A 72,089-nucleotide genomic window follows, 5' to 3' on the forward strand; every position below is an offset into this window, starting at 1 on the left:
AGTTGTCCAGTTCCCACATTTTATCTTCCTCTTTTAAAACATGCTGGATTGCTTTTTGCTAGTTTTCTGATGTGATTTCCATAATGGCTTGATCAAACAATACCTTGACATCTTTCATTTTAAATGTGGTATTGTGCCTTGCAACATATCCTTTAACTTGTGCCCATATAAGTTCTATGGGATTTAATTCGCAATGATATGGCGGTAGGCGTAGCACAGTTACTTTATACTTTTCTGCTACATCTTCTACGGCATATTTTATGAAGCGAGATTTATGTTGTTTTACTACGGCTAGTAGTTCCTTCTTTATTGAATTCGTCTCAAACTGAATACCTTTATTTGACAGCCAGTTAATAATTTCTTGCTTTTTCCAAGCTAAAGTTGGTACCTTCTCTATGCGCCTTGAATGGTAGCTTGCATTATCCATAACCACGACCGAATCAGCTGGAAGAAATTTTAACATTTCCCCGAAGTAGTCTTCGAAGACATCCGAATTCATGTCCTCATGATAATCTCCCGTCCGACACGACTCAAAGCTTAACAAACCTTCTTTTAAAAATCCTTCTTCGCTTCCAATGTGAGCAATAATAAGCCTCTTCCCTTTTCCCGAAGGCACTTTAATACCCGTCTCATCAAGATAAAAAAATTTCTTGTGCTCTCTGCGGTACTGTTTTATAGTTCTCAAATATTTTCGTCTCCAGCAAATGATTTCATCACTTTCCAGTAATAGTGCCCTTCGATTGTGCTTTTCCCAGGAAAAATTCATACTTTTTAAAGTTTTCCATAAAAGTTTTCTGGATATCAAAGGAATATCGTTATCTTGGCTTATCTCCATTAGTATTTTGTCAAGGGTGGGTATTTCCTTTTTAAAATAAAACGAATGAACTTTTCTTCGAATGTCACGTTTGGTGTCTTCACCTAAGATTTTTATTGGTCTTCCTGATTTTCTCTTGCATGGACTTAACTGGCCTGCTATCTTTCTTTCTCGCAATAATTTAAAAATCGTGGACTGTCCAATTCCAGTCATTCGGGCACATCGCTCAACACTTTCTTGCACAGACAAACTAGGGTGATCGTGTTTTATGCAATCATATACATTTAAAATTATAACTTTTTCACTAACAGATAGCGGAGAATTTTTTACACCTCTTTTCTTTGGAGTAAATGTCGCCATTTTATAACTTTTTCACTATTTCTATATCACAATATTACTGTACGTTTAATTGGTGTAGTAACAATTACTAACTCGAATGTCGAATGTCGAATGATAATAATAAAATAAAAGAGGGATTATAATGAAAGTGTAAGTAAAACCTCATTACGCGTTATTAGTCTTCATGTTGATTTATTTTAGTTCTTAGTAATATTAGGAGGTGCGTCATACCCTTATCAGTTTCTTCTAATGCTTTTATTCGTTCAGTAAGGAAGTGAATTTGTTTTTATAAATAAAAATGTAATTAGCTTTAATGACCATATAATGGAATACGAGTTTGAAGAATAAGTTAATCGAAAAATTAAATAAAATTGGTTATTACAAAATATCCAAAATATGATATTTTGAGGTACATCAATTTTTGACGACGAAGTTGACATCCGTCCATTTGCCTACGCCCATGACGACACCGAAATTCAGGCAAATTTTATGACACTTCATGATTTATTACTCTACACTCATTTGAAACCAATTATAGTAAGCTGTTCGAAAACTACTGCTACACGTCGCAAAGACAATTGAGGGATTAGTAACATCGTCTTGTTCGTTATTATATTACCGCGCTCGACTGGGTCATCCCACCAGCCTCAGGTCAAATTTCTTATATTCTAAACCAAACTATACTTCCATTGATAAGCCATTAATTGATAGCGTCATCTCAACTAGGGTTGGCTATGTATTAGAGTTCATTTTGTTAGATAGGTTACTATAAAGAGTATATATATATATATATATATATATATATATATATATATATATATTATATATTCATATGAGCAACATTCATATGTGCAACATGGAATATACAAGGATGGAACAAAAAGGCGACGGAAGTGATCAAAGAGTTTAAAGAAAGCAACATCGACTTACTAGTAACAACAGAAACCAAAAAGAAAGGAAATGGAACGGAAACAATAGAAGACCATATCCACTGCTGGAGCGGAGTTAATAAAGAATGTAGAGTAAAGGCAGGAGTAGGAATACTAATCAAAAATAAGTGGAAGAACAGGGTTAGAACATGGGAACCAATCAACGAGAGAATAATTAAAATGCATATAGACATATACGGTAAAGAGACAGTGATACTCGGAGTATATGCACCAACAGACGATTCTCCGAAAGTAGAAAAAAAACATTTCACGGAACAACTCCAGAATCAAATAGAGCTAATTAAAAAGAACGTGGAGATGATTATAGCAGGAGACCTTAACGGCAGAACCGGAAGGAAAGAAAACGATAAAGTAGTGGGGAGATTTGGAGAGGATGAACAAAACGATAACGGAGAACGTCTGATTGAATTATGCGAATTAAACAACCTAAAAATCACCAACGGATTCTTCAGACATAAAAATATTCATAAATATACATGGACGCAAGAAACACGAAAGCTGAAATCGATAATAGACTACATAATAATCAAACAAGATACCACAATAAAGATCAAAGATGTGCGAGTCAAAAGAGGAACAGAATGTGGAACGGACCATAGACTACTGACAGCAAAAATGGGCATTAATTGGAAACAACAAGACCCCCTCCACAGAAGAACCGTTGAACACTATAAGAGAAAAACAATACAATATAGAACTTCTCCAAGAAAAATCAATAAGAGAACTATACCAACAACGTCTAGACCAAAAATTAATAGAATTTAGATACGGCAACATCGAAGAAATATACGAGCATATAAAGGCGAGTATAAAGCAAGCAGCATTCGAAGCCCTTGGGGAAAAAGAACATATAACAAATAAACAGCACTATAATGAAATAAATGAACCAACAAAAAGAATAATTGAAGAAAAAAAGCAACTATACAGAAAATGGCTGACTACAAACAACGATGAAGTTTATAAAGAATATAGAGAAAAAGATAGAGAAGTGAAAAAACAAATAACACAGCAAAAGAACGAAGAATGGGAAATAATCTGCTTAAATATTGAAACATATATAGGAGGTACAAGAACTTCGGAGTCATGAAAAGTACTGAGAGGATTGAAACAAAACTCAAAAGAAAAAACTAAATTGGGAAATATACAGGACAAAGAATGGAAGGACTACTATAAGGAACTATTAACAGAACAAAGACCACAATTCATTGGAAAAGAAAACAGGCGAAGACGAAGCAGATTCCCACAACAAGAAATAGAAATAACAGATAGGGAAATGAGAACGGCCATAAAAGCAATCAAAAATAAGAAAGCACCGGGACCTGGAGGCATCTCACCTGAGCTTATAAAATACGGATCAAAAAAATTACACCGGATGATACAATGGATATTTCAGAAAGCCATAAATGGAGAACAGCTCCCAAAGGAATGGACGGCGGCATATATGACATCTATATTTAAGAAAGGAGATAGAAAACGATGCGAAAACTACAGAGGAATAAGCGTAATATCATCAATAGGAAGATTATATGGGAAGATACTGCGAGAAAAGATAGAGCAAGCGATAAAAGGCAAAATCGGGGAGGATCAGGCAGGCTTCACGGCAGGAAGATCATGCATAGACCACATATACACACTGGAACAACTGTTGGAAAAGAAAAAAGCAAAAAAATAGAGATATACACTTGGCATTTGTGGATCTGAGAAAGGCGTATGACTCTGTACCAAGGTCAGAACTATGGGAGGCAATGTACAAATTAGAAATACAGACGGAACTCATAGAAGCTACAAAAGCTCTGTATAAAGAAAATAAAGTGTCCATTAAAATGGGAACAAGAATCATAGGAGACTTCACCACAACAAAAGGGCTCCTGCAGGGTTGTTCCACATCTCCAACCCTATTCAAAATATACTTAGAGAAAGCCTTGACTACATGGAAAAGAAAATGCGAAGGCATGGGAGTACCGGTACGGAACGAATACCTATATACATTAAGTTTTGCAGACGATCAAGTAGTGATTGCACAAGACCAAGACGACCTCAGCTACATGATGAAGAAACTACAAGAAGAATATACCAAGGCTGGCCTAGATATTAACCTCGCGAAAACAGAGTACCTATCTACAAGTGAAGAAGACATAGAAGATCTACAGATTGATGACAACGTAACAATCAAAGGAAAGGATAAATTCAAATACCTGGGGTTCATAATCACGAAAAAGGAAACAACAGAGGAAGAAATTACACAAAGATTAGGACAAACAAAAACAGCAATCCGACAACTTAACTCAGTATGGTGGGATAGACACCTAAATATGAAGACAAAAACGCAGATTTATAAAACATTAGTGCGAAGTATTATGACATTTATGGGGCCGAAAATTGGATCATAAACAAGAAAAACAGCAGTAAGATAATAGCAACAGAGATGGAATGCCTGCGAAGATGCTGCTAAGTAACAAGAATGGATAGGAGAAGTAATGACGAAATAAAGCAAAGAACATTAATAGAAACAGACATACTAACATATATAGAACAAAAAAGATTAAAGTGGTATGGACATGTAAGAAGAGCTAGCGACAGCAGATGGATAAAAAGAATAACCGAATGGAGCCCCATAGGAAGGAGGAAAAGAGGACGACCCCGAAAGTCCTGGAGGAACGAAGTAGACGACGCCATGAGTAAGAGAGGACTAAACGATGGACAATGGAACAACAGAGAGAGATGGAAACGGTTGAGCGAGGGAAGGCAGTGAATACTGTAGAATCCCTAAATATATATATATATATATATATATATATATATATATATATTATATATATATATATACATATATATTTTATATATATATATATATATAACATATATATATACATATAACATATATATATATATATATATATATATATATATATATATATAAGAAAAAAGAAGTACTGGTGACTCGTTTGGAAAAAATATATAACTGTTTTGGGTGGGTTGGAGTCAATAAAAGGGCTATTGGTTAACTATTTTTTTATATCTCGAGCTTTCAATTGTGTTTACAATATTATCAAGAGCTAAAAAAGACAAAATATCTTACAAGGTTGAACTAGAAAGAAAAAACAATTTTTGTTAACTTAACAAATAAAAATTAGTTTAGTAAATAAAAATTGCTGCTAATACATCTTAAAAATAATTAATATAAAAATGTCCTAATCTAATAAATGCTTCTCTGAAAATTTTTAGTATAATTTTGAAAACATTTTTTTAATACAAAAACAATTGAATTTATAAATAAGTTAAAATAGCAACCAATTACAAATAAGCCTCAATGTCATAAATGCCAACTTAAAATTTTAATTTTTGACAATTATATTGCCAAAAATAAAATTTCTTTTAAACATTCTTTTTTGTTTAGTAACAAAAAAGAAGAAGATTTATTCACCATTGACAGATGTCTGAAAAAATGTAACAGATATAAATATGGAGAATTAAATATGACATTTTACAAGTTTTATATATATAAATCATAAAGAAAGAATACTATTATAAATTTTGCTTAGATTTTGAATTTCTGATCTTTTGTTTAAATTATTATCACTTTTGCTAATACAAACCATTTCCAAAAAAGTCCTTTTAAATTTATTACTTTCACTACATAAAATTTTATTGTTATCAAAATCCATAATATGGTCTTTATCGATTACATGCTCTGCCAAAGCATTATGTAAGATTTTGTGCTAGTTTTATACAATGTTTTTAATTCTAATTTCATTGTTTTTACTGATAAAATAATTGTAACCATATTTTAGCAAATCATACGTTAGTTTACATAACGCTTCAGTCAATAATACCTAACTACTTTATATATATATATATATATATATATATATATATATATATATATATGTATATATATATATATATCTATATATATATATATAATTAAATATATATATATAAATATAAATATATATATATGTATATATATTATATACATATATACATATATATATATTGTGACGATTAGGGTTTATAGAAAATAATTTATAAGTTATATACTACATAATATTAGATATTTGGTTGTTTTAAATAAGTTATATACTAGAGAATTTAATAAAAATATATTTATGTGAGGGCATTTTAAGAAATTAGCGTATAATAATTATAAAAAGTTGTATTTTAATATTGTAAATATATATAAGTGAGCCATGTGCTTAGGCAACCAAAAATACTCTCGGAGATTGACAGATATTTATACTCTGAAGTGACGTTTAAGAATATTTACGAATATAAAGTGGGTTATAATAATATATTGTTTGAAATGTGTATTTTATTAAATTAGAATGTTAAGTTACTAATTTAATTATATATTCTGATCTGAAAAGCCTAAATGTAAACAAAATTATTAATAGAAAAGAATGGAATTCTCTGGATCTCCGGAGATGGCCATGTTTGCGAAATGGTTTGTTCCAGAAAATTCATACAAGTATGAAATAGAAAAAATTGGAACATGATCTCTTACGAGATGGTTCTAGAATGTCCAAAAGATATAAATACCCGTGATTTGGATTCAAGATGGCAGTTTTTGAACGTTTTTAGTCAGAAAAGTTTTAGATAGTGCAGTCAGAAGAGTTTTAAGAAGTTTTTAAGTTTTTTAGTCAGAAGTCAAGCAGTTTATTATGAAAGTTAGTTAGAGTCAGTGAATCAAGTACAAATAATCCAATAGTTTAATATAGTGAGTTAAATGAAGATTAAAAATTATGCATATAATTTAATGCACATTTATAATTATACACAAATAATTATTGAAGATAAAAAAAGGTATATTAGAAGAAATTAAATTATATTATGGTTGGAGATTAGTATAAATCAACTTATAATAATTGGATATTGGTATATTGAAAAGAAGAATAAATATAAATGGTGTTTGCTGGTTTGCTTGGTGGTGTATAGATGCTGATGAAGAAAAATATATCTTAAATTGGTAGAAGCTGATAATTGGAAAAAGAAATTTCACAAAAACAAGGATAACCGAAGTACGAAGACTTTCAATGGTGATTAGAATATATATAGTGGAAAACAGTTCATTTAGGCATTCAGTAAAAGAAAGGTACAAAATTTTGTTAATATAATTTAGTTAGTGTCATAACAATTTCAATTTTGAAGATAGTTTGTTTAAATTTTAGATTGTCTATAGAATTTAATTAGTTTTATAAGAATATCAGTTTAAAGATAGTTTATTTTAAATTTACATTGACTAGGTTAGATATATATGTGTGTTTCATAATAGTTATAATAAAGATAATTTAAAAAAGTACTTACAAGCTAATTCTTTGAGAACCGCGATAAAAACCCTATATATTATATTATTAAAAATACTCATTGCTCATCATTCAAAAAAAAACACATCATAACAATTTTGGCACCCAACGCGGTGGCTCTCTATTTAAAAGAATTAGTTTGGGAAGATAAGTGCTCTCATATAATTAAATTAATTATCAGTAGAAAGGAAAAATTATAGGTTTTATTTTTAATTATATTTGAACAAGTAAAGTCTCAAAATGTCTCAAGGAAAGAAAAGTACAAGAAGCAAAAAGAATGAAGAAGATGTGGAAGTAGAAACACAACCTATACAAGAGGAGAGTTTAGTTCAAGTTCCACAAGATACTGCAGAAATGAATCCAGAAAGAGAGGAAAATGTCAATATGGCAGCTTTGATGTCATTAATGATGCAGATGAACAAGACAATGGAAGAGAATTCAAAAGAAATCAAAGAAGACATGAAAAAAATGGAACAGAAAATGGAAGAGAATACGAAAAAAATGGAAGAGAATTCAAAAGAAATCAAAGAAGACATGAAAAAAATGGAACAGAAATTGGAAGAGAATTATAGAAAATTAGAAAAGAAAATAGAAGATAATAATAATAAAATTGTAAAACAAATGGATAAAAAACTTGAAGCTGCAGAGAAAAAAGTAGCAAATGAAATAAAAAGTATACGGAATGACTACAAGAAAAGGATAGACAATGAGAGGACAGAAGTAAAGAGGATTATTCAAGATAATAAGGTATGAGAAAATTAATATTTAAAAAATAATAAGTAAATTATTTATTTTAAATATTATTTTTGGGGTATTGTGACGATTAGGGTTTATAGAAAATAATTTATAAGTTATATACTACATAATATTAGATATTTGGTTGTTTTAAATAAGTTATATACTAGAGAATTTAATAAAAATATATTTATGTGAGGGCATTTTAAGAAATTAGCGTATAATAATTATAAAAAGTTGTATTTTAATATTGTAAATATATATAAGTGAGCCATGTGCTTAGGCAACCAAAAATACTCTCGGAGATTGACAGATATTTATGCTCTGAAGTGACGTTTAAGAATATTTACGAATATAAAGTGGGTTATAATAATATATTGTTTGAAATGTGTATTTTATTAAATTAGAATGTTAAGTTACTAATTTAATTATATATTCTGATCTGAAAAGCCTAAATGTAAACAAAATTATTAATAGAAAAGAATGGAATTCTCTGGATCTCCGGAGATGGCCATGTTTGCGAAATGGTTTGTTCCAGAAAATTCATACAAGTATGAAATAGAAAAAATTGGAACATGATCTCTTACGAGATGGTTCTAGAATGTCCAGATATAAATACCCGTGATTTGGATTCAAGATGGCAGTTTTTGAACGTTTTTAGTCAGAAAAGTTTTAGATAGTGCAGTCAGAAGAGTTTTAAGAAGTTTTTAAGTTTTTTGGTCAGAAGTCAAGCAGTTTATTATGAAAGTTAGTTAGAGTCAGTGAATCAAGTACAAATAATCCAATAGTTTAATATAGTGAGTTAAATGAAGATTAAAAATTATGCATATAATTTAATGCACATTTATAATTATACACAAATAATTATTGAAGATAAAAAAAGGTATATTAGAAGAAATTAAATTATATTATGGTTGGAGATTAGTATAAATCAACTTATAATAATTGGATATTGGTATATTGAAAAGAAGAATAAATATAAATGGTGTTTGCTGGTTTGCTTGGTGGTGTATAGATGCTGATGAAGAAAAATATATCTTAAATTGGTAGAAGCTGATAATTGGAAAAAGAAATTTCACAAAAACAAGGATAACCGAAGTACGAAGACTTTCAATGGTGATTAGAATATATATAGTGGAAAACAGTTCATTTAGGCATTCAGTGAAAGAAAGGTACAAAATTTTGTTAATATAATTTAGTTAGTGTCATAACAATTTCAATTTTGAAGATAGTTTGTTTAAATTTTAGATTGTCTATAGAATTTAATTAGTTTTATAAGAATATCAGTTTAAAGATAGTTTATTTTAAATTTACATTGACTAGGTTAGATATATATGTGTGTTTCATAATAGTTATAATAAAGATAATTTAAAAAAGTACTTACAAGCTAATTCTTTGAGAACCGCGATAAAAACCCTATATATTATATTATTAAAAATACTCATTGCTCATCATTCAAAAAAAAAACACATCATAACAATATATATATATATATATATATATATATATATATATATATATATATATATATATATATATATATATATATATTATTGTGATGACATAGAATCTGTCACGATTAATATTTTGTTCATCTAATTTGCATTTGCGTGTAGTATCGCTTGGTAAATTGCATAGAGTTCTCCTGTTAATATAGTTGCAGTATCTGGAATTCTATGTTTGAGAATCTCTGTGCTGTTAATTATTGCCACTCCGAGTCCATTTTCAGTTTTAGACGCGTCTGTATAGTATACTGTGTAATCGGAATGGGAGTTAATTAGATCTCTGAAGAATTGTATGATAACATTAGGGTTTGTATTAGTTTTTTGGAATTGTAATAGACTGCAATTGACTGTTGGAACTTTTATATCCAAGGTGAAGATAAAGATATACTTTTGTATTGATGTAAGGGTGGAAACTGCTTTCAGTTAAGTAGGTTCATTGGACGATCAATTCTGAGAGAATATAGGATACTGAACTTTGAAGAGTCGTTAGCCATGAATATGTCTAAAATGTTATTTATTAGAATTCTTTTATTTAGAGTTATGCTAGAAGTTTATTTAAGGGTTAATAACTGCCTACAAAGCTCTAGCGTAGTTTTACCTATTTCAGCTTAATGCTATTTACTTGAGTTGTTCTGTACGCTCCAAGTATAATCCTTATAAAAGTGTTATGTAATGTATCCAAAGGTTTTAATGTTATGCTGGCAGATGCATATGCAACACATCCGTAATCAATTTTGGAACGAATTAAGGATCTGTATAACATGAGTACTGTTTTACAATCGGTATCTTAAGTTTTGTGAGCTAGGTACTTTAACAATTAAATCCTCTTTTGACATGAAAAAACCAACTGCAGGATATGAATTTTCTAATTTAACTATTAATCAAATATCACTCCTAGAAATTTTATTTCGTTTGTATGTAAAAAATTTTGGTTTTCAAGCATTAGGTTCGGTTTATCCTCAATATGACTTTTAAAATTATACATTTTGTTTTATTAGAGGAAAACCTGAAACCGGTACTAAGGGACCAATTTACTAAAGTGTTCTTGTAATATCGATGACATACGATTAACATTCTCGTCTTTGATGTAAATAATTAGGTCATCAGCATATAGTCTAACCTGAACAGGGTTCGCAATCATTTTTATATATATATATTTAGGGATTCTACAGTATTCACTGCCTTCCCTCGCTCAACCGTTTCCATCTCTCTCTGTTGTTCCATTCTCCATCGTTTAGTCCTCTCTTACTCATGGCGTCGTCTACTTCGTTCCTCCAGGATTTTCGGGGTCGTCCTCTTTTCCTCCTTCCTATGGGGCTCCATTCGGTTATTCTCTTTATCCATCTGCTGTCGCTAGCTCTTCTTACATGTTCATACCACTTTAGTCTTTTTTGTTCTATATATGTTAGTATGTCTGTTTCTATTGATGTTCTTTGCTTTATTCCGTCATTACTTCTCCTATCCATTCTTGTTACTCTGCAGCATCTTCGCAGGCATTCCATCTCTGTTGCTATTATCTTACTGCTGTTTTTCTTGTTTATGATCCAATTTTCGGCCCCATATGTCATAATACTTCGCACTAATGTTTTATAAATCTGCGTTTTTGTCTTCATATTTAGGTGTCTATCCCACCATACTGAGTTAAGTTGTCGGATTGCTGTTCTTGTTTGTCCTAATCTTTGTGTAATTTCTTCCTCTGTTGTTGCCTTTTTCGTGATTATAAACCCCAGGTATTTGAATTTATCCTTTCCTTTGATTGTTACGTTGTCATCAATCTGTAGATCTTCTATGTCTTCTTCATTTGTAGATAGGTACTCTGTTTTCGCGAGGTTAATATCTAGGCCAGCCTTGGTATATTCTTCTTGTAGTTTCTTCATCATGTAGCTGAGGTCGTCTTGGTCTTGTGCAATCACTACTTGATCGTCTGCAAAACTTAACGTATATAGGTATTCGTTCCGTACCGGTACTCCCATGCCTTCGCATTTTCTTTTCCATGTAGTCAAGGCTTTCTCTAAGTATATTTTGAATAGGGTTGGAGATGTGGAACAACCCTGCAGGAGCCCTTTTGTTGTGGTGAAGTCTCCTATGATTCTTGTTCCCATTTTAATGGACACTTTATTTTCTTTATACAGAGCTTTTGTAGCTTCTATGAGTTCCGTCTGTATTTCTAATTTGTACATTGCCTCCCATAGTTCTGACCTTGGTACAGAGTCATACGCCTTTCTCAGATCCACAAATGCCAAGTGTATATCTCTATTTTTTGCTTTTTTCTTTTCCAACAGTTGTTCCAGTGTGTATATGTGGTCTATGCATGATCTTCCTGCCGTGAAGCCTGCCTGATCCTCCCCGATTTTGCCTTTTATCGCTTGCTCTATCTTTTCTCGCAGTATCTTCCCATATAATCTTCCTATTGATGATATTACGCTTATTCCTCTGTAGTTTTCGCATCGTTTTCTATCTCCTTTCTTAAATATAGATGTCATATATGCCGCCGTCCATTCCTTTGGGAGCTGTTCTCCATTTATGGCTTTCTGAAATATCCATTGTATCATCCGGTGTAATTTTTTTGATCCGTATTTTATAAGCTCAGGTGAGATGTCTCCAGGTCCCGGTGCTTTCTTATTTTTGATTGCTTTTATGGCCGTTCTCATTTCCCTATCTGTTATTTCTATTTCTTGTTGTGGGAATCTGCAATGATTTTTATTATATCATTTATTGCTAATAAAAATAGAGTAGGACTGATAGTCAATCCTTGTAGGATTCCGTTTGGTTGTTCTCTAAGATAGAATATAGCACCATTCGCTCGGACTTAAAATGCTCTCTGGGTTGAAAAATTGTTTATGTAGGCAAAAATATTTCCTTGATATCCCATTTTTTTAGAATATTTAATATACGATGTTTACATACTGTATCAAATGCTTTAGTTAAGTCAAAGTAAATTGCCATAGATTTTTGATTATCTTGAACAGCTTCGTGAATAGCGTTTTCTGGATCTATAATGTTGTCCTTTATAAATCTGCCCGGTCTAAAGCCAACTTGTTCGATGGTTAGTTGATCAGTATGTTCTAGGTTCCACATTAATCTTTTTTTGACTATTTTTTCCATAAGTTTACATAAAGAACATTTGGTTGTAATTTTTCTTTATTTGTGACCAAATAATATTATAAATTTGGAGTAGAAACTCTTTTGCTTCGGTGGGAAGATTTGATGAATTATATTGGTATGTCGTCTGGACCTGGTGAAGTATCTTTCATGCTATTAAGTGCTTCTTGAAACTCCCCATAATTAAGAGGTGTATTGCTAGGGTTAAATTCATCTGCAATTGTAATAGGTAATGCCTCCTCCTGTTGTTTGTACGTTAAGAACTCGTTACTGTAATTTATACTGAATGAGAATTTTTATTAAACAAAAAGATTTGTTGTTTATTATTACCGTGAACTTAATATTAACAAAGTTATGGCTTTTTGTAAGTAGATTTTTATTCATCATATACAAACATCCAAACATATGATGTTGAATAACTAGAAAACGGCAAGTTTTTTATAGAAAACTTATCGAAACTTTTTAAAGATTTTAAAAAAACCTCTTATTTTTAATTTTAAACTCTAACTCTAACAAACATTTTTGTCTTAAAATTATCCTTAAAATTGTTTTTTTTTTTGATAAACTTTTTCCATCCCCGAGTTAGGGTGGTAACCATCTCCTGAGCGAAATAATATATTGGCATAAGGTAAATTTGGATCTTTGAGCAACTTTCTATCTACTGTCAAAATTTCACTTAAATACATAGGTTCATTAATCCTCGTATCCTGGACTATAAGTTAATTTTTTTAAAAAACCTCTACAAGAGGAACTAAAACGTGGATATTATATGATGTCATTATTATTATTATAATAATCTAATAAAATATTTGTTTTGTAGAATTGTTTTATAATAAAAATTAATCCACCTAAAAACCAAGGTACATCTTTTTTATATTTTTCATAGTCTCATTATCAAGTGACCCATTTAAAATGGTTTTAACTGGAACGAGACTTATCTTCATACACACAACGCAAAAGTCTTAGGATATTTTAATAATTTGACAATACCAATGACTGAAATTTCATGACCATATAAATTTACTTGTACTATAATTGTTGATACAGTGGTATCAATTGTTAGAGTGGTAACCATCTCCTGAGCGAAATAATATATTGGCATAAGGTAAATTTGGATCTTTGAGCTACTTTCTATCTACTGTCAAAATTTCACTCGAATACATAGGTTCATTAATCCTCATATCCTGGACTATTAGGTAATTTTTTTAAAAAACCTCTACAAGGAAAACTAAAACATGGATATTATATGATGTCATTATTATTATTATAATAATCTATTAAAATATTTTTTTTGTAGAATTGTTTTATAATAAAAATTAATCTACTTAAAAATCAAGGTAACATCTTTTTTTATATTTTTTATAATCTCATTATCAAGTGACCCATTTAAAATGGTTTTAACTGGAACGAAACTTATCTTCATACACACAATGCAGAAGTCTTAGGATATTTTAATAATTTGACAATACCAATGACAGAAATTTCATGACCATATAAATTTACTTGTACTATAATTGTTGATACAGACACTCACTTCTTATCAAAAAAAAAAATGTAAAACTGATAGCAATACGTGTTTTAGAATGTTTTTTATAAGGGACAAAAAAATCGACAATTTTATGTTTTGTTTATTTCTAATTTTTGTCATTTAATACCATTCTTGCTTAATAGGTGAGTTAGAGATATTGTCTTTTAACATGCAACAACATATAAAGTTGGACGAGATGAATAGAGCAGTGGGCCTCCTTCAAGCTGGTATGCGACAAACTCAAGTTGTTGACCAGCTGGGTCAGTCGTAAGTCGTTTGTGGCGACGATTTAGAGACACTGGGAGTCCAGCCGAGCAACATCCAGGACGTGGTCGCTCTACAGCCGTCGCTCAAGACCGATATTTAATTTTAAATGCCGGAAGGCAGCCAACGATCACAGCAGCCGAGCTGGTTAATGAATTACAGCTTGCACATAATGTAACCATTAGCAGCAGTACTGTGAGGAATCGTCTCCATGAAGCCAATCTTCATAGTCGCGATCACTGAGATGTCCACCGCTATCTAGAGGCAATCGCGCCGCAAGATTAACCTGGTGTCAAGAGTTTCAGAATTAGACTGACAATAACTGGGCCACAGTTTTATTTAGTGACGAATCTAGATATGGATTTCATTCAGAGTCTCGTCGGACAAGAGTTTGGAGACGACCCGGAAATAGAGAACGATTACGACATCTTCAAGAAGTGTATGTATACAGAGGTGGTACATTAATGGTATGGGGCGGAATCATAATTAATGGAAGAACTGACCTCATTTTCCCACGTGGCTTTCTCACAAGTCAGTAATGTTTGGACACTATTCTTGAACCTGTTGTGCGCCTGTTTGCTGCTGCTGTTGGAGACAATTTTTACTTTATGCATGATAACGCTCGACCACATGTTGCGCATATTGTAACAAAATGGTTGGATAACGATGGTATTGATGTATTGCCGTGGCCAGCACAATCACTGAACTTGAATCCCATTGAGCATGTATGGGACATGCTCCAACGAAGAATTACTCCACATATGGGCAATATCTACAATGAGTTTTAAATAAAAGAACTTCTGAAAAGAGAGAACAATGGACACAACTACCTCAAGCAGACATTAACAATGTGATTCGGAGCATGAACAGTAGATGTAGAGCGGTGATAAACCAACGTGGTGGTTATACTTAATTTTAAGTTTATATTTCGTATTTTTGACATTCTATGGTGGTATGTGAAACATGGGTGATTTGCAATATATTTTTTTTTCGCTCCAATTTTCTGTTTATTTTACAATTTATGGTTTTTGACATATAAAACAACAATTTAAACTACAAATTTTGTATTACTTTTTTAAGTTGACTACAGATAAACAAAACACGTCTATTTATAAAAATATCCCTAGACTTTTGCGTTGTGTGTATATTAGTTTATCCAAGCATTATGTAAAAAATTCGGAATTGGCAGGAATCAATTTTAAATTTAAAAATTATTTTTATTGTAGCATTTAACTTAATTTATTTATTAAATTTAAAAAATCAGTTAATTACTTAATTGTACACTGAACCCCGCTTCTTCTTGATTCTGTCGTAGAGATTGCTTGTTATAACAAATAAAACAAAGTTCAGAAATTGCCATTTAGTTCGTCGCCACATTTTGGTTATTCAAGGAGTTTCCAAGCTTTTACCAATTTTCGGAAACTTTTAATGCTCGTAATAAACATAAGTATCCGCATTACTTTCCAGATGGAATTTCCTAATTCTTTGGTAAAAAGTTTTCTGGAAATATTCGACGGAAACAATGCTGAAGTTTTAATTGTAAAAGACAGGCGCTGATAATGGCCAACTAAAAAATTAAACTAGTGTGCAGGAATTTCGAGATTTGCTTAGTATATTAAGATATCCAATTTCCTGTAGAAGTTACTTTCTGAATTAGAAGTTACACATAAAATTATTTTCATATTTATGGAGTATAGGATATCACTGGGGTAAAAGAAACAAACGTTTTTTTTGTAAATAGACACCCTTAATTATTTTAAATTTAGATAAGCTTATTTTGCTCATACCTGCAAGTAGTGTGTCTATATTACTATAAGTATAGACATAGGGAAAATAATGTGTCCCAGGCATATTCTGGTGGAGGCGCTCGATAATGGGCAGCGTGTTCTAGTCAGAGCGATAATGAACTGTTACGTCACGAGTGTTAACTCCGCCGTGGCCGGTGCCAAGCCCGATTGAGCAAGGAGGAGGGTGAATAGTTAGTGGATTGATCTTGATGGCAGTAGCTATGCCAAGTGGTTTCTGTCATTAAATACCAAGCAACTCCCTAATCGACATACTTCAATGACACTAACAATCGAGTCCCTCTAACTAGGATCCCCATGGTTACGGTATGGTAACCCTAACAGAGGAGTTCCAGACTCTCCAGATCTGGGGTTGGGCTTAGAGCTTATAATCAGATCCCGTAAAAAATACATTGTTATGAGATCTACAGCTAATGAAGCTGAACGGAACTAAGGACGATGACCAATGCAACGAAATGATGACAAAAATTTGAGTAAAATTTTTTGTGATAAATGGCATATAGCAAACTACAGAATTTTAGTTTCCTTGTGTATTCCTTAAACCTTGTCCGGGCAACACATTTTACTTACGTAACCGGGTAACTCGGGTCAGTTAGGCCCACCACTGTTCTTGAATATATTGTTTATGTTTACCCATATATTGCTAATATACTTTTTTAATTTTTTATTAAAGGTAAATTAAAATTGTTTCGATTAAAAAAAAGGTGCTACTATAGTATCCGGTCTACCTCGAGGGTGCGATCTACCTGAAGGATTTGCACAAAATAATGAAATGTGATAAAACTTTTGTAGAAAAATATTTATTCACAAGTAAGAAACATTTGGAGCCAAATAAAGACTTAATTAATAAATAAATAAACACTTTTGTAAATCTACTAGGCCATTTTATTTGAAAAGAGTGGTTGATGTTTACGCATACCCTGGAAAAAGATTACGGTATTGTTGCTTTTCATTATTGTGTGAAAACCCTTCTGAGAAAAGATTATGGTAATTAGCAGCTCATGTATAAAATACAAAAACAATCTTTACAAAATAAATAAAACCCTTGACTACACTAACTTCGATATCAAACGATTGATACCAGATGCATTATTTATTTCAAAATATGTATAGACACCTACCTAACAATATTATTGTACTCCAACAATGATTATCAGTTTTTTAAAATTCTTTTAGAATAGATATAACAACTTTTGTAAGCATCTCTTTGATGTTCACATCAAAGAGATGTCTACATTTCTTTGCTACACGTTTAGAGTTCATAATTGGATTTTCGGAATCATAAAAGTCGTTTAAATAATCCAAAAAAACATTGCCTGACTGCCAGATTAAATTCTGTAATAAGTTTAGATTTAGATAAGTTTTTTCAAAAATGATAACAAATATTTTGAATAGCTCATGACTATGTTGAAGAAAACATACTTCTAAACAAAGTGAGCGATAAATAAAATTCAATAAACATTTTTTATTCAGTTTATGATAAAAGAATTGGCGTCTCGGGCCCGTTGGACCCAGCTTGCCCGGATAAGGGTTAAAGCTCTCGAGTCTCGACTGGTAATCACTAGCTGCTTGTCATAGGTAGTCACTGCTTTAGACAGTTGGAGAAACATATGTTTGGTATTTATAAGTAATGGCAACATGTAACATCAAATTAAATGGCTTTAAACTTAGATAATAGAAATAGATATCTTGTAATACATATTAGATACGAAGAAAGACTTCGACTTATTGCGTCAAAAATGATAGGCTGGACCATATCACCATTATGAGAGATACCATTAGTGAAGCAGGGGATAATAAATTGTAATAGCGTAGAAAAATAATCAAGAGATCACAGCAACATGACAGTAACTAACCATATAATAGATTATAACGATTGGAACATAAGTATGAAGTTATACCTATAATAAAAAATAATAAAGAAAACAGAAAGTGTAAAACTAAAAATACTATAACAAATAATATCAAATTAATAAAAATAAGTTACTGAACATTATTTACGCTGAGTAATATCAATAACATTAAAGCAAAAGGTAACTCCATTCTAAAACGTCCATTTCTTTATATAAATCTTATAATTACCGTCCACGGCTTCAGTCCATTACATCGAACTCAACAAAAGTCTCTTGTACAAAAACTACCAACACCTTTTTTTAAAGCATTTTAAAATTTAATTTTCGCTTTACTCGCACACGTACATCTTTCTATAAACTCGAGTATAAAAACAAACCAAAGATAACTGTATGAGTTTCATAGAAGAGGCTAGGTGTATACTGTATTTTATATACGACCATCAATTAATTTAGGCAAATATATTACGACATATAACATAATGCTGAAAAGCAAAGAAAAAAGTATGGCATAACAAAAGTCAGACAAACAGAAAACAAAATACACCATAAAATATATTTCGAAAATACGTTCAGTATATAGAGTTTGACAAAAGCGAAACTTCTAACACTTTTAACAAGATATACCAACATAACCAGATATCATAGTATGTTGTCAGTATTGAATATATCTCGGCAACTTTAGATGGAACAAAATATAAGTTATAAGCTTATTGAAAACCCTATAATAGATTTACATTCGTAATTAAAATTGGCAACACCTTATTACCTGGTTTGCTGTAACAAAAGGTTTATTTCAAGCATGCCGTGTGTAATCCCAAAACTTTTTTAAAGTGTATCCAGGATATACAGAAAAATTTGTAATGTGATAAATTAAAGTTAAATTATATATGCCTGTTTATATACAATGTGTCGTATAGTAATATACGTAAAGTATGGAATAAATTCGATATTTACTAAATGAAAAGCCTTTTTAAAAAAATCTAAAACACGTCGATTTTTAAATTTAATGTTCTACATTTTACAATAAAATTTTATTGTACAAGGTGATACACATTACAGTGATGATGTCATCGTCTCTTTTTTTAAATGTAACACATGTTTTTGTTTTTAGATCGATAAAAATGAGCTGATTCCAAAAAAGTAAAATACTGGGGGTCTAACGGATATAATTTAAAAGATATGCGCTTAGAAAATTAATTTTTATTGATTTATAATAATAGTCTTATACGTTTGAATTGTAGCCCTTGTTGTATTTGACAGTAATCCAAACGTTGTACAAATTCTTGTAGAACCTTGTTTATGATTTCTTGAGAAATATTGTTTATTTCTTTAAATCTCTTTTAAATCCCTGGTACATAGCACTCTTCTCATTTTGTTAAAATTTGCTCTAGCCTTTTCTATTCTTATTTTGATCTCCTCATTGTAATCATTTGTGGAGTTGATAATTGTTCCCAGGTATACATATTTATCCACTTGTTCGACGTTGGTTCCGTTTAATAGAAGATTCTCGTTATTTCTTTGAGTTTTCGATATTCTCATAAATTTCGTTTTCTTGACATTCATTGTTAGACCATACTCTTTTCCATACTCTGCTATTCTGGTCACCAGTCTCTGAAGATCTTCAATGTTTTCGGCTAAGATCACAGTGTCGTCCGCATATCTAATGTTGTTAATGGGAACTCCATTTACCGTTATTCCAGCTGTTTCACCCTCAAGAGCTTTTTCCAGGACCTCTCCGGAGTAGGCATTAAAAAGAATTGGCGACAATACGCATTCCTGTCTCACTCCACATCTAATTTCAATTTCTTCTGACAGCTGTTCGTTAACACGTACTTTTGCTCGCTGTTTATAGTATAAATTGGATATGATCCTATGGTCGTTGTAGTCAATCTTCTTTGATTTCAGGACATTCATTAATTGTTTATGTCGTACTTTATCGAATGCTTTATTATAGTCATTGAAACCTGCGTATATATCTTAACTCTGGATTAACGTCCAGGCATCTTTGTATTAGTATATTAAGTGAAAAAAGAGCTTTACGTGTTCCTAGGCCTTTGTGAAAACCAAATTGTGTATCATTAACGTCTATGTCCAGTTTGTGATATATTGGGTTATGGATGACTTTAAGTAGTAATTTTAGCATATGAGACATTAAGCTAATGATGCCGTAATCGCTGCATTCTCTTGCGTTTTTCTTTTTAGGGAGACAAATAAAAATAGATGTTAACCACTCTTTGGGTAATACGCCTGAACTATAAATTTGGTTCAAGAGTGTCACTAAAACATCAATGTGCTTCTTATCAAGAATTTTTAGGATTTAGGATTAGGATTAGGAAGCATATCAGGTCCAGGGTTTTCCCACTCTTCATTGTTTTTAATGCGTGTAATATTTCTTCTTTTATAATATATGGACCTATTTCTTCTGACGTAAGTTCTATGTGCTCCATATCTCCTCTTTCATCATCGAACAATTCGTCGATATATTCTGCCTATCTTTGTACTTTCTCGTCCGTATGTGTTATAGCAGTCCCGTGTCTATCCAGAATTGCACAAGTGGGATTTTGTTTTCTTAGTCCTGCTAGTTCTTTGACTTTCTTGTGTAGGTTAAACACATCATATTTATTTTGAAGGTCTTCGATCTCTTTGCATTGCTCTTCAAAGTATTTTTCTTTTGCCTGCTTTATCGTCTTCCTGATCTCGTGGTTTATCTCTCTGTATTTATTGCTATCCTTGTTTTTAAATTATTACTTTTTTAGTCTATTGAAATGTTACATGTTTTAGGCCTTGACGTGCATTTCTTAAAGGATCTAATTTTATTTTTTTTTTCATGTATTGGGAGAGTAAGTATAAGCTTAAGTTCAAGTTTTTGGGATCGCCACCCTGGTCCCCCGGTCGTCTTCTTGATAAAACAGTCCAAAGGGTTTTCACGCTGTATCTCCAAAATAAGCAATCCTACTAAAAATTATAACAAATATTATTTGTAGCAAATTAAATTGTGTACAACTTTATTTTTATTACTTTTTGTCGTAAAATGAAAAATGAAAAAGTTATAAAAAAAATAACTAAAAATTTTCGAACAAATCTTGTTTTGGGCCTTATAATTTTTTTTGGTTGCTTTACAATAAAATGACGTCAGAGCTATACTATAGAGGGTTAATCAATAAATTGTTTTTACGGAAAATGTGTATAACTTTGCATAATTTTATTTATTAATGTCTCTCGATTTTACAATGCTCCGAAATTGACCGGGTTCTTGAATACTCGCCATCTTGGATCGCCCTTGTATTTCAAATAATAATTTTCACTACAAATTTGTATAATTTTATTAATTTTTCTGAGTTTTAAAGCGCTGCGAAGTTGAACAGGTTCTTGATTATTCCTGAAAATACGGTAAACATGAATCAATAGATTGACTTTTCCATTATATATATGTTTTTTATTTATAAACATTCTAAACATATTCCTATGTTATTATTATTACATTATGGATCCTTTTCGCTACCACAAAACCTAGCCCACCTTGTACGCTTGTGTCTCACGAGAAAGCACGAATCGACAGAGATAAAGTATAATAAGAGCACTGTACTAACATTATCCCAAAATTATTTTTTTGGAAATGAAAAGAACAAAACAAACTTAATAGACCTTCTCAAAACTGCTCTATCAGAAGTAAGTTTTAGAGTCGACCAGGCTGAATCTGATGCATATATAGTCATCATTCGTTCTGCGCTTGCTGCACGCTAATCCTATGATTCTATGACTGTCTTACGGAGAACATTGACATTCTTGTCTTGCTTACAACATTAGGAAGAAAGCAGACTAACATTGTGTGTCCAAAGTGTCCAATTTTTTTAAACTTTTAAACGGTATAAGTTACATCAATTGTACTATCCTTCAAGTTTTATATGGCGAGGTTATTGCAGAGAACTTGCTCTCCATGATTTTTAAGGATGCAACACAACATCATCAGCTTACAAGATCGGAAAACTTAAATTTATCAAAATTGTCTAGAAACACCCCGAGTTAGCAAGCGAAACAGCATTAGTTTTCAATTAGAAAGTCGAGATATCTTTGCTCACTGTAGTTGGCGAATGTTTTTAATTCCTTTATATGGTGAAAATAAAGATCATTCTCAGACAGCATAAGATACAAGCGATTCGCCAAAACAGCGAGTAAAAATACATTTAATTTATCATCGCTTCTGCCAACAAGATGCAGCTCGTTCTCACAGAGTTTATCACAAGGAAACACAGCGATCCTGAAGATTAGGACTAGAAAAAGCATAGAAAAAATTGGATATCAATCAAAACTTTAAAAAGTCCAGCATCTCCGAATATTTGAAATTTATGTTATGCAAATGCAAGGAAAAATGTGGAAGTATGTGTGGTTGCCGAAAAACAGGCTTCAAACAGTCTGCATTGTGCCTTAATTGTTCTAATAAAACCTGTAGTAACATCATAGAAATATCAAAATTAATAAAAAAATTTTAAAAATTAGAAGATAAATTACCCACAATGACGTCAATTTAAACTCCCGTTCTTCAGTAAACAGTCAACTTCAATACCGAATTAGATCCTGAAACGCAGCCTGGACCATTAAAGAAAATAAAAAAGCAATAACAAGAGACTAACTCCATTAATATAAAATTATGCTCAATATTATCTCCCCTGGAAATTCTCCGTCCGTTGATTAGGTCTAATCGGTATACCACTTAAAAACAAACACGCCTTCATACTCTACCTTATAGGTGGTTGGGAAAATGGACGATAATACATTAATAATAAGATAGAAATGTTAACAAAATAATAAATTATAGAAATAAAAATATTTTATATAATACTAAGCCTAATGGTTTGTTTTGATAGTATTCTTACGAGTATTCAAGAACCCGGAGAAGCTGTAAAATCCGGAGGAATTATTAAAATTAAACAAATTTGCAGTAAAAATTATTCTTTGAAAAATTCTCCATAATAATGTGTTGATGTCATTCTTTTGTAAAATGACAAGTTATAAGGTCCAAAAGAAAAATTTTTCAAAGATATTTAGTTATTTTTATTTATAACTTTTTTATATACCATTTGAAGATCAAAAGTAAAATAACTAAAGTTAAAGACAATTTAATTTGCTCAAAATTATGTTTTATAAAAATTTTTGTACGGTTGCTAATTTACGAGATACAGCGCGAAAATCCTTTGTCCCCCTTTTCTGAAGATGGCAGGTAGGAGACAAGGGTGGCGACCTCACAAACTTGAACTTAAGCTTATACTAACAATTTGCACGTACCAAAGGAAATTGCGTCACATCAAAAATGTAATTTCAATGTAACTTTGCAATGGACTAATTATGTGAACAGCCACGGGGAAAATCAAAAACCATTAGGACAGATTCCATCCATTAAAAAATCTAATGATACATTAATCAAAACTGATCAAGAAGAATCAAAACATATTGGCTGATTATTAAAAAATAAAAGAAAAAAGACAGTTAAGATTTGATTTCACGTATAGTGCGTCTGTATATCCGCTTATACGTATTTCACCCTAAAAGGGATCTTCAGAACGGCCATTCACAGACGCTCTGAACGTGAAAATAAATCTTTCCTGTCTTGGTCGAAGCAACTCTAACATGGCTTCGTATGGACGCAAATAGCGACATCTGATAATAAATCTGTAAACTCATTTTTCGAAACCAAATTCAGATTTCTGCTTTAATCTGTGCCTTTTAAGAATTGCAAGGCAAAACAGACGTTGATGAAGATGTTATTAGAGACATGGGGAATCTAAAAATTGCATTCCACAACATATCTTCTCAACTAAGCAAAAATCCTTAGCGAATTGGTTTCTAGTACTCATAAAAAGTATACCGGAATAAAAGGAAAAAGAAAGTTAGGATTTGATTTCACGTATAGTGCCTCTGTATATCTGCTTATACGTATTTCACCCTAAAAGGGATCTTCAGAACGGCCTGTGAATAGCCTCTATGAATTCCGAATGTCTCTAATAACATCTTTATCAACGTCTGTTTTGCCTTGCAATTCTTAGAACGACAGATTAAAGCAGAAATCTGTATTTGGTTTCGAAAAATTAGTTTACGGATTTATTAAAAAATTCTTTTAAACCACATGATCTGCAATATGAGGCTAACAACTTTATACCAATATATAAAAATATTATAGAGGCAAAACAAGAACTAGTAATAGTTAAAGAAATTAAAAACAAAATATTTACTAACAAATATCAATCTAAAAAAGGCATCGGGTTTAACTTCATAATGGCAGAAATCTTAAAAAAGTTGCACAGAAAAGCCATAGTTAAGCTAACAAATATATTCAACGCATCTACTAGACTAAAGTACTTCTCAAGATTAGAAAAAGTAACGGAAATGAAATTTTAAGTAACTAATCGGCCGGGCCTCTAGTCTCCAGCGGCTCCAACAACCCAGGTCAAAGCCGAATACAGACAAATACTCGAGCAGGAGGTCCTAAAAATACCTTAAAATAATCAGGCTGCCAACTTTATATAGCAACTTACAACGCAAAGTTTTTAGGTAATAAAAACAGATTAGAGAAACTCCAATAAAAACTGGAGAAAGTAAAATGACACATAGGTGTATCGGAAACCAAACTCAAAGAAAAACAATATCTCGTATTAAATTTTATTTTGCAATTATTACATAATGTTTGATTTTGTGATATTGACGATTTAAGTAATTTTAGTAAATTTTAATTGTTATTGTTATTTTTTTGACTTTTTGTAAGCTTTGTCCATAAAATTGTACAATTTTCAGTAACAATATTTTTAAAATCCGGTAACATGCTATTCTGTAAGAAAGGGAAACGAACAGAGCATCGGAGACGCAGCAATTAAAATTAAACAGAGAACAAATTAAACAAGTAACAGCTCAAAAATATCTCAAATAGATGTGATCTTTGTTTCTTCCTGCCTGATATAAAGTTGGATGTATAGTGCCTGCATCTGTAAAGCTATTACTAATGCCACTTTTACTTTGTTTTTGGCGACTTTATTGTTTTGAAGATCTGTCTCCGACTTATTTTTTGACACATTTTTAAATATATGTCAAACATATGCATTGAGGATTACAGTTTTAAGTTTAAAGGAGACATTAATATGGAAGATCATAAAAAATGAGAATTAAGACAAAGGTGTGTATAAAAACTAGGTAATGTGTATAATAACATGGAAATTTATATTATTTTATTAATTGCTTTTTTCGTTTCATACTTTTGTTCCGTCATTAAGTATTATTTTTTTTCATGTTTATAACATTTATAATGTGAATTATTTCTTAAATCTTTTAAGGTTTAATTTTAAAACAAAAAATATGACTGCAGATAAGAAGTTAATCTTTGTCTTCGGTGCATTCTATTTCACGCTAAACCAGCAATTTCAGTATTCCCATTCACCCTAAAGTATATTTCAAGCTCTCAGCTTTTCGAATGACGCCCAATGTGACACATTACCTTCCTGGAAACTAGAAACTGGAAACAAACAGGTCATATCGAATCCAGTCATCCAGCCTGGCACCTAATCTATCCTGGAACGTGACTAAAAGCTCCAGTGAAACCGTAGATTGGGCCAATTTTCGTGCCTGTCCCTTATTTCTTCTTAGACGAGTTGTTTCCTTTTGTGACTTTGCTTTGTCAATATTTCGGTTTGGAGACGTCTTTGTTGATACAACGGGATCGTGTTACTAAAAGATTTGTCCATCAAATTAAAACAAGAGAGAGTTTAACCTAAAACAAGTCGTAGCGGGTCAATGATGGGATATTTGAGTAAGTGTTTATACCGAATGTCCCGGAGACAAGAATATAAATATAGTGTATAAAATGGTTCTTGTTATTTACTATCTTTAATGAAAATTAACCACAATATCATTTAAAAATATGTTAATTTTAAATAGTTGAAATTAAACAAATTATTTTGTTTTCTTGTTTTCTTACTTAGGAATATAAAAAAATCTTGTAGTCATTTAATTTTTTCTGCTATATGCATGATGAAAATTCATACATATACCATACACTTTCAGTAGATGACTTTAAAATGATATTGTCAATACTTCCGAGGTGTGCTCGTGGGGCAACTTTATGGAAAATAGATTATTTGATTACATAACATTAATTTGAGAATACTTGTCAGAAATGTGATATCTTTAAGAAGGCAACCCAACCCAACCATGACCGTAAAGGTCTCTTTCTAGAAAGAGAAATAGAAAATCCAGGTGAAAGTCGATTCACCTTGCAAACCAGAGCTCAAGTGTTTTGAAAAACACAACGGTGAGCTTTAAGACGTGGATCGATTTAGTATAGGGGTATCTTCTTCTTAGTCGTTAACCTGACGCAGGTATCGTGATATCATGAAGCTATTAACTAAATTTTCCAATGTTCCTCCACGTTTTTCTATCTTCTGCCATTCTAGCACATTCTGACAATGGAGCGCCAATGGTAGCAACAATATGGTCCGTGTATCGTGTGGGAGATCTACCTCTATTTCTTTTGCCTTCTACTTTTCCCTGGATGGTAAGTTTTTCAAGACCATTTCTTCGAAGGACATGTCCAAAATAGCTTATTATTTGTTCTGATATTTGTGTTCTTAGTCTTTTCTTTATGTTTAGCTGGTCCAGTATGGATTCATTTGTTCTTCGGGCCACCCATGGTATTCTCAGCATTCGTCTCCAGCAGTACATCTCAAATACATCTATGTTCTTTTTGTTTTTCTCAGTAAGGGTCCAGCATTCCGATGCATAAGTAAAAACTGGAAAAACTAGACTTCTTACTAGTCTCATTTTTGTATCGGTAGTTATTTCATGGCTTTTCCAAATTTTTGTTAATTTTGCCATAGCGCTTTTTGCGATTGCTGACCGCTGCTTTATTTCTTCAGTGCAGCCTCCTTTGTTGGTTATTAATGAGCCCAGGTACACAAATTTATCTACAACAGCGATATTGTTTATCATGACCAGATGATTTTGATTGTTGTTAGCTCTGTCAATTATCATGATTCTCGTTTTATCTCTGTTTATTTTAAGACCCATCGTTAAGCTTACGTCTTCTATCCGTTGTAGCAGGTGAATCAATTCAGCTTCAGAACTGGCGAGGATAGTAGTATCATCTGCATATCTCAAGTTGCAAATCTTCTTCCCGCCAATGGTGATGCCACCGTTCCAGCCCTCAGTAGCTTTCCGCATTATCCATTCACCATAGATGTTAAATAGAATTGGGCTTAGTATGCAGCCTTGTCTCACTCCCTTTGTGACCCTGAAACTATCGGTTAGTTCCCCATTTATTCTAACTCTGGCATAATTGTTATTGCACAGGCTTTTAATTAGCAGTATCAGATGATAGGGGACTCCCAGTATAGGGGTATATTTAGAAACAATGGAGAATTAAAATGTACCAGTAAAAATAACATAATTTGGTACCAAAAGATAGGGAAAAATAATGGGCACTACTTAGTCCTTTGTCGAGGGACGAAAACTCGACACTTGACCCATGGGAAGATTTATTTAAGAAAGATAAAAAAAAGCTAAAACCTCTCTAAAATACTAAAATGCATACATAGTCAAAAAAAGGAAGCAAACACACTTACCTTGTATTATTGGTTTACATTTCTGTTCGATTACCTTCTTATTAGTTACCAGAAGAAACGAAGCTCAAAGTAGAGCATTAAACAAAAAATGGCTACAATTTAAACAATGTTTATTACTTAAAAGCTCAGCCAGGTAAAAGTATTACGGAATGTGAACACATTACCAAAGTAAACATAAAAAAACCTAGATAGCGAAAAAACAAAAAAAAAACAAATTAAGACATATCAAGTAATAAACAAATGCTATGAAAATAAGATGGAATACTTTTATAACTGGGTCAAGCTGTAAGATGAATTCAAATAAAAAAATTAGTAAAACTACTTAGACATTATATTATTATTACTTATTAGCTATAACTTTCTGTCATGATAATATCGGCATTAGCACTTACTTTATATAAAAAATACCAAAAAATAACTAAACCATAAGAATTACTGAACATACAAACTTTTAGGTATACAGAATACAAAAAAAACACTTTTTGAAGGGACATACGCTAAATAAAAAAAAAACGTGGTACAGTACTGCACTAAATACGGAGGTAATATAAGTTAAAAATGAATTCACATTTATTTTTCCGAATAACCAGACAAAAACATCTGCGATCATATCTCCAACATTCGCACAAGTTTTAAAATTAATTTCAACGAACAATATTGATGAAGATTTTACTGACTAATTTTCAACTAAAATAATTTTTATCACTTTATTTTATCTTTGTTTAACTCTTGTACTTATACATTCGTAGTCATGCACTACAAAATAGATTTTCCTATCTTTCTTACGGAATTCATGCCCAATTTCAACAAAACTAAAAACTGGCCAAGCCTGAACGGGACTCCACGTACTCTATCGTACCCTGACGGTTGTCCAGTACCTAATGACAAAATTAATTCTCTCACGAGTATAAAATTTTCCATCAGCCTAAGTGGAAAGATTCTTATTTATTTTATGCGTAACTATGTAGGAGGAACGGTGATCAAACGAAAGAGCAATTTGTTTATTATAAACAAGTTTCAAAATGTTCAAGATTATCAATCACAAAAAGATTAATAATGGTTTTCGGTTTTTATGATAAACAAAGTGAAACAAAAATGCTAAAATAGTGCTGAACGAAATAGAGGGTAAACAAAAAAATGAAGGCAGCTGCTCTTATTTTGCTAACTAAAACTAAAACTCAAACATTATGAATGAAAAAATAATATATTTTTTATTACCAAGTAATAAAGCAAAATAGTTTGTTTAATTGATATTTTGAGAAATATTAGCAAAGTGAAAACCGAAACGTAAACCGATTTTCAACTGAAACTGTGGTTAATTTTCATTAAAAATAGTAAATTGTTTTCTTCCTTTCTTTGTAGACATAACTTTGTCTGTTTTCTAATGTGCCTTTAGTAAGTGGTCGTTCAATCATGTTCGTAGTCTTCCCACTAAAGCCTTCTTTCTATTTTGAAACAGCCTCTTGCCTCTTTACTACTTTATTTGTTGTTATTTGGCTTACTTGATCGTTCCATTCTACTCTTATATTTCTTATCGAGCCCTTAATATTCTCCATCTTGTATCTTCGTCATATGTACTTCTATCTCTGTCTTATTGTGTATTATCACCGATTTTTCGAAGGGTTTTCAGCACTGCTGTTTGTAGCATTATATTTGTCCTCTCTGTATCAGATCGTATTTCTGCCGCGTGTGTAATTATTGGTCTGATGCCTGTTTAGTAAATTCTGCCTTTTAATTTTTTTCGATATTTTTATTTCTCCATTCTGTTTCATTCAGGCAACTTGTGGCACTGTTCGCTCAATTCACTTGATCTTTCACTTGATTCTGTTTCGAGCTTTGTTTAGCTAGATGGTGTGATTCCTAGATGTTTAAAATATTACTTGTTTTATTCTCTGACCCTCTAGCTTAAATTTACGTTAGTAGATTTGCTGTTATAACCATGTGTTTTGTCTATTTTCGAGAAGTTAACATGTTAAATTTTCTGGCGGTTATATTAAATTGTTGCAGCATACTTTGTAAATCATCTCCACTTTAAGAGAATAGTATTGCATCGTCTCTACTCAGTTGTTTTTCCAATTTGGTACACTGCCTGGGGCAATTGCGGGGTGAATTTAATAGCTCTACGATTACCACAGCCGGATAAAATGTGAGGGTGATTGGCAAAAGGTTGTCGCTTACCCATTCTATGGACAAATCAAGTGCAGAAAGCCAGTGGTAAGACAATCCCTGAGTCTATGGGAGCAGTACAGGCTAGAAGTAAAGAGAAACAAATAGTTGCTTGTATGATAGGAAATTACGGCACGTAAAAAACTAAACGAAGATTTTAAAGCAAAAAAATTATAAACACCGATACTTTAATATCTTTGTTTTTTATAACAATGTACACATTTATTATGACCATCACGGCAAACTTAGAATACAACATAAAATACAAAAGAGCTGTACCATAAAAATTGCTATCAATATTTTTTAAATATATTTTACAGAGATTGGTGAATTTTTTTTATAGAACAGGATTCCTTTATAACAAACGTTAATATCAGAAGCATTAGAAATTAAATTTCATTTGGTAGAACAGGTAGACTAATTGCCTTTTTAGGATATGTAAAATCACAGAAAAACTGATAGAAGAAAAAGTGGAAATTTTCAAACGAAATGGTTGGTCATCAAACGCATACCCGACAGTCTAAGTACTTTTATAAAAGAATAATTTTACCATATACTTACAAAATCAGTGAACAAGGTGAATGAAACTAGATTTCAAGATATTTCTGTTTAAAAAACTGAAAAAAAACATTATTTATGTTGTAACATTGTTATAATTTTATTAAATGTATATTTTCTTCTTACTTTCATGATAGACTTACGCCTCTTTTATCTTAGGTTATCTTCTTGTTGGATATTCAAACTCCTATTCTGCACCTTTTTTTGTCTAGTACTCAGTCGATTATAATCTTTACACTATATCTTTGCCTGAGAAGTCTATTGCGTTTTTTGTGTCATACTGTTTTTCCTGTGATATTATACATAATTTTCATTAATATGCTTGTTTTCTTGATATTCATCATCATCATCATTTTGGCTTTACAACCCTGTGTGGGTCCTAGCCTCCCCAAAAATTTTTTTCCAGTCGTCCCTATCCATCGCCTTCCTCCGCCAAGCACGTATTTCCATATTTCTCATATCTTGATCTATGTTATCTAGAAATCTTGTTCTGGGTCTTCCTCTTCTTCTTTCTTGATATTTCTAAGTCTTATTTTTGCAGTATAAGTCATAATCGGCATTATTTTGAACCACCCAGTTAGCGATGCAATGGAAATACGGAAATTTTCCGCCATCAAAGAAGTTTAAAGTTCCACCTTCTGCAGGCAAGGTCATGTTAGCATTTTTTTTGTCCATGAACGAGCTCTGCTCGTAGAGTTTACAGAAGCTATATAAGCTATACAAGCTTATCAGTTGGTAAAATTGTAGCGTTTTAAATTTTATAATACGTCCCTGTTCGTTTATCTCGTCAGTACGCATAAAGATTGCCATAAAATCTGTTTTTGTCTTTTACGAAAATCCTTAATGCGTAAATAACGCTGGATATATTTTTTGTCTATGTGTAATTTCAAATCCCATAACCTTTTGTTACAAAGTCAGGTAGAACTCCGGTTTAAAAACTACGTGCTATTTTGTTAATTTGAATTATGTTATATCTATAAGTTTTTGTGGCCTAGAGGATTATATTTCATGATGCCCCTCTTATATAAAAAAAGAGTTTTTATTTGTCTTTCGTTGTTAAAACGCAATAAACTGGAATATTTAAAAAGTTGTTTTTGTCGCTTAGAACGAGAGTCCGAGGGATATTTGTTTGTTTAGGTTTTGTAAACACAAGGGGGAGAGTTATTTTATGGCGTGGAATTTGTAAAATTTAACGCAAATAGGGTCGACATTTAAGTTCCAAGCAGGGCAGACGTGCTAGAAAGTGAGTCAAGCAAGAGATGTCAGAGTAGAAAGATGTTTGGGTAATTAGGAATCGCGAGTCGATTCAATTTTTTTGTGTTATGTCTTAAGACCGGTTAAGGTAATAATACTCTTTGCATAATGGCAGCTTAGAACAGAGTAATCACCATAAGATTTGTGCACCGGAACTGAAGAAATTTTGTAAAATGTTTATATAGGATGTCCCCGTCGACAGCTTGATTCCTCCACAAAGTTCTGGTTTCAATCGTCCCTGTGTATGGGTATGGTTTCCTTTTGTTCAAGTTAAGAGTTTTGTCCTTTGCAGCTCCAATCCCAGAGATAGTAGCAAGTTTTTTCTTTGAAGTTAAGTGAAACAAGTAAAATTAAGGTAACAATTAACATTTTAAATTTTAAAGTAAAGACAGACTTTTTTTGATAATTATTAATAATTGCTTTCATTAAAACTTAAAGGAATTGTAATATTTAATAAATTGTAAATTTTATGGTTTAACTTAGCTGTCATTTTAATTGTTTTTTTTTAATTTAATGTTAACATATGACAGCTAGCTTTATTTGTTTCGATATTAATTTGTTTTGTTTGTTTTAAAAAAAGGTTAATCTCTGTGCGGTAACATTTGTAAGTTTTTGTAGTATCTCCAATCGCTTTGTAAACGGAGTTTGTAAACGGACACATGTAAGTTTTTTTATTCTGTATTTGGCAACTATTTATATAGTATATTTTTTGTGCCATTTATATGTTTGATAACTGTTTGTATGAGACAAAAATAAATGTTTGATTTGTTTCTCTGATTCATTGTTTGTATTTATTTTAGAAAATCTCCTAACCTTTGTATGTATTTTTGATTTTAGGGAAGAAGAAATTTTCTTTTTTTTTCCAGCAGAAAGTTTTCTTCGAAGCGGCGTCCAAATTAAAATAGCTAGAGGTAACCTTGTCTGCCATATCTTATTTCATTTTATCCAGGAGATTTATGTAAGTACCCTTTCATTTTTTTTGTAGCTGCCCCAATCCGACCCCTTGTCTTTTACCTACCCACGACCCCAGCTGTCCAGCAACCCCCTGAGTGCCGTTCGCACCAGTAACGATTGTTTTGCTTGCCCTTTCTCAACTCCTTTAGATTCTGTCCCCAATTTTCTACCCCATATTCTTACCCAGAGGTAGGCAAAATATATTTCGTTACAAAATAATGATATGTGCCTTAATTGTAGTGGTAATTATTTGTAAAGATATTTTCTATAAAAAGATGGGTTTCAATTGAACACGCCTCATATTTTCTTGTGGTATATTAATATAATGTACTATTTTGATTGGGATTAAGCCATAATTATACTTTAAAATAAGCTTTTTTTTTACTTTTCTATTTCTACTTCGAAAATCGGTCTTAACATACTCTTTTGTGTAAAGCTTAGAGGTCGCTGGTTAAATGATAAGAATAATAACAAAGAAAAATGCAATATTTTAATTGCGAATAAATTAGCAATTAATTAAATATCACGAACAATACCTGGCTTAACTCATTGATGTTATCTGTACAAAGAAAAAAACACTTACCTTTAAAATGTGGTGTAATTGTAGCAAGCGGAGTAGAGAAGTATCTGCGACGCTGGCCCCGCAGGCTTGAAAAAGGACGTCAACGATAAACTGGAGATGTTTTCTGTACGCTGTCTCTATTTAAAGTGATTATTTTTAATATCCAATAGTCAGAAACTCTCTGGTCACCTTTCTTAGGTGGTCCGTAGGTTTATAGAGCAAGTGCATTCCCATAAATAAACTCTATTGTATTGCGCTTTTTAATGGTGATAATTTAACTAAATGATTCACAGAAATATGATATTTTACAGTGATTTTTATGCTTGCGACGTAGTTAGCAAAAATAACAAAGACAAGTTAAGTTATTAAGTTTTTAAGTTCTTTGGACTTAAAAACGGGCCACCATGTGTTAGCCAGTTTAACAATCAGAATTTACTGAATAGAAGAAAACAATGTACTGTAATCTTTTAAGGTAATAAGTAGTTAGAATATATAATTAAACAAGATCTGAATTATAATACAGAAATAAAAATATTAAATGTAAATTAATACTAGATACTTTCCCAAACATATACAAAATATTAATAAATTAAACAAATTTTGTTTTTGTGACTTGATAAAAAATTCTTCTTATAATTTAATTTTGTCTGACTTATTTATATTGACAATTTACACATATAATATACATTTTAAAATAGACCGCTTTAAAATAGTACATTTTGCAAATTTCTTCCAGTGTAGTTTTTGACGTGAGGGTAAAAATTTGTCAGTAATACTAGCAAAGCATAGATGTTACGTTTTGTTTTTAACAGGTGAAACACTTTAATAAATTGATATTTTTCACAAGAACAGAGAAAATGTGAAAGGAGATGTGATGGGTGCCTGAAGTCTCCAGCGAAATAGTTCTAATGATTATTTGTAGTACTGGAAGGAAGAAGGTTGACAATGACATATCTATTGGTTAAAATATAACTTCTTTTGAATACAAATCGACTTTTTTTAGTATTTTTAAACAATCAAATGAATATTGCCAAATATCAGGGTGACCTCTTTTGAGTGGCTAAGTTTAACAAATTCTAATTGGCTAATGGATTAAATTTGCAATAAAAAATCCAACACATACATACAGTTATTTAGGATTAAATATTCTGTTATGTAAAATTCAGAAAAAGAAAAAATATATTTATCTTATTAATATCGATAGCTATAAGTTTTTATAGATTAACATATATATTCTAAATTGCTGATTCAGGGCAAGATTTTATTTTTTTTTTTTAATACCAGTATTTTTTGTCTTTTTTGGGACCTTAATATCATAAAAAAATTGAGTGAAAACTTTTGTCAGTTTACTTTATCGGAAGCTTTTCTCGTAATATAACCATATCAAATTTCAATTACGGACATCACAAACACACAAACAGAAAGCTGTATAATTTATATTCGGATATCGGATAAAATATGTCTAACTTTCAATTGAATTTTAAAAAGTTACAGAAGTCAGTCTTTTTTACATTTCCGGTAACAAACTGGCTTCCTATCTGTTTCCAACAGAAAGAAAACACATTAAGCAAAGCCGTCATCTTCCCTATTCAAGTTGCGCGGAGTTACTGGCATCCAACAAAATTTATTTCTTTCTTAATAACAACACTACAATAATTCACAGAAACCTTTTTTTTATGTAAAATACAGTATTCATGCCTAAAATAGTTTAATTCAATTGTTTTTGTGTTAAGAAACTTTTTCAAAATTATATTAAAACTTCAGAGAAGCATTTATTAGATAAGGACATTTTTGTATTAATTCTTTTTGAAATGTGTTAGCAGCAATTTATTAACCAAACTAATTTTATTTGGTGAGTTAACAAAATTTTTTTTTGCTTTCTAGTTCAACTTTGTAAGATATTTTGTCTTTTTTAGCAGCTCCTGATAATAATTGTAAACACAATTGAAAGCTCGAGATAATAAATAGTTAACCAATAGCCCTTGTATTGACTCCAACCCATCCAAAACATATATATATATATATATATATATATATATATATATATATATATATATATATATATAATAAATTTTGTGAAAGCTTGATATAAGAACAAAGAGTTTCACTTTCCTGCCCTATTGATGACTGCAACCTCGAAATAAAACTTTCTTTTACATAACGTGTCAGTCACTAATACCTGACTACTATATATATATATATATATATATATATATATATATATATATATATATATATATATATATATATATATATATATATATAAATGAAAAAGGATAATGCGAGTGAATAATAAAAGTAAAAAAGGTAATGGCATGTCTCGCAAAACAGAAAACCAAAAATGGTATATCGATGGAAGGCAACCGTATATACGTATTTTTGACTTTTGGTCGTCTTCAGTACGGTGCAGCCAAGTTAGAAAAGGAGCATATTAACTTGGGAAAGGATCACTACAGGAGCAATGCAACCAATTTATGGCATTTAGAGTTATAAGACCCTGATGGTTTCCAGGGCAACAACTAACACAACCACGGAGGAAGCTACAGCTACCTGGGGAAAGGAATGCCAAACGTTGAAACGTTTAAATGTTTTTTTTGTTGCCCTGGAAACCATCAGGGTATTCTAACTCTAATGCCACAAATTGGTTGCATTGCTCCTGTAGTGATTCTTTCTTCAAGTTAATATGCTCCTTTTATAACTTGGCTGCACCGTACTGAAGACAACCAATAGTCAGAAATACGTATATAGGGTTGCCTTCCATCGATATACCATTTTTGATTTTTTGTTTTGCGAGACATGCCATTACTTTTTACTTTTATTATTCACTCGCATTATCATTTTTCATTTATATATATATATATATATATATATATATATATATATATATATATATATATAGTAGTTAGGTATTAGTGACTGACACGTTATCTAAAATAAAGTTTTATTTTGAGGTTGCAGTCATTAATAGGGCAGGAAAGTGAAACTCTTTGTTCTTATATCAAGCTTTCGCAAAATTTATTTGCTTCTTCAGGATATGCTAAAATATGGTATCAGTAAATACAATGAAATTAGAATTAAATAACATTGTATAAAACTATTATAAAAACTTACAACATGAGATTAATCCATTAAATTTTTAAATTGACAAAACATTAAAACTTAACTTATTAAAATTATATATTTATGTAATGTTGCCCTATTAATGACTGCAACCTCAAAATAAAACTTTATTATATATATATAAATGTATATATATATATAAATGTGTATATATATATATATATATATATATATATATATATATTTATATACATATCTTTGTTACTGTTTGAATTGGTCTAAAATATTTAAAGATCATAATATAAATTTAATTTCATCAACGAATAGGTAGGAATCAGGTAGGTATGGATATTCTAGCAAAAGTCGGTTTTTAATAAACAATTATGTGAAAGGCACAGGTATAGGAATTCTTTGAATACAAAATAGAAATCTTTTGTACATAGAATTTGAAAGTAAGGAGAAATCTTTTAGTAAAAGATGGGGGTAGATAATAATCTTGATGTTTAGTTATATTATTATATCGGGACTTGTACAAAAAGAAATTAATTATTGATGAAATTGAAAATACCAAATGATATAAGGTCATGACGACAGCGAATTTGTTTACTGAGAAGGTATGGAATGTCATTGGTTGGAATTTAAGATGTGGAGTGTATGATGCTGGAATCTGATTAGTATATTCGGAAGGTAGAGGGAAACGACGCCACAAGCCGATTTTGCGATGAAGGAGGAGATTTTACTGTGTTCTTAAGTTTTGAAGAAGCTAGTTGTTTTGTTGCTCCATAGCCTGAAGTAAAAGTGAGCAGAGTTGCTTGTAAATAAAAATTTTGCATAGTGTTTGATGTGTCTGTGGAACAAGCCTAAGGAGTAGTAACAGTTTAAAGCTGAATTTACATCCTATACTAAGGAAAACAGGTGTAGTATATATGTAGTGCTAATCGGTGAAGTGAAGATCCTTTCGATAAGTAAGAAAGTGTATTCCTGTGGGATAGGTGTTTATACAGGAGGTGTTTTGGAGAAACTGAAGCAGCGTTAGTGTGTTTAAGAAACTTTCAGTAGGTGCGGGGAACAAGGGTGTGTGAAGTATCTAAAAATACGAGCAGTAGATGGTCAGAGCACAGTCGGAAGACAAAAGGAGCCATTAATAAAATTGTATAAATAAAACGTCAGTCTGATATACAATAAAAAGGACTTTCAACCACATTCGTAACGACTTCATAACTAATTTGATTCTTTCAACATTTTGTTCATCTATTCGCTTTCATAATAAATATAAAATTTAATTAAGAAATCTATAATATATGTATGTATATATAAATGACATTTTGTCATTTTGTCTCCTGCAAATACATTTTTATGTATATTAATCTTAGTTGCAGTCGTTTTGTCCAGATGTACTTTCCCCAATTTAGAGTAAAGCATTTCAGGGTTTACTAGACTACATCCATGCAGTATTCGTTGTTTTAGTTCGTCAAATAAAGCAGAAATTGTATTATAAATCTTACTTTTTAAATAATCTCATAGGAAAAAGTCGAGGAGAGTTAAATCGGAAGATCTTGCTGGCCATTTAATAAAACTTATTTTTTCAATCCATTATTTAACACACTTGATTCTAATTTTACTACGGTAGAAGTGTGAAAATAATATAACTGAAGACAACTGTAAGGCGGTGATCTGACATAACGTAGACTGGCGTTCTTTAAGGGAAATCGAAAATACAGGGTAGAAAAAGATGAAATATAAAGACATGAATGAACGGAACGTAGAATACCAATTTTTCCCTCAATATTTGTGGTTCACGATCCATGAGATAGGAAAAATTGTCTATTTACGGTGAGCGCGTTTTGTCCTGTCGTTTGTCGCTAAATTAACTCAGTTCAAACGACGTTGGACGTGCTTACCTTACCAAATTAGTTTAGTTTAGTTTAGTTAGAATTTTTATCATTACATAAATTACCCAACTAACTAAAATTTTTACTGTAGGACTAAACTATCAATCTCAAGGGGACACGATCCATTTGGGTAGTTATCAAAAAGTAAATTTTTATTAATTTCACACTAACGTACATGCCAACCCTGTTCTCTTTTCTTTTATCCATTTTATCCATTCTCTCCATAAGTTTTTGGACCAATAATTCTAAATTGTTACTTGTTTCTGTTGTATTTATTCTGTGTAGTATTTGAGATAGATGCGATTGTATGATTTTGTTTCTCCACAACGTTTGTATTGGGAGGACAAAAATATAAATCCTATGTGTCTGCAATGTTTACGTGGGCCTTAAATAGATTCTCTACCTATAGTAAGGGAGTTGATCATAAGTTTATAATAGCAGACTACACTGACTTAAAAGTAGATACTGATCACAGCATAATTGAAAAAAAAAGAAGAAAACTGCCATTCCATCCTCATGATCTGATGCAACTTGTATGTTCAAGCAGCTCTAAATTTACTGGTGTCACAATTAGACTTCTTTGACTTTTCAATATTACTTAAATGTTTTATGACTTTAAAAATTAAAAATATTGATGGTTATCATGTCCGGTGGCTGAAAAAAGGATGGCTTTGATATACGAACGACTTTGCAATCCGTCAATTCAAAGACAGCATTATTAGAGAAAACCCATTTGATACTGTTGATTTGACCAGAAGAGGGAGCCAACTACCTTTGGAAGTTTCGATTATAACAAACTAACCAGTTCCTATTTTTAGAGAAAAAAAAATCTTATCCTTATCTTGCTACTGCCTTTGATTTACACTTTGTTTCATAACATTAAGGTTTAGATACAAATGCTTCAGCTCAAATTACTGATGCCGATCTTCTAAGTGATGGTAAAGAAATAAATTAATTCAAAGTTTATGCTTTTGTTGTATTTAATTGTATTCTTTAATGTTTATTTTATAGTATGTGATGCTAATGTTTTATTTTAATTTAAAATTTGCCCTTCATTTGTGCCTTAGATAAGTTAATAAAGAATTTAATCAAAATCCAAAATACTTATTTACATATAAATAAATCCATAATCCTTCCAAATACATTGTTTTTTTTCATTTTGTTTTGTATTAACTGTATCTTAATTACACAGTGTGTTCATAAAGTGTGGAAACGATCTATTATTTAACGACTTAATTATTTTCAGAGTTAAAGCTCTGAAAGGTCGATTTTTATTTTTGTTTTTTAATCTTTTTGGAAAAAAATAACTTTTACCCCACTATCTTAGCTGATGTGGCGTCATCAATAATTTTTTTAAATAGAAAGGGCATATTTTTATCTAAAAAAATAAAAGCATATATTTTTCTAAGTACAAGCGTAGAAAACTCATTACATTCAAACTTTAGTATACAGAGTGTAAAGGAAACTAGTGATCGTATTTCTTCAAATTTAATTTAGAATTTATTTTACAAAAAAAACTATTAAAGAAGTGATTTTATATTAAAGACAAGCAAATAGGTACCATAATTACACCAAATGATGAAATGAATTGGCCTATTGGTGTACGATACTGAAGGTAGATTATTTATCTATTAAAGATAACCATTCCATTCAAATGATAATAGATTTGCAATGGGATGTAGATCAGCAATACAATAAAATAAAGTGGTAACGACTGTACTTAGTGTATGAGTGTAGTGCCAAAAATCAAGTAGGCTGTGAAGACATGTCAAATTCCCTAGCAACTAGACAGTAAGTTCGTAGTTACCATTGGATATGTCACTATTAAATTGATTGGTTGTCACATCGATTAAGAAGTCTGCAGTAGTATCTTTTTGAGAAATATTACCCTAATTGAAATTATTTTAAATTGAAATTATTTTAAATTAGGATGGTGCTGTCAAAAAAACAGCGAATAGAAGTTTTCATGATCTTACGTTACGCTGATCGTAAAATAAGTATGGCGGAAGTATGCGATATCTTATCTATATGAAAAATATTCTGATAAAGTAGCAATAAGTAAAGCGACAGTAAGCAAAATATTGCATGAATTTAATGATATTAGTAATGTTAGAGATAAGCTCAAGAGTGGCAGACCCACTGTTTCCGACGACAATCAATTAAATGTATTACTTGAAATTGAAGAAAATCCTCATTCTTCAATTACTACTTTATCAACTAACAATGAAATCTGTAGTGGTGCTATTCATAAAATTCTACAAAAGGCCAAATTACATTTATATAAAATTAAACTTATACATGAACTCAATGAAGACGACTTTGATAGACGCATGGAGTTTTGCGAAAATTGAAAAATCGAAAATTGTGTAATCGAAATAATGGATTTAATATAAATTACCTGAAATCGGAATGTTGGATATCTATCGCGTCGTTTTTGTGTTTGGATTGGCATTCTGTAACTCACATCGATTTTGAGATGTGGCTTTATAGAAGAATGCTGAGAATATCATGGACAGCAAGGATCACGAACAAGGAAGTTCTAGAAAAAATGAAGAAGGAACCAGAGATTGTGTTTACGATCAAACGCATAAAATTGCAATATCTGGGACACGTTATGAGAAATCAGCACCGTTACTCCCTGCTGCAGTCTATATTGCAAGGTAAAGTCAAAGGTAAGCGAGGACCCGGTAGAAGGAGAATATCATGGCTGCGGAATTTAAGAACATGGTTTAAGAAAACCTCAACGGAGCTGTTTCGAGCCGCAGCGAGCAAGGTCATGATTGCCAATATGATTTCCAACATCCGAAACGGATAGGAACCAGAAGAAGAAGAACTCACATCGTAATCGGTGTAAATCGAAAACGTCAACTTCTACTTAACGCGCTCAGAAGTTGTTGGCAACCCCGCACTAAAAAGAGAAATATGTGTTGTGTGACGTTATGTTACTGGAAAGGCTAGTGCGCGCGAAAAATTTATCAAAAAAGAAGATTATATTTCAAGCTTGTCGTCAAGTAGTTTTGATTTGTTTTGGTTGTTTAAAAGTTCGTTACAAGAATACCAAATGGCAAGCGGAACACCAAAGAAAAAGACATCTGCTGAGCAGTTAAATTATTTAGTAAACTTTATCTAAATAAATAACACCACAGACTAAAAAATGTCAGACTAAAAAAGTCAACAAATAAATGTCAAAACAAACGTCAAGACCAATTTCGATGTCGAAATTTGATCTCGACAGAGATTATCTAGTCGAAATCAATTTCTACACAACATTCCGATAGTAGAGGTCGACATGAGTTACAGAATACCGATTCCTACAATTCCGATCCGACTTGCTGACCTCTATTCGATTTGACTCATTTCTATTCGATTTACAGAATAGGGCTGAAAATACCTTGTTTTCCGACGATGCCACTTTTTATTTAAATGGTACCGTCAATAGACAAAATTGTCGTTATTGTATGGGCTGGAATTGTTAGGAATACCATTGTATTTTTGTATTTGTATTTGTATTTTTTTGACGGTGCTTTGATGGGTAAAATGTTGCAAACCTACGTAGTTCCATTTTTAACCGCAACATTTTCAGATATCAATAATCCTGGTTAAATAAATCCAACCATTTGGTTTTATCAGGATGAAGCAATTCCACATTATGCTGTAGTGGTTAGAAATTTTCTAAATTCAACTTTTCCCACTGGCTGGATTGGATGACGCGGTCACATTGAATGATCTTCTAAGTCACCAGATTTGTATTCCATGGACTTTTCTATTTAAAGTTATTTAAAAAGTAAGGTATATGTAAACCGACCTACCAATTTGGTAGATCTCAATCAGAGAATTCGTACTGTAATTCAACAAATTATACCAGTGATGTTGTCAAACATAACTTAATACTTCATTGAAGCATTTGTTATAATTATTATATTTGTTTGGCTTTAATATAAAATGACTTCTTTAATAGTTTTTAATTGTAAAATAAATTTTAAATTAAATTTTAAGAAATACGAGCACTGGTTTCCTTTACACTCTATACTGAAGTTTGAATGTGATGAGATGACTTTCTATTTAAAAAAATTATCAAACATCTGCTAAGATAGTGGGAGTAAAAGTTATTTTTTTTCCAAAAAGGTTAAAAAACAAAAATAAAAATCGACCTGTCAGAGCTTTAAGCCTGAAAATAATTAAGTCATGAGATAATAGACCGATTCCACACAATATGAATGCAATGTATAATTCTAATTAATAAAAGTTACATTGACTTTAAAGCGTTTAATTTGAAGATAGTTTTTCTTACTTACTGAAAAAATTTAAATTTGGCAATCTTTGCTTTCGTCCGCTGACCACATTGTTAAAATTTATGGACTACCGTAAATATAATAAGTGTTTTAAAAGTATATTCTACTCGTCCCGTAATACCATTAATATATTTTGGGCCAGTTCTTACCCTTATTTGACAGTTAAAGGGAGAGGTTGAAGGTAAAGAGCAAAGTAGCAAAAATCGACTTTTTGAAATGTCGATCCAATTGAAAAAAGCGGCTCTTTATTTTTAGTTTGGTCACTCTATAAATATAATGAAAATGAGCATCTATGAACAACAAATTTTAATAAAAATAAAGTAATCGTTTTTTATTTTAAATCATACTAAAAAATGTTGAATATATATTTTTGGATTGTTAAAAAGTTTTCTTAAATTTACTCACCAAGAAAGTAAAATAAACTGCTAAATCTGAAATTGAAACAGATATTTAAGATGGGCCTTTAGAATATATTTTATTTTCCCTGTCTTAAAGGCATATTATTCAAAAGGCTCCAAAGATGTATTTCGTCTTTTAGGAAGATACTGGGATATTAATATTGTCGTTTAGGGATTGTCGGGACGAGCTACATTAATAAAACCTGATTGAAAGCGGCTTCGGTTTAAATTTATATGTAAATATGTCAAGGAGTTTTATGCTTTTATGAAAAAGAAAACCTACGGATGAAAATTTACCTCGTATCCATAATTTACTGTATTAGCGTTTTAAAAACGACTGGGTTTTGTTATATTTTTATTGTGGTAAGAATAAAGCTTTAAATAAAGGTTGCTATTTTATAGTTATTCGCTCCGTGCGTGACCATGGTAGGGGTACTTTGAAACGATGCCAGCGTGCGTAGCGGCGAAATATGACAAAATTGGCCCTACCTTTTTACGCATAAATTTTATCAAAAATGTGTGCAAATACATATTGCGTATTTAATTGTGCTAATAATAGCAAAAATTAGCACAATTAAAAAAAGTGTAGTTTTTATAGGTTCCCAAAGATTACATATAAATTAGAGAAAAGAAAAAGATGGATCCGTGCTATTAATATGAAAAAGTAAATATCAGATAACTTCATTTTTATGCAATTAAAATAGGAAAAATTTAAATAATTCACCTTAAATTATATTTTATAAGGCTTCAAGCTAACTGCAGAGTGCCTGATGACTTTAGCTTTTATATTATAACTTTTACTATTACTGTTTTTAAATAAATGTTCTTTCACGTGAAAAACTTGATTTGCCAGTACTAGAATTTTCCCTTTCTTTTCCGTTTGTGGTTGAAAAGATATATTATGATGAATTTTGAGAAACCCAGTTTTTAATACTACATTTATTTTGTACATAAACTAAAAAAATATAATTAAAAAGTTAATTATTAATAATTGTCAATTTCGCATGTATTTAACAATGTCAAACATATGTCATGTGTTTAACCTGAAAATTGGTAGGTCCAAAACTGTCAGATGAAGGCGGTAGGTGTCGCTTCAGTCACGCACGGAGCGAATACATATTGTGCGAAAAATGCAAACTATTTTAGAATATTCTATAATTTGATATAAGGTTGAATTAATTAAATCTTGCCCAAGTACTTTTATTTTATTTTTTACCTTTTCTTGTACACCACTATTAACCCCCCACAAGGCTAGAATAATAAAGTTTGGGGCAGCTCGCCATGCAAGCTTAGGCCATTTTTTTTGTCTAACGCGACTAGACTATAAATAAAATGTCGGATTTTTACAACTATTAGTTTGACTATTGTATTAAATTGGGACAAAAATAATCATTAGTAAAACATTTGTTTATAAGTTAAGTTGAATTATTATATCTATACTTCGGAAGAAGCAGCACAAGCTAATTAGGGCTTTTTACGAAATGGGCATCACAAAACAGTTGGAAGAGTCTATTTACGCCACAAGGAGAGTTCGTATACAGCATGCGAACTTTATTAATTCTATTAAAATTGTTAAATAAATAATAAAACTACTTTATTTAATTTTAAAAATACAGAGAAGCTTAACGCTAGTCCACAGTCCTACTGTAACACTTTTTTTTATTTACATTAACATACATGTAAAAATATTACTAAAATGTTACAAGAAAATAGCTCTAAAACAGTATTGATTATTTATTATTCGTACTAGATATTACATCTAACTAAATCTATATATAAGATATCTATATATTTGGTATAAAAATCGTTAATTTTAATTTAAATACAATATCTAATAACCTTTTTTTAAATCCTGAATAAAAGAAAATTGCCTTTTTTTGCATTTGCTCGTTAAATTCAACGCTAAATTCTATAAAATCCTTTTAATGCCCTTATTTTAAAACCCACATCAATGGCTTATCAGCGTAATCCAGGGATGCTGCTAAAAAAGTGATACGGAAACGAGAAAGGCTGCTTCGCGTATATTTCGGTGTTGCTCTGGATAAAGCTAAGACGTTTCGTCATTAATCAAGCGGCCGTTTTGGAGAGGGCTGCTGAAAAGTGAATTGGGCTAAGTGACAACTATTAATTACATATTCTAAGGATATGTCATTTATTCTCAAGTATTAGTTTTGGTAATTAATGCACCTTTATCGTTTTCTTATGAGTACTTAGGTTATGCTTATTGAACTGTAAATAAATCAATCATTAGGTACTGGTTTTGCTTTTATTTAATTCAGAGTGCACAAATCCTTAACTCACTGAAAGGTTATAGATAAACCACCAATGTACAGAAATAGATATGTTATTCATCTAGTCTAGCAAGCGTTATCTGATGATCTCAAAAGAGTGAAATGAGCATAATTTAGTGTTATCTCATAAATATTTAGTCAACGAACTTGAATAAGCCGAGATACATTTTGGCAGACTAAGGACCACGGTCTTTAAAAACTATACATATATATATATATATATATATATATATATATATATATATATATATGTATATATATATATATATGTATATATATATATATATATATATATATATATATATATATATATATATATATATATATATGTATCTAAAACGGAAGATACTACTCACAAATTTATGACAACAATCGGAGTGGTTCAGCAAGGCATATTGACATGGTCAATGTTGAGATTAGCACTAAACGGTAAACTTCCAAAAAAATTTAATTAGAAAGGCCAGAATAGAGATTGCAGATCTGTGGAAAAGGCACACATATAAAGGGACACTGAGCTGGATATGTAGTGAGAATCACGCTGGACTAAACGTTTCTGGGTTCTAGGTCTCAAAAATATTGTTGTAAAATGGTGGATGGATGATACAAAAAGATGAAACACATGGACCAAATTTTTTACTTTTATTTTTTTTATGATATGACATTAAAAAATACATCATCATCATCATTGGTGCTACAGCCCTATAAAAGAGCCTCGACCTTCCCAAGTCTATTACGCCAGTCAGTTCTATCCATTGCCAACTGTTGCCAGTTTGATGCGCCTATTTGTCTACCATCCCTCCATCTGAGTTTTGGCCTACCCCTACTTCCACTTCCCACAGGTTGTGACATAAGGATTCTTCTAGGAGGGTTGTTTTGCTGTAATAATATGGGCAGGACATCTTGTCAGATGTCCTGCCCATCTTAGTCTTCCTATTTTTATAAAAGATACTACGTCTTTACCACCAAATATATGTTTATACGAAGTTTATGAAAATTTGTAAAAACAACCATAATACTAACGAAATCTTGACAGTAGAAGGCCAGCAGATCGAAAGAGTAAAAAAGTACACTTACTTAGGAACACTTATCACAGAAAATAATGTCTACACTGCAGAAATCAATGTCAGAATCGAAAAAGCACGTTCTAATTCTATGTAAATGAAAAAGGTCCTATGTGGCAAAGACTTAACATTAGCTCTTAAAGTACGCCTAACAAAATGTTACGTATACAGTGTACTATACTATGGAGTGGAATCATGGACGTTAAATCTAGACACAATGAAACGACTTAACGTCTTTGAAATGTGGACCTAAAGAAGAATTATGAGGGTTTTCTGGGTAAATAGAGTTACGAACGATGAAGTACTGAGAAGAATAGGTAAAGAGAAGAAAGTTGAACTTACAATTAAAGAAAGAAAGCTACAGTATCTCGGACATGTGATGCGGGGCGAGAAGTATGGCATCTTGCTACTCATAATGCAAGGAAAGATGACAGAAGAAGCATCGGAATAAGACGAATTTCATGGCTCAAGAACCTGAGAGAATGGTTTGGATGCAGCTCAAAACAACTTTTTAGAGCTACTGCCTCATAAATTAAAATAGCTATGATGATTGCCAACCTCCGTAGCGTAGATGGCACCTAAAAAGAAGAAGATATGTTTATATCTGTGATATATCTCGTAGTTGTACCTCCTTCTCCAAACACCATTTTCACAGATGCCACCGAATATCCTTCTCAGGATCCTTCGTTCAAATATAAGCAGAAGATTTTCATCTGCCTTGGAAATGGTCCATGTCTACGACCCATATGTCAACACTGGTTGTGTAAGGGTTTTGTATATAGTTATTTATGTATTTTGGCTTAAGTTTCTCCTTCTCATATGTCTACTCAGTCCAAAATAGCATTTGTTTGCTAGGATTATTCTTCGCTTGATTTCTTCCGTAATGACGTTCTCCTTGGTGATCAGGGAGCCAAAGTATGTGAATTTGTCCACCACTTCAAAGGTAGAGTTATCAACCGTGAATTGGTGGCCGATGTTTCTAGCTCTATTGTTGGCTGTTGATGCCATTATCTTAGTTTTCTTCTCATTTACTTGCAGGCCCATATTTTTTGAGGCGTTTGACAAGGTGGTATACATTTCTTCTAGCTTGCATGTTGTGCGGGCGACATATGGAATGGTCTATGCTGGGAGTGACGTTGCGGGACCGAATAAGAATCGAAGATCTGCGAAAAAGGACGAGTATTGCTGATGTTCTGTAACGCATAGCGGAACTGAAATAGAACTGGGCAGACCATGTAGTGAGAATGCACGACTCACGATGGATGAGAAAAATTACAAATTGGAGGCCAAGAGCAGGCAAACATAGTAAAGGAAGACTACCTACATGTTGGGCTGACGACATAAGGCGTATCACCAAAAATTGGCAACAAAAAGCACAAAATCGTAAAGAATGGAGAAGTTTAAGGGATGCCTATGTCCAGCAGTGGACGTGATAAATGAAGGCTGGATGATGATGATGATGATGATGAGTATAGAATAGTACACTGAATGATTACTATATTTAAAATGTCATTAATAAAATAAATTTTATTGTGTGTAATAAATTCTATATAAATAATGTATTCATTTTATTTTCTTTTACCAGAACAAAATTCTTACTGAATATAAAATACATGAAATTAATTTTAGGTTGTTTGAGGTTTACTGATCATCGCTTAATTACTAACCGGTCTTTATACATGGTCTTTCCTTTAGGTGAGAAATAGTGAAGATTGTCTACAGACGGTCTTGTCGGGTTATGAGTAAAAAATAACTTTGGTAAATGTTTATTATAAAAAAGTTTTATTGAGAGAAATGAATATAGAACATGTTATTTTTGATGGTTGTAATCCCAAAAACAATTTTTATCGACTGTACCGAATAAGTGAAGCTCACATTTGAAACAGACAAGATGCGTATTAGATTTTTTATACAGCCTACACCTCTTCTTGTCTTTTCTATAAACCCAAAATAAATACTGGTTTTCACCATCAAAAGGTACATTAGCAACTTGATGAACCGCTCTCTTTCGAACAACAGATAAACTAGTTTTACTAGAAGAACGAGGTTTACCATTTCGAGCTGATGATGATCGACCTACATTTCGTTTTTTCTTGAAAGAAACAAGGCCAGATGCTATCTGTTCACGGAATTCTGAAAGAGATAAAAGCCTTTTGTCTTCGCAACAGTCATTGAAATTATTTGCCTTTTCGGCATATATACGTTTATATAGTATAAATGCGTTTGTAGCGGCCATGTCGACAAAATGATAGAATATCTTAATCATAATACTTCTGCTCTTAGCTCAAATGTGATATCGACCTTAAGGCTATCCATCAAAACGACTCCACCCATATGAGCGTTATATTCACGTATGATTTGTAGACAATCAACTTCGATGTGTTCTCTTTGCTCTCTGTCATACCGAGGTACTTATGCCTTTTATTGATTTGTAGCGGTTCTTATAAAAGGTTCAATATGTCGATATCAGGCGGACACATTTGTTATTATTTCTTTATTTACTTCACTATCAGTCGGTAGTTTACTCGCTGGTATACGATTAGCTACAAATAAAAAATGAAAACATGTATCATTTTAAATATTACAAATTACGGAAAATTTAAGTACCTCTTATTGTGCCTAAACTATAAATTCCTTTTGCATAAAGAATAAGCGAAGTATAGAAGTTGTCAAAATACAAGATGTGATGCACGGAATTAGAAATCGTTTGTGATAAATGAACCACAACATTTGATGTTGATCCTAGGTCTGGTGTACCAGGTAAGACTACATTTTATCTGGCACCATTGTAAATTTAAAAACGATAGGCAAAACCATGTGAATCACATACACACACAATTTCACATCCCATTTGTGCGGCTTATTTGGCATATACTGAAGCAAATTGTATTTCGTTTTTGTAGAGCACATCCGTTCATCAACACAAAGAAGCCGCTTAGAGGATCAACACTTCCTACAGTAAAGCCACTATCATTATCCAAAACTAAAGTTAAGGGGGCTGCTGGTTGATCTACTTTGCTAATATCCAGTGACAAATTTATATCATTTACAAATGCATTAGTTACCTCAGCTTTAAGCATTTCCTGAATGCATTCGTCAATAACTTGTGATTTAGCTTATGATACCTCGGATAGGCTGTAAGGCTTCTCAAGCTAAATACTATCATCAACGTAGTCCACATTCACAATACTATCGTCACTACTATAAAGCTATCGTAAGTTTTAACGGAATCAATAAATTCGAATAATTGTTCATAAGACAATTCTTCCAAATTGATTTTGTTCTTATGGTTACGATGCATCTATCAAAGACAAGAAAATAATAAAACAACAGGAAAATACGCGTGCTCCCACGCACAAAAAGATAACAAAATTTCATACTGAAGGAGATTTTTTATACGTAAACCAGCAAGACTGTCTTGAAACGTCTTGGTACTTTTGTTTATAAAACCTATTTTCACAATAGTTTTTACTAAAAAGCATTATTATAGTAATGAAACAGGAAATATCAAGTAAAAAAACTATTTGCAACATAAAATTATCAAGGTGATCACTTTGATCTAAACGTGTTTTTTGATGATTTAAAAATAATGTTTATGAAGAAATAATTTTCACTGTCACTTTATGGGATGTTAGCATTTGACTAACGATAGGAACGTAATCACAATGCCAGAATGCGTTTAGTTGTATAGCATAATATCAAATAAGGTTTTTTAAAGTTGGACGTCGTTACTGTGGCAGCAAAAATCATTCGGTGTAAGTTTTCTAAGCTAAAATGCAAAGAATTTCTTAAGGCGGTCTTGCCTGTTGGATGGTTAACTTAGAGCTTCCATGTTTCTTACATACAAGAATATTCGCGGGTTAAAAAACCATCATCGTTGTATATTAACACGTAAACTGCCATGGGGGACAAACGTTGTCCACCATTTGCATATATTGTTTTCCATGCATGTGGCCGTGGGGCATACATGCTGTCCGACAGGTCAGTTCACACTTCTAGCCACGTCTCACTGGGTTTGTTAGACAGATGCGTTTAAGATATATGTAAGCGGTGAGAGCATGTATTGGACAATATGGACCATTAATTGGTTTGGGTGTCAGAGAATTTTATGATAGGTTTGAAGAAGGATTTTCTACAATTAAAAAAATTAAATATTTGAGCATTTCAGAAATCTTTATTTTGAGGTAGATGCATGTTTTTTAAAATAACAAGGTAAACAATAAGATTTCGAACACTTATTGCAATGCAGTTTTGTTATCGGGGTTTTGTTTTTGGCAACTGCTCTTCTCGATTTTATTGAGAGTTCTACGTAGCACACGGAACAGGATCGCCTTTTTTCGGTCTCTATAAGCTCGTGTTGATCTGTTTGGCTCAAATCGTCGAGAGTCAGACAGGTATTAAGTTTAGTTTGTAAGTCCTAAAACGTACATATATACTTATGATAATATCATATTTTTTTAAATACACATTTTACCCTTTATGACTTCCTCGCGAAATTCTGTGATGGTTATTTTGTTATTGGTTAGTTGTTGATGTAATAAATTCACAACAGCAGCGCCAATAACAAGCTCGATGGCCAACTTCCTATCTCATTTAACTCCTCAACGTAGAGATGAATTATATGATTTCATCTGATCTAAAAACAATTTTACAGTAACAAAAAAAATGTTTTTAAATAATAAAGTTACCTGATAAATCAATATAGGCCCTATGTTTGTTGTATTCCAGCACACTTTTGGGCTTTAATAATTCACCTGAACATCTGTTGACCAACACCATTTCCGGTAAAAATTTTGTGTTTAGCCTAAGGACATTCCTCTTGTCCTTTAATTTTTCTACAAAAATGCCAGCATTGCTTTCTTCTACAATAATTACTTCACGTTTTAATTTGGTTTGCAAAACAGTTTTTGGGTTTAATTTTCTGTTGCTACGAAGAGTTCCAATTATATGGGTATTATTCTCTTGCAATTTATGTGCCAATTGTACTGATGTGTAATAATTGTCCACTACAATGATTCTTCCGCTGTTTAGCAAGTCTCTGGTTAAGTTCAGAACAACCTGGGATGGAACAGAATGCTCTTCGGAAACCTCTTTTTCTCGTCCACAGTACACCTTTAGGTCATATAAATATCCCCCTCCAAACACAGTTTAAAAAGTTTAATTCCACATTTAAATCGTTTATTCGAGATATATTGCTTAAACTTTAGCTTTCCTTTGAAAGGAACAAGTGTCTCATCTATAACAATATATTTACCAGGTACTATGGAAGCTTGAAAAGTTTCCTGTAACTTTAATAGTAAGGGACCGATTTTATGTAGCCTGTCGTCCACATTTAGCTTGTTCGTTGTTCGTAAAATGCCACATTTTTAAAAAAACTTAAAAGGGGTTTCTAGACAAAACATGTTTTAGTTAATTTTGATACAAACTTTTTTTTGACCAGTAGGCAGAAAGGGAAGGAAGCTGAACTAATCCCATCCACATAAGGCATCCTAGAAATGCTTCCATTTTATTCGCCGTGGTGTCTTTCCAAGTTTGAACTCGGGAGTGTTTAGAGGTGTTTTTACCTTTTTGTTGATGTGCACAATTTTGTAAAAAAAAAATATGGAGTCTGTTCATATTGTTCGTAAACAGTTGCCTTGATTCCTGAATCATTTATAGTAACAGAAATATTTTTCAAAAAATTTCCTGTTACCTGGCCCCATTCAAAATTTATTATTGGCGAGGGTTTAGATTCATCATTAACCCTTAATATCCTAGCGTGACATATAAGTTACGCAATATTGTGTAATTTAAACAGCACCCTGTAAGGAAACTTGTGATAGGATCGCATAGATGGTGTAAGTATTGTGCAATTTGACACTTTTTCCAATGAATGTTCACTAGTTTGCAGACATAGTGTGCGAAAATTTTGTACCTGTAAACATTTAAAATAAGCTGTCGATAAATATTTAGAAAAAATGAACATTAATCTAGAGTAAGTACATTAATTTTTTTTATCTTGCAATTTTTTAGCTGAAAAAGTAAGTTAAGCTTTACAGAAAGGTACACAACCTACATCTTTCAAATTTTATTTAAATATTTTACTACCACTTAGTTCTGTGTAGCCCCAAAGTTCAGTATTACATATATGCAACGCTAGGATAATGTACTACCGTATTTCAGCAAAAATAAACATAAGACGTGATTTCATTCCCAGTGAATTATTTACTAAGATTTATAAATCATCATTACAAATATCATGTATCAGCTATCAATTTAGGAATCAATTTGAGGAACAACGATTATTGCCATCTAGGGATTTACCAACAGAGAATTCTAAGAAACTTCATGCCCAAGCCGAGGTAAAACTTTTAAATAATGATAGAATTGGCACCACTGAAGCCAGAGCACCTAGAGATGAGCCATCAAAATGTTCATATTCTTGATTAAAAGGAGGTGATTTTCAAAACCGTCTGGATACTTTTTCAACACCAAATTTTTTTGATTATGAGAATTTAACATCTGTTGAATTGTTCGAGTTATTCTGAGATGGCTCGTTATTCCAATACTTAGAGCCAGAAACTAAAAAATATGCTCTTTTCAAAAATATTGCCGACCCACATATCTCACTTGAAGAACTGAAATGCTTTATTGGCAGTTTGATTCTTAGTGGATACGATCCAAAACCAGGAAAGAGATATTACTGGGATTCAAAACCAGACATGGAGCATCTTTTTGTTAAAAATGCAATGAGGCGTAATCGATTCGAGCAAATTATGCAATTTGTATATTGGGCAGACAATAATACCATAAACCCAAAGGATAAAGCATGGAAAGTCCGTCCGCTTATGGATTATTTACAAAATAAGTTTATAAAGAACTTCATGCCAGAAGAAGAAATATGACGAATCTATGGTTAGATACTATGGAAAGCATTCTTGTAAACAGTTCATAAGGGGAAAGCCAATCAGATTTGGATTTAAAATGTGGCCGCTAAACACAAAAGACGGTTATCTAGTTATTTTGATATATATCAGGGAAATAACCCAAAATCCAGCAAAGTAGATAAAAAATTATATGAAAAAGCTACTGATTCACTGCTAAACATGTTGCGTGATTTACCCACCAATAAGAGAAACCTACCATATAGATATAGATCAGGAGTAGACCATATTGTCTACTCCTTGTAGACAACTTGTTTACCAGTGTTTACCTACTGTCCAATATGCGAGAAAATGGTATTTGGTGCACTGGTACCATTCGTGAAAATCGTTTACCTAAGGGTATACCTTTACCCTCTAAAACTGATTTTCAAAAACAGACAGATCGAGGTGATTGTAGTGGCGTTATTGAACGTAACAACGGTATAATTTTTGTACGTTGGTCCGACAGTAATATTGTTACTGCTGCGTCTACCTCTTATGGCATTCAACGCATGACACATGTAAAAAGGTTTTCTCAGAAAGAGAAGAAAATTATTCAAATACCTCGTCTGTGTCTCATAGGAAAATATAACTCATCTATGGGAGGGACGGACTTGATGGATCAAAATATAGGAAGGTATAGGATTGGTATTAGATCGAAAAAATGGTGGTGGCCATTATTTACATGGTTACTAGACGCATCATTGGAAATCGCTTGGGATATTTATAAAAAGACCGGCAATTCTATAAAACAAATCGATTTTCGCAGAGATATAGCCACCTCATATCTTATGAAGTATGGTACAGAAGCTAAAGATGCAGGTCGACCAAAACCCTCAATTTCAAGCAGTCTCGGTAGTGGAACCAGCGACACAGTCAGATTTGACAGACAAGATCATATCTTGATATATATTCGAAAGAAGAAAAGACGACGGTGCGCATTTGAAAATTGCACTTCTGTTGTTAGAACCATGTGTAAAAAGGGTGATTTGGGGTTGTGCATTGATTGTAATAAGCAGTTTCATACAAGATAATTCTCTATACATATGTAAAACATATTTTTTATTTAAATATAGAATTTAATACAGCTTTTGCATTTTTTCTTGTTTTGCTCCCTGTATGTCCTAAAGTGACATATATGTCACAGCTAATAACTTATTTTTTTGAAAATAAGCTCAGTTACTCGACTAGAGGACTCATACGAACAATAAATTACCATAAAATATATCATTTTTCAAAAATATAATAATTCAGGATATTAAGGGTTTTAATATAGTCCATATGTTGTGCTATTACTGACTCAATCTTGTAGTTTATATTAGTGGATGCCGTATTTATGCAACTAGACGTTGATGGTTGAAGGTCTTGATTATTACTTTGTATCTCTGATTTTGGAGAAACGTTTACTTGTTGGTCAAATTTTATTACTTTCCTTACTCGCGGACATTTTTTATCAAAACTAGGCAATCTTGTTCTGTTTTTTGGCGTCACGGGATCATCAGAATCAGAACTCTCGCTACCTGAGGGCTCGTAGTCGCTTACATCCTGCGAAAAATTGTGTTCATATTCAAAAAGAACTTTGCCCCCAATTTCTGCAATCTTGTATGTTCACGTTCGTATTCACCCATAATTCACAAACTAAACTTGAAACTACTAAATTCAAAAAATAAAAACTAATAAATTCACAAACTAACTCGAAAATATTCATAAACTATCACGTACGTATTTTATAACCTCGCCGGACTGCAGTTTCCACGATACTACAGCTTGTCAAATTTAAGGTGATACTTGACAAATTTGTCCACTTGCGTAGAAAATTAAGTGAGAACGCATTCGGAGGAAAAGAGATACATAATACGCTCGGTCTCTTCGCCTCGTTGGTACACTCCATACTACAAGTTTACAGAGAGTAACCTTATTTATTAATGGAACTTCTATGATATGTCTATATTGTATGTTATTTTGACGTTTCAATTTTTCCTTCGGAAATTTTTCTCAAAATAAAAAATATTTTGTTTTTGTTTATTGGTAAAAAAATTATTCTAATAATTATATTTTATTTGACTCATTAATATTGACCATTCAGTCATGTTGAAGCGGCAGCTTTTTCGAACACTTCTATAAATGTCTCGTTCTGTAATTTTATAAGAGGAATATTGGCAGAGATGAAAGCTTTACATTTGCGTTACAGTAAACTGTATAAGAATAAAAGAACAGTAGTTAATTTTATACCTGGATCATACCGACGAACCATTTATTACTTAATTTTTATACTAGAGTTGTCGTAATATTTTATATTATAGTTATATACTCTTATTCTTCGGATCTTCGGCATTTTAGTAAGTCATAAATATTTTAATCTGTTGTTTATTTCTTTACAATAGTTACTATTACTATTACTTTAGGTACTAAACTGTATAACATTATTAACTTTTCCAAATATTTAATTTTTGTAAGGAGATTTTGTAGAAATATATCGTATTAAATATATCTCTCATATAAAATCCCATATCTTTCATCACTTTTCTCAAAGTTTCATTCGACCCTGTATAAATATTGTCTTCATTAATTTTGTTTGTTATATGTCGCAATGTAGGAACTCGTTTTTCCGTGACATAATAATTTATTATTATACGCCGAAGTAAATCTTTGTCAAAATCGCCCAAGTTGGATTTTGGGGCAGATCTCATTCTTTTGTTAGGCGTCGAAAATGATGTAGAAGCACCTTCTTCTATATTTTCATTTCACAAGAGATCCGTTTTATAGTGGCTATACTTACTCCCGTTGCTAAGGAAGCACGCTCTTGAACTTTTTTAAAATCTTTAACATGCGGATTTTGCATCGCTTCTCTCTGCATAAAAATAATTACATTTGCTATTACCTCCCTCGTTTGTCCAGACAAGACTTTGCCTTCTAATTTTGAATGAAAATCCATGTTTATAATTTAAAATACTTAACAATAATTATTTAAAAAGTCAAATCTATTGTAATACGATATTTCTTCAACACACAGTAACTTTAAACATAAGTAAAATAAAAAAAACTTTGTCGCAGACTATACGAGTACCTCGCACTTCGAATGGCCAAGAAATAATAAGGACGAATTGTGTTGTGGTCGAATGCGCATCTTGGGTGGAGCCTAATTTCAAATCGGCCAAGTATCACGTTAAATTTGACAAGCAATACCAGTCTAAACACGAAAACGCGTCAAACGCGCGTGCGTTATGCATGTCCCCGACGGCCGTTCTGAAAAAAACATGTGTTATCGCCATGGGGGACAAATGCTGTCAGACAAAAAAATATTTTTTTGTTTAAAAAATATTAGATTATAAATAAAATAAGTTATTCATATGGTTAAAATAATAAAAAAATAAAAATAATAATAAGTTTCAAATAAATTAAAAAACTTAGCCGGCCAATATGGACAGTTTAATATGATTTCCATTGCGGCACTTTACGTGGTATTGCTACAAAAAAAAATATTTTTATCACGAAGCAATTAATTGTTTCAAGTTTTTTCATGCATAATACGTTTGAGTGTTTTTTTGTTTTATTTTCTGTTAATTTTTCAGATACACTATTTAATTCTAAGGCGGTACAAAGTTCGTCGGGTCAGTATAATTATAAAAACAAACTAAATTTTTATTTTAGGTGAAAAACTTTGTAAAAATATAGCCATTTTTTTATCTTTATCTTAGAGCTGTCAATTTTACAAATACATATTACAGAAGATTTCTGTATATATCAAATTTTAAAACTTATACCATTCCAATATATTTAACAGGGTTTTTCTTTTAAATAAAACCGGCCCTTTTAGATATCCTACTTTTATTTGTTTTGTAAATAGTATTCAATTTTTTATGCGTTTCCACATTTTCGTCTTTCCTGTAAGGTCGGAAAAAAATATGGGTCGTTTCCTTAAAATTCGATGATCCCGAATATAATACTTGTAAAATAAATTCGGAGAAGAATCCGAAGTAGAAAATGTTTTTTCCGCCGTTTAAGTCAATTTAATTTATGGCCTGTTGACCCAGAGAGATCTCTTTCGCTTAGGCTTGTACGGGATGACCATCCAGAAAAATCAATTACCTATGCCGAAAGTTGAAATAGTGTTAGAAAATATCACTTTATCATAAAATTTAAACTAGATAAAAATAGAGATTTAAGATGAGTAATCGCTAATAAAATTAAAAATAGATATAGCTCGAGGATTCTCTAAATGACTATGACATTGAAAATATCAGCGCGTCGAATCTTTCAAAATTATTAAAATGAAAAATAGACCAGAGCGGATCTTCTAGGTGGATGTACTCATAAGTTCAGAAATAACAATTGACTTATCCTTTCTTTTAAATAGGTCGGGAACATTATTTAAGAAATTAAAATATTTAAAAATTACCAACATCAATTTTGTTTAACTGTCCTTGTTTATAATTTTAAACCAATTCATTTTGGAGCAAAGTAGTAAGGAAATAAAATAGAGACAAATGAATTTTCTATAACATACAGATGGTTAAAAATGTTTTAACTTGCTGCGAAATAGCAATAAATACAAAAAAAGGGGGAAACAAGCATTTTTTTATTCAATGTTTTTCAATCACTTAAATTATACTTAGGACCTGCATAATTCGTCTAGAAATCTTCATAACATAATAAAAAAACGGGCGTGGCAGTCCAGTGGGACTGCCGGTAGAAGTTATACTTCTATACACGCGTTCGCCGTTACAAATTTATATGGGAGTCAATCTGCACAATCATTACATATTTAATGCTATAGGTAAGAGAGAGTAGAAAGAGAAAAAGAATTAGGTAAATAGGTATATGGTGCATCGTTTGCTGTATATAAACATTTGACCTGTAATAGGAGTATAGTAAATGAAGGATTGTATCAATATTTTAATGAAAATATATATTTTTATTTTCATATATGCATAAAAGGAGTTGAATGCAAAAAAAAATTTTACACACACTCTGCAGTAAAATTCATTGTTTATTTTGTTATTACTATAAAAATTACAATACAATACACTGCAACATAATTCAATATAATAATACAATACAAATTAAAATGCAATATTCATAAGTATTTAAAACTGCCAATAGACATAACTTACTTTACGCAGATAAAAATAAAAAACCAACAACTCGGATTATGTTGTAAATTTTCATTTTATTTTAAAATTGAGCATTTTTGCGTATATTACATATATTTAATAACATTAACGTGAGGTTTTTAAATATTTCAAAAATACAAAAGAAAATTCATATTGGGATTCGAACTCACGTACACCAGCGTATGAACCAAACACGTAAAAGATTTGCCAATTAGACATGATACTAACGGATTTTAAAATTGACAGTTGTCTGTCATACAGTGATTATTTTGAAGTACAAAAGCCTAAAATAATTATGAACATTTAATAAATATTACAAAACATATCACATAAATAATAATATTAATATATATTATATTATATATATAATATATATATTATAATATATTCATAATATTAAATATATATACAAAAGGAACATTTTTATTCTCTAGAGAGGAAGAGAGAGAAAATATATCTTATGTCTCTTTCTTACTCATTATCTTACATATGTAATGGTTTAACAGATTCACTCCCGTGCAAATTTCCAACGCCGACCGTGCGTATAGAAGTATAACTTCAATAATGCACCGAATTTCATTCAAATCAATTTAACAGTTTTCGCATAATAATTTTGCAATCTAATTTTTTCAACTGAAATTTTTTAAAATGTTGTGCAGCAAAAACTAGTCGATATAAAAGTTTGCCAATATAAAAAGCACATGACCTATCTAACTTACTTTATCGAATTTAAATAGGATCATTTCAATGGCCTCAGGAATGTTTTAAAATTATAAAAAAAATTTTGGCTTATAAACAAATAGAATTTTTCGATAACTATTGGCATAAATTAAATTTAGGAAACGGCGAAGAAACTCGCAAGGCGTTTCTTATAAAAGAAAAAAGTTATATTACGAGCAGTGGTTCCTGAGATACAACCAGTCAAAGTTTACCAGCATTTATGACGAAGCTGTAAACAATAGGATGATAATCTTTAAACCAGTACATTTTTCTTTAAATATAATCAGCATTGCGCATGAAAAATACCAATAAAATTATGTTGAAGAAAATTGAATTTCAAATATAAAAATCGGGATACGTAAAAAATGTATTTTCACATTCATTTTATTCGTCACCTATTATTAATAATTCATCTAATTTTTTTTTAATTCGAAGTATCTCGAATAGAGCGATCTAAAAAACACATTACGTGATTCCGCAGATGCTTTAGTTTTGCTATAAATAAATAAATTTATTTACACTCCAGTCCAGTCGTCAGAAATGAAAATGCCTCTAAAAATCATACAGACATGCTGAATTTTACTATTTCACTCATCTTAAAATTTTCACATAATCTGACCAATCAAAAACCAAAGACAGCATGTGTTATCACGAAAACACCAACTGTCTTTCAATTCTGATTGGTCTATCAGCTTCGTGTTTTCAACGACGTAACCATGGATACCGATCGCAAAACAAAGTTTGACGTTTGCCAAAAAAATTATTGTAGCTGTATACGTCAAAATGAGTCGTTTTGGTGGTACTTCAAACGAAGTTATAAACCAAAACATTAAAGAAAATATACCGAGTAATACAAGAAAATCTAAATCTTATATATGGAGACAATTTATGATGTTCTGTGTGGATCGCAACTACAAATTAGATGCAGAAAATTACAACTAAAGACTAGCATTAATTCTAAAAGACTGGGCATAACATAACATAGTGAATACTTTTAGGAATACTGCAAGTACCTCAAGTAATAATAGCAACAATACATTGTATCCACCTAATAACGGTCATACTATTCAAAATTTTTACAATTGCACCGTTTATAATAATTATAGTCGAGAATAATGTATTTTTTTCGTGTACAAATTATTTATTGTTATAGGTAAAAAATAATTATAACAAATTATTTATAGTTATAATAAATATTTCATGATTATGACTAATTGTGAATTATTCAAAAAATGGGTAGATTTGGGTTACCTAGATCAAATGTATTATTAAATTCCTTCCTCTCATTCTACTGAAGTTTTGACCTATCACTTTGTTCATGAAATAGTCTAATAAAATACCACTCGTGATTTAATTTAGCTTATAAGTCTGTCTTTTATTTCTAAACTCAACTGAGTTTCTTAAAGAAAACACGCAACTCAGTTTCGTTTAGAAGTAAATCGACAGACTTATCGCGAAAATTGAATCACTAGTGGTATTACTATTGAAAATATTAATTTTGGAACTCCAAAAAAGTTTACTATTCCTACCCTCCGGCTTTTCCCCAAAAGCAATCCCACCGTAGGGGAAAAAACGATTCATAAAGAATCTGTGCGCCGTAGAAAAAAATATTACAAATAAAAAATGAAGCTAATTTTTAATAAAAATGTTTTCCACATAGCTCTATCCAAAGTACACAGTTCCTGGCCTCATTGTAAAGAGCAAAGTCTTACTTTTTCTGCCTAGGGACATGATACTATGATTAAGAAGATAAGATATTGCGCATAATTTGTGACGTAATTGGAGAGTTGCACGTTCGTAATGTCAGTTTTTTGTATGTGTCAATAAATAATCTTTAATAAATAGTTTGGAGATATCCTTTTGTGTACGATTATTGTAGGGGAAAGGATGAGGTAGCTGGTTCGATGATTTAAAAATAAATATTTGAAAAATTATAGTCCCACCTTCCTACATTTGGTAGATAAAAAATAAATAAAACCTCGAAGGACCAGCGACCATTAGGTCGCAAAATTGCGGATTAGTAATAATATAGTGGATAGTAAAGTTAAAAGTAAAATAATTAAAATAAGAATTAATCTAGAAATATTTTTATTGTATTATTTACATGAATGAATAGTAGTATCGGGATTGCCAACAAATCACCCTTTTTAATAATAATAAAAACATAAATGTTCATATAAAATGTTCTTAAACCGCACAACTGTTTATATTAATAATTGTTCTTAAAGCTAAATAAATGCGATTTATAGAACAAGAAAGTTTATAGTTTGTTGAATATCCGGCAACCCTGTAATTTGTCGGACCGGCATTTATGAAATGTTGGCACACAAACTGTCGATTTTCTTCTGATAAAAGAATAATTTCAGGTACTTACATATTCGATGCACAGACACTGAATTTAATTAACTATTTAATAAAATAAGTTATTTGAAAACTGCTTCTATTTGAGAAGCGTGAGAATTATAACTTGCTTCTATTTGAGAAGCTGAAAAATAAGTTTGACTTACGTGCTTCTATTTGAGAAGGCAAAGACGAAGTGGTGTTAAGGGTAGTTGGGTTTGAATATTTTGAATCTTAAGAACTGACAGGCGCAGAAGATACAATGCAGCAGAAAGAAGGCGTGTCATGCTGATTGAATGTCTTAAAATTAGTGAGATATATTAGTGAGAATAACAATCATTATTAAAATTATTATAGAAGGACAAACTATTGTAGAAAATATAATTATTGTAATTATTGTAATTATTAAACCTTTATTTAATATTATTATTTTGCTAATTGAATAATTTCATCACAGAATGCATAAAAATCCCATTTAACTTTAACAAGAATTCAAATTCTACTCTCCAATGACGGCATGCGCGAACACGACCTATTTTGGGCTACGGGAAGATTCTATCTTGTTAGTCATAGTATCATGCCTAGGGAGACAACGTACTTTTACTCCCTAAGTGGTAAAAGTAAAAGTGACGTCATGGTATGTCATCGATGAAATAACTTATTGGCGCCCTATACTATATTCTATTACGTAAGTATCTATACATTTTAACGTTTATTTATAAAACACCCTGTATTTTTCAAAATCGTAAAAAACAGTAAATTATTATTTTGATTTAACAATTTTTACATTAATAATTTGACTTCAATTCATAGATTCATCCCGTTTTCGAATTCATGATATTAAATTTTATAGCATGCTATGGTCGATTGACAGATTAGTAGTTTCAAAGTATGTACACAATATATATCAACAAACTATAAATTTAAAAATAAGTGATTTAAGCGAATCTAAAGATATTAATAATACACCACCAGATATTTTGGAAATAGTTAATAAAATAGTATAATCTTTATTACCCCAAAAATCAAAAGAAAAGTACGGAACACATATTTAATTTATGGACCGAAGAAAAGCAAATCGCTGGTGTAATTCTAATACCTCGTAACACAATTTTTATGAAATTTTAGGTTATGAGCTATTCCCATAGTAAAAAGTGAGCTAAATCGATTGAAAAATACCTCGTAAACCATCGACGAACAGATTTGTTGTTATCACCTTTTAAAAGATGTATCCAAATGTTATAAAGTTTGGATTTGTTTTTGGGTTACGAGTTATTGAATAAGAAATATCTAGTAACCCACCACAATGAATGACAAACTTCAAAGTCTTCTGAAGTAACACAGCTTGTTCCTGTTACTATAGAAACTAGTTTAGAGGCAATTAATTCAATAATTATTGGAAAAGTTGAAGCCCTGATTTATGAGGAACTACAATGCAATAACATCACAAATACAGGTAAGGAACACACCAACCTTCCAAATAAAAATGTTAGTATGCCGAACTAATTTAGCAGATCGGTCACAGTGATATAGTTCTGTAATCTAATTATAATAAACAACATTTATCATTTCAGGTGATAATAATTATAGTAGTATCCCAAAAATAACTTTTCATAATGCACTGGACAGTAACAAAACCTCTAATTCGACTGATGTTATTAATAATTCAGACAGTTTAAACGGTGAAATTCATAATGAAAACTGTTTCGATGATGATATTATTGTAGAAGCTAACGATGAAGCTAGAAATACTGCTATTACCGAAAAAAAAAATTATTTCGTAACCATGATTTATGTTTCAACAGAAGAGGTTAATACTACTAATATCAATGAAAGTAACCCATTTTGTCATAGATTTTGATTTATAGATTACTCTCAGAACTAAATAATGTCACTTGAAATAATGTCATCCACTTATCGGCTCCTGTTTTGTGTACTGATATTATTAAGTTTTTTTGATTGCAGATCATGAAGAGCATTCAGAAATGACTGATAATGAGACTGGAGTCCTACAGAAAAAAAGTAAGAAGAAACCAAATTGCATTCAATGGCAGAAAAATGAGGCTAAAAGACGGCGATGTGAGGTTGAACAGTACCTTGGTTATACTAGAGTAAATAAAGTAGTTAAACAAAACAAACCACGGGATGCTCGACAGCTTTGGGCCCCGTGCACCTCCAAAGAGTGCATTCGAGGAAAAACACGATATTGCTCGAAAATTACAGAAAGCCAGCGGCAGAAAATCTTTACATCCTTTTGGAAAAAAACTAATTGGGATCAGCGAAAAACTTTCGTGGTTAATCACGTGAAAGTAAAAACCAAAGTGAAAACTTATACTAAAAATAACAGCAGACAAAAGGACACATTGGTCTACTCCTTAACTATCGAGAGCGAAAAAAAGGAAGTATGCAAAAAACTGTTTCTCAGTACAACAGGTTTAGGGGAGATTACTGTCCTTTCATGGAGCAAAAAAAATAAGAGCAATAATGATGATGATGTCGCTGCTGGAATGGCTAGTAGTTCAGAATTTAAAAAATCAACTCGCAAAAAGCCCTCCAACACAAAAATGCTGTCAAAAATGGATTTTGCCAGGAATTATCTACATGGCTTACCAAAACTGGAATCTCATTATGGGAGAAAGTCTTCCAGCAAATTTTATTTAAAACCCGTTATAAAAAGCATGTGTCAGTTATATAATCTATACTATGAGTTCAGTAAAAGTAAAGGGATAGATGATGTTGTTTCACGGTGCACAATAAGCAATTTTTTTGATGAAATGAACTTGTCCATACAGAAAATAAAAAAGGACAAATGTGACACCTGTGTTAAAGATGAGATATGCCAGTTAGATGATAAAGACTGGCAGAAACACAGGACACAAAAAGATCGTGCTCGAGATGAAAAAGAAATAAATGCTATGAAAAATGATTGTAAAGTTGTTACAATGGACTTGCAAGCTATAAAGGTCAGTCCTTGGGTTCAAGCGAATGCAATATTTTATAAAACAAAATTATGTAGTCATAATTTTACTGTTTTCGATCTTTCCTCAAAAAAGGTTATCTGTTATTGGTTTGACGAGACTCAAGCAGACATGACAGCGTCCATTTTTACAACTTGTATCCTCAGCTATATAGAAGGGTACTGCCAAGATGTTACAGGACCTGTAATATTATACAGTGACGGATGCACGTATCAAAATAAGAACTCAATATTGTCGAAATATATGCGAAAAATTTTTGGAGCATTAGGAATACATTTGTCATTTAACTATTGTGTAAAATTTGTTGAATTAATTTCGTTGTGGTAGTCACTTATTTTATTTCCATTATTTCATTAAGTACAATTGCTGAAGCACCTACAGCATGTAAACTGGTGAATCGTCTTACCTTGGACACTGCAGATTTATTTGTGTCATAGACCCGTGTCTACTGTAATGTATGGGAACTATCGATGTAGGTTTCAGTGAAGTATATTATTGTTCGTCCTTCATTCTTATATTTTTTGAATGTTCGTAGATATTCACAATAGAGTACAATTTGACCGTAACCTACACTACTTTCGTATGTATGCGCACGATGTCGACCATTCACTTTAGTCTACTTAAATCAGAAGGCGACATTTTTAAAAAGGTTCAGATGAGCCATTCAGATAATCCACTACCTCTACCAGACTGTATTTTATAAAAAATATCAGTACTATTCTCTTTGCTTGTATTCCTATGTGAGGTTAGCTTATCTAATTACATTTTTTATTAGAGGAGATAATCATAATAGGAGGTGATTTTAATGCCCATGTGGGTCAATCCAAAAAAGAATAAGAAGCAATATATGGAGGACTATGCTTTAGAACTAGAAATAAAGCTAGATAATATATGCTGGAGTAAGCTAGAGCGAGGTCGAATGACGTCCTAGTACGGTGCTGTTATCAAATTAAACACAAAAGCTAAAAAAATCGTGTTCCTACGATTACATTACAGTTCGAATCAGAATCGTTTAATTCACACATAGAAATCAGTTTATACCTAACTGTAAATATTAGTTTAAGCACTAAAAGAACAAGTGTTACGTTGTCTCTGTGGGCTTTTAATAATATTGACGACCAGTTTCTTTTTAATATCTTTTATTAAAGACCAACCAAACCTAATACATGATTATATCTAACGAGCCATCTTTTTTCGCCTGCTGTTATGCTCCTGCTAACATGCCCCTTTTTTTTACAAAAAAAACTAAACTATCCCAATAAACCTAAATCTACCCGCAACACTACACTCCCGCATTACTCTTCTGAAAATGAAAACCTTTTTGGTCTATTTACAATTCGACCACTCCTGGTACAAAATTGATTACTTACATTTGGTCTATGTGACCTATTTAAGCTAACATTTAAATTGTCATAACTTTGATTTGAAATTGATGTATCGTTGTTCATATTTGGAGCCTCATACAAATTGGAACTAGCTGCTGTACTATTTTCATGCTTAACTATCACCTCACTATTTTGTCTACTAATTGTACTGGCAGGCTTTAATATGTGTTGTCTGTTCCTACGATAATGTACACCTTCAGGTGTTCTGACGACATATGATCTTGGAAAAGGACCTATTTCTATCACAGTAGCTGGTAACCACGGTGATGATGGAACCTTTTTATAAAATACATTTTCTCCAACAAACAGATTCGGTAAGTTTCTAGCTGACCTATCATGATATTCTTTTACTTTCCTTTCTTTTTCCTTAATAAATTTGTTATATTCGTCCCTATCAATTGTTTTTGGTATGAGTATTTTTTCACTAACAGGTAATTTCATTCTTAAATTACGTGACAATAATAACTGTGCTGGAGAATAACCACATTCTAACGTTGTATTTCTGTATTGCAACATTCCCTGATATGGATCAGAGCCTGACTCTATACACTTATTAAAAATATTCTTTACAGTTTGAACTGTCCTCTCTACCAAACCATTACTTTTTGGATAATAAGGACTAGAACTTTGATAAGTAATGTCCCAATCTACTAAAAATGACTGAAACTCTTTTGATGAGAATGGGGGACCATTATCAGACATTAAGATCAATGGTATTCCATGTCTCGCAAATATAGACTTCATTGTACTAATGACCTCTTTTGCTGAAGTATTATTTAAAGGCGCTATTTCAAAGTATTTAGAATAATAATCTACTAATAATATATATGTGACTTTACTATAATAAAAAAAATCAACACCAATTTTCTGCCAAGGCAAAGTTGGTATTTCATGTGGTAATAGTTGTTCTGGACTATTTGATCTATGATATTTAATACATACTGGACACTGTTCAACTTTATTCTTTATATCTACTGTCATGCCTGGCCAAAAAACTACTGTACGTGCTTGTCGAATACATTTTTCATATCCTAAATGTCCTTCATGAATTATTTCGAATATAACTTGACGCAATGATTCAGCAATTATTATTTGATTTCCTCTAAAGACTAATCCATCCACAACATGTATTTCATGATTGAAATTGTAATACGGTTTAACCTCAGTTTCCAATTTATTTTTTGAACTTGGCCAACCTTCATTATAATATCTTATTATTGACTGTAAAACTCTATCAGTTTTGGTTGCTGCCTGTATTTCCATTAATTTCTTTGAAGACACAGCTAAATTGTTAACTAATAAACTTCCATGTATACGTAACTCTTCATCTCCACTATCAGTATTATCTGGACCTTCTACTGGTGCCCTACTTAATGTATCTGCGATGAAAAGAAATTTTCCTGGAGTATAGCTAACTTCTAAATCATAAAGCTGTAAGTTTAGCATCATCCTTTGCAAACGTGCTGGAACCTCAGATAATGGTTTTTTAAAAAGACTGACTAATGGTTTATGATCTGTTTCAACTTGAACTTTTCTACCATAAATGTATTGATTAAATCTAGTACATCCGAACTGGATTGCATATAACTCTTTCTCTATTTGTGCATAATTTGACTGAGCCTGTGACAAAGGTTTAGATGCATATGCTATAGGTTTTTTGTTTTGTAAAATCACTGCACCAACTGCAAATTGTGAACTATCAACTGATAATGTTAAAGGTAAATTGTTATCAAAATATGCTAGTACTGGCGTTTGACTAATCATTTCTTTAAGCGACTTAAATTCTCTTCCATGCTCTTCTGTCCAATGAAAACTAATATTTTTTTTCAATAACAACCTTAAATTTTTTGTACGCTCTGCTAAATTATCTATGTACTCACCTAAATAATTAATCATTCCCAAAAATCTTCTAATATCAGCTACACTGTTAGGAATAGACATTTGACAAATTGCACTTATTTTACTAGAATCTGGACATATGCCTTCTGCACTAAAAATATGACCCAAATATTTTATATCTGATAATAGAAATTTGCATCTGTCCATATTGAATTTTAAATTGAATTGTTTTGCCCTTTCTAGTACTAGTTCTAGTATTTTATTGTGACCTTCCAAAGTTTCACTATAAATTAAAATATCATCTATATATAAACAAACTCCTTCTATGTCTCCAACTATTTCATTCATTACTTTATGAAAAATTTCAGGAGCGCAGCTTATACCGTAAGGTAATCTTGTAAATCTAAACCTTCCAAAGGGTGTATTAAATGTGCATAGCTTAGAACTCTCTAAATCTAATGGTATCATCCAAAACCCTGACTGTGCATCTAGTGTTGAAAAATATTTTGCTTTTGCTAATTTTGACCTAATCTCATTAAATGTTGGTATAGGATAATGACATCTTTTTATAGCTTTGTTTAAATTACGGGGATCCAGACAACTCTCAAACTTTTGTTACTTTTTTCGACTAAGACTATTGAATTTACCCATTCACTTGCTTCATTGACTTTTTCTATTACTCCCGTAGACAACATTCTGTGTAATTCTTCTTTTAATTTATCATGTAAAGAAAAAGGTATTCTTCTTGGCGGTTCTATTATAGGTTTAATATTTTTATCAATTTCTAAGTGACATACATTAGGTAGACAACCTAGACCAGTAAAAACTTGTTTATTTTTCTCTATTATAGACTCATGACTTACTAGACCAACTCTTTTAATTAATTTTAATTTATGACAAGTATCTAGACCCAAAATTGTTTGACACTCCAAATTCACAATATTGAACTCAATACTTTCTAACCTATTCTCAATTTCACATAACAAATTTACTTTTCCTACTATAGGTATGACATCATTTGAAAAAGACTTTAAATTTATACATGTAGGTACCAGTTCTAACTTTTCTACATTAACCTCATTAAAAATTTTTATTGACATCACATTAGCTTGTGCACCTGTATCTAAATAACATACTACATTTATTTTATTGATTCTGGCTACAATTGACCAATTCTGATTAATACTATTCTGACTAATAGTTTTAATAACAAAACATGGATCACTTCCATTATTAGATGATTGTACTGTACTTTCTCTTAAATTTATTTTATTTACTCTTTTAGTTTGACAACATTTTGCATAATGACCTTGTTTTTTACAATAATGACAAATAGCTACTAATGCTGGACATTTATTTCTATGGTTTTCACCACATCTTTGACAAACTTTTCTTACCACTTGATTATTTTCACTATTCTTACTCTGATTTGCAGATCCATTATATCTTGATTTAAAATTCTGACTCGTTACCTGACTTTGACTGTTTGTATTCGTACCATCTATGTTGTACCTTTGACTATCATCATTTCTCCAACTTGGACCTGGGACTTCATTTCTATACCTTGAATGATTTGAATTGTGACTCTTGTAACTACTATTTTGGTAAAAATTCGGACCTGGACCATCTTTATTCTTCTCTACTTTGTATACCACTGCTTCTGAATTTTTATTTAACTGTTGTGCTTGCATTTGAGTTGTAATTATATTTTGAGCAATTTGTAATACCTTTTCTGTCTTCAGATCTACTTCTTGCAATAGTTTTTGCTTAATTGAATGGTATTTAGGATTTAAACCAATAATGAACATGTCACACACCAAACTTTCTTTTAAAATTCTTAATTCACATGTTAAACTCAAATTCTTTAGACTAGTCATGAAATCTTCAATGGTTTCACCATCTTTCTGTACTCTAGTAAGAAAATAATGTCTTTCTACTGTTAAATTTTTCTTCGGGTTACAGTATTTTTCAAATTTCCCTACAACTTCTTGAAATGTTACAGTATCCATGTTAACCTCAAATGACTTGTAAATATTTCTTGCATCTGTACCAATATAGTGCAATAATAAAGCTACTTTTCTCGCATCATTTTCTTCCTCTAAACCTGTGGCCCTCAAAAATATTTTGAAATTTATGCTCCACTCTCCCCAGTTGTGTGCCAAATTTCCTTGCATTGACAATGGTTGGATTTCATTTCCTATTACGTTACTTTTTATTTTTACAACGACAGGTTGATTCTGCTCTATAGAATCTTGTTCCGACATGGTTGAACTTTATCTTTTGACCGTTTTGAATTCAATTTCTTTTAAAACCAACCAGACCACCACGTGCTGTTAGACCATGTTTCGACTTTTGTATGACTATTATAATACTCGTTGCTATAATCTGACCTGAATTTCTTCTGACACCATGTTACGTTGTCTCTGTGGGCTTTTAATAATATTGACGACCAGTTTCTTTTTAATATCTTTTATTAAAGACCAACTAAACTTAATACATGATTATATCTAACGAGCCATCTTTTTTCGCCTGCTGTCCGCTGTCCATCTCCTTCACCTGTCACTCATGTTAAGGTAGGTTTACAAATATTAAGGTAGGTTCACATAACATAACAACAAGTTATGTATGTACAATGTCGTTAAATATACTTAATGTTTAAGGGTCCTAGAATTTACAAGGCAAGGAAAATTAAGAAAACATAAGATAACACATAATAACTGCTCATTTAGTAATATTGCACGGTATCAACATGGGACTGTATAGAAGTAGACTTTAAATATTTATTTTGAATATTGGGAAAAAAAAGTAAGAACTAAAAAGTATATCAAATGGAAGGAAAACAACTTAAAATAATCTTCTATGCAGACGGAGCAATACTACTCTCACAAAGTGAAGATGATTTACAACGTATGCTGTACCAATTTAATATAACCGCCAGAAAACTTAACATGTTAATAACCACCATCCCTAAAAATATCAAAATGCATGGTTATAAGAGCAAATTTATTAAGATGTAAATTGGAGCTGGAAGGTCCGATAATAGAACAACTGATAGAGTATAAATATATGGGCATAACATAATCTAGCTATGGAAAGCTCGAAACATAAGTGAAAGATCAAGTAAATAAAGCAAACAGAACCGCAGGTTGCCTGCCTGATACAATATAGAGAAATAAAAATATCGAAAAAGAAATGAAAGGCAGAAGTTACAAAACAGTTGTCAGACTAATAATGACATACGCGGCAGAAACGACCTGACACAGAGACGACAATTTAGAAAGAGCAGAGATAAAAACACTTTGGGACAGAGCTGTAAGTATAGATGTACGACGTAGATGCAAGATGGAGAACATCAAAAACTGGGTAATAATAGGTAAATAGAAGAGTGGAATAGAACGATCATTTAAGCCGAATGACAACAAATAGAGTAGTAAAGACAACAAGCGACGGTTCCCCAACAGGAAGATGATCAGAAGGAAGACCACAAAACAATGGAACGACAACTTACTGAAGGCACAATGAAAAACAGACAGAATCATGTCTATACAAAAAGAAGAAAAAGAAGAAGCAGAACATTGGAAAAATATTCTGAGGGAGAATTTAAAAATTATAATACACCTTATCATCTTAATATTCAATATAAAGTCAGCATGTTAACTAAAAGGACAAACCTAATATTAGTAGGTTAACAGATTTTATATATATATTTTACTCGCTTATAAATATTTATCTAACAAATCATTAACTTAGAATTTGTGGCATCACGGATATTTGTATACAATTTTACCCCATAAATCATTAAATTTTACGCCATACTTCAGGTAATCTTCTAACCGAACATTCCATTGAAACTAAATGTTACTCCCCGGGGGAATTTTCTGAATTTAAAGTACCTATCTATCTATCTTCATCCTCTATCGAAATCTGTTTATACTAGTTTCCCTGAGTTCCCCTATTAACGTCAACCGACGAAATTCCTCAGCGGCTTTTCCTTAGTCCGTGGAGGCGTTTTCCTTTGATTTTCCATGCATGTGATGTCTAGATATTTAGATATTTTCAAAAAGGAGAAGGGATAGTGTGGCTTTAAATCGGATGTTTGGGCCGGTTTAGAGATAACGAGGGATAATTTAATAAAAATAATTAGGGTTATATCCTGTATGCGGTTAGTTAATGCTTGTGTAACAGAAAATGGATATAACGAAATTTTAACTACGAGGTCGAAGGAAGCCCGTAATCGAATTGATCTGTTTATGAGATAAAAAAAAATTTCTAACCACCCATTAATTTCTAATCTCTAATTTAATTACAATTATAAAATAAATAGTTTATGCATAGGTAAGTTGCAGGAACATTTTTCTATTACTTCATAAGTTCTACAAAAATATTTGTCTTGTATAAATACAATAAAACCATAAATTGAATTAAATTCAATCAAATACATGCATAAGGAAATAAAATGAATTTAAAAATTTTGTCGGAAGGTCACCAGAGATGTGTCTTTGGTTGATGATCCCCATTGTTGG

Source organism: Diabrotica undecimpunctata, chromosome 2 (genome assembly GCF_040954645.1).
Source record: "Diabrotica undecimpunctata isolate CICGRU chromosome 2, icDiaUnde3, whole genome shotgun sequence".
NCBI lineage: Eukaryota > Metazoa > Arthropoda > Insecta > Coleoptera > Chrysomelidae > Diabrotica > Diabrotica undecimpunctata.